This window comes from Erpetoichthys calabaricus, chromosome 3 (genome assembly GCF_900747795.2).
Source record: "Erpetoichthys calabaricus chromosome 3, fErpCal1.3, whole genome shotgun sequence".
Classification (NCBI taxonomy): Eukaryota; Metazoa; Chordata; class Cladistia; order Polypteriformes; family Polypteridae; genus Erpetoichthys; species Erpetoichthys calabaricus.
This window is the reverse complement of record NC_041396.2, coordinates 165,093,118-165,165,206: the sequence shown is the minus strand read 5'-3', so window position 1 is coordinate 165,165,206 and position 72,089 is coordinate 165,093,118. Positions and strand designations below refer to the sequence as shown.

The 72,089-nt window shown below is 38.2% G+C and overlaps 1 protein-coding gene across 1 annotated transcript in view; it reads right to left on the bottom strand.

The window, feature by feature from the left end:
* Nucleotides 1–69,985: 69,985 nt before the first annotated feature.
* htr1b (5-hydroxytryptamine (serotonin) receptor 1B) overlaps nucleotides 69,986–72,089 on the bottom strand; it is a 3,540-nt gene continuing 1,436 nt past the window's right edge. Inside the window, exon 1 of the mRNA XM_028797484.2 lies at nucleotides 69,986–72,089. This exon is cut by the window's right edge and continues 1,436 nt beyond it. Within this exon, the coding sequence (XP_028653317.1) occupies nucleotides 71,715–72,089 (375 nt within the window). The 3' untranslated portion in view covers nucleotides 69,986–71,714.

Sequence of the window (72,089 nt, the reverse complement as noted above, 5' to 3'; positions counted from 1 at the left end):
CAGGCAAGAAGGATTTTCATAGAGCAGATATTAGTAGATTTCACAGAAAAATAAACTTGTATAGTATCAGCATGAAAGTGAAAAGAAATATATTTCTGAATGATCTGACCTTGTGGCACAATACAAATAAAAAACAACAGGCTCTAAATGGACCCCTGAGGGATCCCACAGGAGATAACAGCAGCAGAACAGAATTGATTTCCTAAATTGATAGAAAAAATTCAACATTTAAGGGAAGGCACGAAGCAGTCCAGCACTGTATCCTGGATGCCACTTCAATTTTCAGGATGGTCAATGAGTATTGTATGGTTGACCATATCAAAGGCAGCACTTTAATCCAGTAAAATCAAAATGGCACAATCAGAAGAATCAACAGCAATGAACAAGTCATTGTTAACCTTCAAAGGAGATTCCATACTAGGAAATGCTCTTAAACCGCAAATACTATTAGATTTATTAACATAAAATGGAGAGACTGTGAGATAGCACAATCTTTTCCAGAATTTTAGATAAAATGTATAAATGAGATTGAAATTACTGTGAAAAAGTTAAGTCCAGTCCATGTGTTTAAGCAGAAGCTGGACCACTGATGATAGTGCCAGTAACACAATAAGTGATAATAATGAACTGAACACTAGAACTAATAACATCAAAAGTTGGAATTGCATCACAGGGTAAGATGTAGACTTCATACAAGGCATAGGTTTTACAATAGAGAAACTGACCAAAGACTCCATCACAATGTCAGATACAAAAAAAGCAACTGAAACAGACGTTGAAGCAAACGTTTGTATTAGTCTTACCAGTAAAAAAAATTCCAAAACTCCTCACAAGTATTAGTGCACATAGCAAAGCTAAGAGTGGCAGGAGTACTGTATTAGGTGCAGAATGTATTGTGCTGAGCAAAACTCTAGGCTGCTGATAATTTTAGAAACACTATCAGAAGAGTTTTATTCCAAGCGGTTCAAATACAGCTAGACATGTTTTCAGGATATCATAAATAGATTTGCAATTTATTTGTTTATCCATCTACCCTCTGCTTTCCTACACCCCTGACTAAGAGCCTGGATGCAGACTTTAAACCAGGGATGGGCTCTAGATTTGGGCTGCCTAATTTTAACAGGAGCAATAGAATCAAGAAAGACGTGCAAACAGAATTAAAAAGTCTGACCCATTCTTCTGTGTTTTGGTGAGCCAAGACTTCTACAATAGAAATAATGAACGAAGAATTTAAATAAGCATCACAAAAACAATTTGCAGTGCAAAATTTATAGCCCAAAATCAACAGCCTGAGACCCTAGGGACAATTTCAGAAGGTACCACAGCACTAAAAACAACTGGCATGTGATAAGAAAGACAATCACCTTCCACATGAACATCAGCAGTGAGCAAATCCAAATAATAAAATAAGATCAACTAAGTGACCCCGTACATGAGTGGGAACATTAACAGACTCAACACAGTTAAAGAAATGAAGTAATTGAATAAACTAATGGTTCAGAAGTACAATTATAATGAATATTTAAATATTTTCAGATCAGTATTTTATCACACATGGACACGATCAAACACAAAAAGTCAGAAAATTCACTAATAAAATCTCTATATAATTTAGAAGATTTATATATATGAGAGCAACAAGCAGTGGATTAGCAGATTCGGTTTCTAACAATTGTACCATTTCAGTAGCAAGTATGAAGGACTCGAAACAACTTTTAACAGGAAAACCAAGTACTCTGCCAATGAAGACACAAGGAGAAAAGTCAAAGTCAAAGTGAACTTTATTGTCATCTCAGCCATATACAAGTATACAGATAGATGAAATTGTGAAGCTCAGGGTCCACAGTGTAACAACATGAAGTGCAAATAATAAATTAAAAATAGAATTAAAATTAAAATTGAAATTTAAAATTAAAACACAAACAAGACAAGACATTGTGCAAAGACAAGACAACGAAGTAGCAGCAATATTGACGTGTAGTAAACAATATGAACATTGATGCAATGTATGGTATTTGCAATCTAGATACATAAATATAGTCAATAGATATATAATATAATAAATAAATAAATAAATAAATAATAGATATAGATAATACAGAAATTATCAGTGTATGATAATAGTTGTTTAAGACATGCAGAAGGATATCAAGAATGTCAAAATATTTAAAGGTCAGTATGAGATTTTCTGTTCTTTTCTACAAGCACACTCATCTTTATAGGAAAGTGGCTTGCATGTATAAAAGTTCTGTTTTTAGAGGTGGTTGAGGTAGTGTGGAAGATCCCAGGAGGCAGCATGGTGTTAAGGAGTTTGACAGCTTGGGGGTAAAAACTATCCTGCAACCTGGCAGATCTGGCTCTGATGCTGTAGTATCTTCTCTTGGATGGCAGAAGTGTGAAAAGTCCATGTGAGGGGTGTGAGGGATCCTGCACAATGCTGCAGGTCTTGCGGACACTGTGTTTGTAAAATATGTCCTGTAGTTAACGGAGAGACACCCTAATAATGTTCTCTGCTGTCTTCACTATCCTTTGCAGGCGCTTGCGGTCGGATATGTTGCAGTTGCCATACCAGACAGTGATGCAGCTGGTCAGAACACTCTCAATGGTGCCTCTGTAGAACATGGTGAGGATGGAAGGGGGAAGACTTACTCGCTTCAGCCACCTCAGGAAGTGTAGTCTCTGCTGGGCTTTCCTGATTAGTGATGAGGTGTTTTGCATCCACGATAAGATCCTCAGTTATGTGCACACCAAGGAACTTGGTACTTCTAACAGTCTCCACATCTAAACCGTTGATGCTGAGTGGGATTTGGGCAGGATGTGATTTTCTGAAGTCCATGATTATCTCTTTTGTCGACATTGAGGGATAGATTGTTGTCTTCACACCATGCGGACAATCGTTCCACCTCATCTCTATTTGCTGTTTCATCATCCCTGCTTATCAGTCCCAGCACTGTCGTATCATCCGCAAACTTGATGATGTGGTTGGTGTTGTGTGTGGCTGTGCAGTCGTGAGTCAGCAGGGTGAAGAGCTTGTGGACTAAGCAATCAGCCCTGCAGCGCTCCAGTGCTCAGTGTGATGATGCTGGAAGTGTTAAAGCCCATCCGAACTGACTGGGGCCTCTCTGTCGAGAAGTCCAGGATCCAGTTGCAGAGGGTGGTGTTCAGGGCCAGCCTGCTCAGTGCTACAACCAGCTTTTGAGGGATGATTGTGTTGAAGGCGGAGCTAAAGTCTATGAATAGCATCCTGACATATGTGTCTTTTTTATCCAGATGTGTCAGGGAGAGGTGAAGGGCAGAGCATATGGCATCCTCAGTTGACCTGTTTGAGCGGTATGCAAATTGAAGAGGGCCAAGAGAGGCAGGGAGATTAGTCTTTACGAGAACAAGCAAACCCCAAGCTGACAACGAACAGGCACAAGATTTGAAACCGGGATTATGGATCGATGAGGTAGCTGCCCAACCACTGCACTGTTATGCCACCTAGATAACTTTAAAGGAGAACAACATTTTAAAAACACCAACTGATATAGAACAGTCTGACAGAGAAATTTGTTCTTGCACCATAATCCCAGAGACATATTTCTCTTACCTCATTCTGTACTTGAAACATGCATTAAATTCCTATTGCAGCTTATGCTTTAGTGCCTCATGTAGCCTAAATTAAAATGAAAATAAAATATTGCATTCAGTATTATTACATTTTTCTTCATTTGCATTTTCTTATACAGTGTTTAAATATTACATGAAAAGTGCAAGGTTCATTACCCTCCTTCATTGCCAATTGAGAAGTCGATGAAGATATGAATGTTATTACTTGGTAGTGCAGCATATAAAAAAAATTTTATGTCTGAATGAAGAGATTAATGCTGGCAAATTATATCTGAAAACTTAGGAGTTTTTTTTTTTATTTTAAAAGCAGTCTTCCTTTAGTTAATAAGGTTATTGTTGGCACAATTGGTATCATTGCCAGTTCACTGCATTTGGGACCTGGATTAAAATTCTGGCCTGGTTAGCCAACAATTTTATTATTACAACAGGTACACAAGAAAGGTATGATCAAAGGGAGAACACAGATGTATCACATAAATAGAATGCAAAATAAACCTTAAAAACCTTGGCTGTGCCACTAGGCTTGACTGCTAAGTTTACATGTATCAGTCTGGTAGGGTGGCTTACCCACCATCCAAAACCCCAGTGCTATAAGTGCCAAGTAACTCTCTGGCTCACCTTCAAAACCTTTGCTCCTTCTGCCCACACAGCCCTCCTGTCAACTGAGCTTTTATCTCATGTTACCTTTGAATTCAATCACAATGTGGGCCACTGCCCCTGAGCAACTTTTAAATCCCACACTGGTTACGTATGTTGCAATCACCTTTGGGGTTTAGGAATGTCCTTAAAAGTCCTGGGGTCTTCTTCTCAGAGCTCCCCCTGGTGGCAACAATCTCTGTATTTCATTACACTGAAAGGGTCCGGTGGTCTAAATGGCTGAAACTCTGCCTGTCCTCAGAAACTCATGGCAGGGCCTCACTTGCTCCACACAGGAGAAGCCTACTGCCACTCAACAATTTGGGCAAACCACCTGTTCAATCTAGGCGTAGAGCTGCTATCCTTTCAGATTGTATTTGGAATAATTTGGCTATAACAATAAGGACACAAACAACAACCACATTTTTTCAAACAGTGCATTATGCAGTTTTATTGAAACAAGCAGAGTAGATTGAAAAAGTGCAGTGCAAGTTGTCTCAATAAATAAACAAATAATTTGTGATAAAACCAAGTGATCTTACATTGAAGTTAAAATTTTATTCATAAATAAATACTCCAACAAGGGTTAAAACCAAGTATAAGACCAAAGAGTTAAAACTGGGATCTCTTTCTCTGTACCTTTAGCCTCAGTGGCTTTTTTCTCCTTCTCACCTGGGGAATGAGACATGGTCTTGCAGGCAGTCATCCATTAAAATGGCTTTCATTGAGCCACCTCAGATGATCACTGCTTGCGATGTCAAGGTCCAGCTCCATTATTCTACTGCTATCTTTCTGGCCTATGTAGAACGATCCCTAGGAAACCTTCAGTCGCTCATGTTCCCTAGATGCTCATCAGGAGTGACCCACCCCTGGAACTCCATTCAGTTCATACGTCTGAACTCCTCCTCTTAATTTTTTTCAAAAATGTTCACTCTTGATTTCTCCCATGCTGTTTTCTTTCTTTCTTTCTTTCTTTCTTTCTTTCTTTCTTTCTTTCTTTCTTTCTTTCTTTCTCACTCTTTTTCCTCTCTCTGGTCCTACTCAGAATATTTACAGTATATACTATGTGGGTGCAGGAGCTTTGCCTAATGACCCATGGAGTGTCAATGAGGAACAGCCTAGCTGATCACGCCTGCGTGTTAACAAGTAGTCAGCTTGTTTCCCCACTGAACACCCCGTAGAAGCTCTGATTCTCAGTTGCATGATCCACTCCCACCATCCTGAACTGAAGTGTTTTTATTTAAAATCCTGCGCTGCCATTGTCCCCTAACATACAGCACCACAAAGTGGAGCTACAGATTGCTTGTAAACGTAAATATATGAGCATTATAATATGGATTTGGAACATTCTGATCAGGTCGATGTAAGTGTGAAATGGAGAATAGGGTCACCCTCAGACCCTTTTAAAATACAACATCCTCTAGCACCAACAATCCTTTTTTGTAACAGATATCAAAAGTGCACACAATATTCCAGATAAGTTTCTTACAATCTCCTATTATAATTTCACTTTATGCCTATCTTAAACCCATTACTCTTCCTTGTGCTGCCAAGATGGGTGACAGCTCCAAGTGGGTTTAAACAATGAGTGGATGAATGGTTTAGAAGACAATCTTGGAAATGTAAAATAATCTATTTTGACATTAGTGCAAGATTTGATGTTATTTGTAGTAAAAAATACCAACTTAATTACTTGTATGATAAAAAAGCTATAACATATTTGTAAAAAGTCCCCCTCACAGTTTAAGTACAAAATGAGACTGGGTAATTGTGACTCATATGACTTCTACTTGTACTTCTGAAGTCTAGACTTGCAAATGATTCACCGTAATATATTAATCTTTAAATGCTGAACAAGAATGTGAGGAAATATTTTAAAGACCTAATTTCCTTCGCAACATAAAATTAATTTGTATTTGTACCTGCAGAGTAATTCAAATAAATCTGCAGAGTGTTTTATGGAGTAAAATTAAAAAATAAATGCCTGTTTGTGAAAGCAAGCTCAGGTAAATAGAAAAATAAGCAATTGTAAGAGGCTGTAGCTAATGGAAGTTACAATGGTGTTAACCATTTATTATTGTATATAGCGGTTTTCTTTATGAGAAGGATGGTATCACTGAAGTTAATAGTGCTTCTTCATAGACCTTATGTTGTGGGGTTGAATCCTGTGCCCAGATATGATCTGTGCATTTGTGATAAGATTGTTTATTTAGTGAAGATCTTGCACTGCACTTGTGTTTGAACAATTTTCCCTGTTTTTAATAGAAACACTTTGCACGTTTGCACCAATCCCTTGCTGACTGTGTGGGTCCTCATTTGCTGGCTCATCTTGGTTCAATTTTATCAATGGTTTTTGGGTTCAAGAGGCTCCCAGAGGCAACCAGGGAGTGTGGAGCAAACCTGAACCATCACAAATGGTGGCTGTGGCAAGAGGAGCCAGTGGTGGTGAGGAATGAAGAGCAGAAGAAGGTACAGAAAGTGTGTTTGGTGCTTGACTATTTTTATGAACCCACTCACTCAAACCTGGAGAACTTTATCGAATTATGAACTTTTAATGGACTGTTTATTTATTACTGATTTTACTGTTATTTTAAAATCCTTATTCTTTTAATGTCTTCTTTTTAGAAGGGGCTAGGGCTTTGTATTAATTTGGGGGTTTGTTTTTAGTGCTTTTATGGTTTTTAGTGCAGTGAGAGGGCCAGGCTACAGACTTTGGCCACCAGTTGCAACGGGTTGGGAGAAGTGTGGAGCCTTCCTGTGCAACTGGCAGCTTGAGGGTGGAGGTATGTGATATGAGGTCTGTAGCGAAGCACAATTTTTAAATAAATAATCAGGTCCCAGAGTGTGCAGGTTCTGAATGGGAGCAAATGCATGTAATAGCGCTGGTCTGGGGTTGAACTGGGATGCTTATCTGATCATATAATCATGTGAAAATGTGAGCGGGTCAGTCAGGTGCCTCATTCACACATCAGAGTAGGTGAAGGCTAGCACTTGCACCCAATTGGGCAGGGTAAAACGAGCCTACATGATAGAGAGTGGGACAGATCAAAAAAAATACAGATGAGATCAAAGAAAGAGGATGAGAGAAACAAAAGGAGATTAAGAAAGAAGGAGAGAGGCAAGACACTGAGGAGCCTGTGTTGTGAAAAATGGATGCTGGTGGTCAGGAGTATGCCCTGGGGAAGTGAGCGGCAGGCTCTCATTTGAGTGTGGGGTTGGAAAAAGAGTAGGATCAACCCTGTCATGCAGCTTCTCCCTTTTGACACCAACAGACTGCAGTGCAATTAAACTGTTGACAATTATAACATATTGGGAAAAGCCTATAACTAAATAACAGTACTCAACAAAAAACTGAAAAAGTGGAAGAGTCCAGGGATACATTACTAATGAGTGGTAACGGCCCTGAAGTCATGGTAAAGTGCTGAGGGCAATGGGTAAACATTATTGAAGTGACACACTGATGAGATTGCATCAGGCAAAACAATAAATAGATAAAATCAAAGGAACTCCACTTATTACCCCATGTTTTTTAGTGAATGCCAGATCTGTGAGTCATGGGAATCAGATATAGGTAACAGCAACATTTGAAAGTGGTCACAGAAGGCCTGTGAGATTTATTTTCTGGAAAGCTAAAAGTGACTGTGATAAAGACCCCAAACTCTTGAACTGACACTCTTAAATCTCTGGGATGTTCTAATGGGCCTTTCTTACTTTTTGAACAATACTATTTCTATTATAGTAAACCTGCTTCTGTGTTAATAATGGAAGATCTATTCTTTAAGCTTGTTGCCCTGTTCTTTGTATGCTTACACTGGTGAGAAGGCCTTATGGGACTCTCAGTGGCTTTCTCAAAAAGATGCAGTGACAACTGGATGGTGGCGAGAAGATTTTCAAAGGATAAATTTATACGGTTCTCATTGTGGCAACAGATGGAAAATGTTTGCTTTACTACTTGCCGTCTTCTTAATACACCAAATATATTTCTCAGCAGATTTAAAGACATACTACAGTAGTGAATGAAAAACAAAAAAATAATGAAAATATATATTGACAAAGAAAGTGAGAGGAAATAGTAATATCATTAAAAAAGCACAACATTTACACACCAATCTAACATTAAAATGGATAAAACACTGCAGTATTTCCTGACCAAATAAATGCAAGTGTTTTCTTCTAAGATCCCTTTCCAAAGGTTCTTTTCAGTATGTTCTGGGTGATACACTAGGAATGAATACATCCTCAGAAAAACACTGAATAACAACAACAACAACATTTATTTATATAGGACATTTTCATACAAATTCCGATGGCCAGGGTGGTCAGAAAAAACAAAAAAACAAACTCCAGAAAGCTGGAGAAAAAAATAAAATCTGTAGGGGTTCCAGGCCATGAGACCGCCCAGTCCCCTCTGGGCATTCTACCTAACATAAATGAAATAGTCCTCTTTGTAGTTAGAGTTCTCACAGAGTCACTTGATGCTGATGGTCATACAGACTTCTGGCTTTTAATCCATCCATCATTGTTGGAACATCATGGTGCTTTGAGTAGATGGTGGTGGTGCAAGCCACCACCAAAAGGACACCGGAAAAGAAAACAGAAGAGAGAGTAACCAATGTATCCAGTTCCCTGACACTCATTGCACCATAGTGTAGAATTAAATATAAAGTTAAACTATTAATTTAAATAATTTATGCAGTTATTACAAATTTGTAAGTTAAATACTTGTATGTTCTTTAGACATTCTGTGGTAAGACTTAAGCTAGAATTACCATGACAGTGGAGCATTCTGTATTGCGAGTGGCTGTGTGAAAGACACAGGAGAACAAAAACTTAGAAAAGGAAAGAGATCATTTTTGGGTGGCAGGGAGCTGTAAGGACAACATACACTTTTCTTTTCCTCTAATGACCACAAAACAGATCCAACATCTTAAATGTGGCCCACAGACAATAAAAAAGGTTTTTCATGCAATTATGGGTTTCCAAATATGATTGGTCTTATTAACCACAGAAAATGGATTAAATTCCCCATTCAATAGCTAAAAAACAATGTCAAAACATATTTCCCTAAATGCATATCATCTGTGACCGCAAGCACGTTTTAAGGAATGTTATGACCAAGTGGCCAGGAGCTAAACAAGATGCGATGTTATGGGTTGAACGTCTGTCAGATGAAGGTCTCGTAGGAAGTGCCTTTTGGGAGACAGAGAGTATCCCTGTTTATCTACTTGTTAATTCCTGCTAAACACCCATCATCTTTGGATAAAAAGAGATACAATATGTACCATGTGCGCACATGACTAGTCTTTGAGAGGTGTACAGTGATCCTTCGCTATATCGCGCTTCGCCTTTCGCGGCTTCACTCTATCGCGGATTTTATATGTAAGCATATTTAAATATATATCGCGGATTTTTTGCTGGTTCGCGGATTTCTGAGGACAATGGGTCTTTTAATTTCTGGTACATGCTTCCTCAGTTGGTTTGCCCAGTTGATTTCATACAAGGGACGCTATTGGCAGATGGCTGAGAAGCTACCCAACTTACTTTCTCTCTCTCTCTCTTGCGCTGACGTAGGGGGGTGTGCGCAGGGGGGCTGTTCGCACACCTAGACGATACGGACGCTCGTCTAAAAATGCTGAAAGATTATCTTCAGGTTGCTACCTTCTGTGTGCAGCTGCTTCCTGAAGCGACATGCTGCACTGTGCTTCGCATACTTAAAAGCTCAAAGGGCACGTATTGATTTTTGACTTTGTTTTTCTCTGGCTCTCTCTCTCTCCCTGCTCCTGACGGAGGGGGTGTGAGCTGCCGCCTTCAACAGCTTTGTTTTGCTTCGCATACTTAAAACAGCCCTATTGATTTGTTTGCTTTTCTCTCTCTGACACGCACTCCGTTGAAGAGGAAGATGTGTTTGCATTCTTTTAATTGTGAGACAGAACTGTCATCTCTGTCTTGTCATGGAGCACAGTTTAAACTTTTGAAAAAGAGACAAATGTTTGTTTGCAGTGTCTGAATAACGTTCCTGTCTCTCTACAACCTCCTGTGTTTCTGCGCAAATCTGTGACCCAAGCATGACAATATAAAAATAACCATATAAACATATGGTTTCTACTTCGCGGATTTTCTTATTTCGCGGGTGGCTCTGGAACGCAACCCCCGCGATGGAGGAGGGATTACTGTACTGGTGTGTTAAAAGGTTGTTTCAGAACTTTGCATCATCCACTTGGTGCCCAACAGTGCAATGTACGATGACACTACTATAGTTCTAACTACCTCTTTCAAGTGAACCACTGGCTCGCGGTCCAGCTTCCCTTTTAATCCAATGCCCCAGTAACATATAACCTTATAAGGTAGGATTATTCTGGATTTAATTGGGTTGTCTTAGCTCCCAGGCACCTTCAATTTCCATACTGGTTATATCCTTTACGTGCTGTCTCCAGTCATCAAGTGTGAAAAGTGAAAAAACAAGCGCCATGAAGCATCTGGAGTTCCTGTTTAACCTCCCCTATGTTTTCAGTTCAGATGTCACAAGGAATTGGAGCATACAGTGACATTACATACAGTCAAAAGAATTCAAAATGATAATATGTGGAATAAAATTAAATTGGCTCAATATCTCAATGGTACATGAGTAAAAGAGTGCTTTAGTGCATGTGCAATGAAGAGAGTGCCAGGTGAAGGAAAATGCAACTGAGCAGAAAAGTATGATGTTTTAGATAATATTAACAACAAAGCAACCTCACCTAAAAGTTTTACAAGCTGCAAAGAGTACATAACAGAAGATCAACAAGTCATTACCTAGAATCAAAGATCCAGAGATCTGAAGCCCTGGAGTGATAAATGTGTTTATAAGAGAAATACAATATGCTCATTTGCTGCAGAGAAGAACTTTTAGTGTAATTGGAGGTAAATTACGTGTGCCTAATTTTAGCATCAATTATATTATTATAATGTCTGTCATACATCTGTCTGAGGGAAGAGATACTAACAATTTTCTGCATGGGGTCTAAATCTTTTCATTTGTTTTAATTTACAATATGTGTCACGAATAACAAAGCAATGCAACACTTGGTGTAACAGCTGTTGCTTGAGTCAACACGTTGGTCACTGTCTACAGTATTTCATCATAAAATGCAATTGTCTCAGCCAAAAATGTATGAATGATGCTAAACAGCCCTCATATTGCAAATCACCTCCTGAAAACTACAAGGCCAATGATGATTGGTGTGATCCACAGCAACTATCTGGCTAGTATTTTACTATTGTAGGACACTTGTGATGAGCTGCAGACTTTTAGCAGACTTTGAAATCCCCCCAAGTGCATTGTTTGACTATTATATAGTGGTTTTAGGGCCACGTTATATGAAAATAAAGGAACTGTGATATGAACAGCTGTGCACCCCACCAAAGCAATGACAGAAAAATAGGGGCATATAATAAGGCAAGTTTATAATACTATGGTTAAAGTGGCTTGGTGGGGAGGGGAGATTCCTTTTAAAGGAGTAAATATTCCGGTGGTCTCCGTACCGGACGTAAAAGACAGGAGGAATGTTCCTACACAAAAAGATACCTAACTTTGGAGCTTAGCAATCATGCAACTCTCCCACTCATTGCCAGAAGAACTGGCAGCAATATAATATAATCTGCATGTACAGGGTACAGTAGAATGGCCAACATAAGGATAAAAAGAATCTAGCGTTCTTAAAAATGTACACAATTAGAATGGAGAGCAATGGAATCCTTGGGAGAATAAATCTTGGCTCCAAATCTACATGTGAGGGTCAGCCTACCTACAATCTGATGTCCTACCGATACGTAACCTGCCAGAATTAAGACTATATTTATAAAAGAAATCATGTTGAGTGATACAATGCACTGTTTTGTATTTTTTCTTCATTATTTTCTTTAATAAAATACAATAAAGAAGATAAATGTTATAGCCCTGAAATTTAACAGCACCATACACATACACTGCACTCTAACAAATGTGCTCACTTTAAGCTTTGATTAGAACCATCACTTTTCAGCCTAAGGACTGGGATTCACTGTGCTTTGAATTAACTTTTCTGATCGTGCTTGCTTTTCTCAAGTGAGCTGGACATTTATGTGGCTTTATGACATGCTTATGTTCAAAGAAAATATATGAAGTTTCAGACACAAATCTAAATGTATCTTGCAGTTCAAGGCAGGTCGTGTCACAGTCAAGGTCTGCTGAAGGAATGCTTCTACTTAATCTTCAAAGCTATTGGCTCTTGACACAGAAAGGAGATTTTTCATGATGAAAAGTATAAAATTGTTGGGATGTGTTGGCTTATTATACAGTATATACAATATACACAGTACAATCTTATACAACAGAGGGCGAGAAGGGCACAGCAGTTTTTACTACTGCTTAGTAGCTCCTGTGATTCAGTGTTCAAATCTCAGCCTGTTCTGCTTGTATAGAGTGTGTATATTGTTAAAGAAGACACAACAATGTGAAAGGGTCTGGGCACCACCTTGGTGATCCCATATAATTGTAGCTTTGTTAGAAAACAAAAAGCACGCAACTATTGCAGAAATGTCTTTTCAGGCCCGAGTTAAAAATAGAAATAACTCAAAGATGGCTGACTACCAGGTAGGAAGGGATGGGTCCAGGAGAGCGGGCAATGGAAGTGATGTCAGAAGTGGAATTGCTGTCAGTCTTCTTTTCTGCAGAGGAAGAGAAAAGGCATTAGCAAACAGTGTCCAACCCCGGGTTCAGCGAGTAACCACCTACACCAGAGCTCTTAAGCTGTCTCCCAAGTGCAGGCATGTAGCAATATGAAGACGTTATGAAGTCTGAAAGAATATGTCTTGATTTCAGCCTTTATAATCTATTAACCAAAGCTAAAATTTCAATTAGTGTATGAAAGCTTTTTATATTAATATTTACATATACACACCTATGGACAATAATACATTTAATGTTGTGTAGTTTTTTTGCTTTAGTCTTCCTAATGATAAAAAGTAAAGAAACCCTGTAAATTGACATAATTTAAATGTGGCCATGTGGCAATGGTGGTGATAAAAAAAATAAAAATTACCTATCTTGGTTCTATGAGAAAATAAAGCTTTATAGAGCCGTGGTCATTGGGACTAATTCAAAGTGAATCTGATCTCAGCCAGCTGGTTGTTGAATTCCTCCACAGACGTGTTTAACAATACACACTGGATTTAGCATGAGCGTTGGAATCACGTGATGGTCACCATTAATGCCACTGTCTCCCACTCACTCTGATAGCTCCTTTCATAGGGCAAGAGTAAATTGGTTTCACTATTTAATAAAGTGGCACGACACAATAGAAAAGAGAATGGGGAAGTAAGTAAGAGTCAGTTATGATGTCTGCCATTCTTGTAACTTAAAAAACATTCATATATTCTGAACAGTAGGGGCAACTCTATGAAAATTATTCCACAATAAAATAATGAACCCTATCTTTATCTAAATGTCACAACCAAACCAAAATATGAGAGTTTAAAAGCAATGGCAACTTTCTATTCAATTTTTATTTTTGTATTTTTTTGTATAGCGTCTTCACTGAGTGCAGACTGAGAATACAGCAACAGGTTTACAGGTAAAAAATTGAATTACAAAGTTTAAAAAAACTACATAATGCAGACACTTACAAATACATATTAGTTTAAACCAGTGAAAGGCAACCTTTTTCGAGTTGCGGCGCACTAAGTCCAAAAATTTTCTTTCACAGCGCACCTGAGGGACTGCCCATAAATAAAGTCGTGACAACACAATCTATGGACAATCGCCAATAAAAACAGTTAATTTTACAAGTTTGAAAGACATTTTATTAATAAAGGAATCAAAGGATAAATCTTAAATTTAATTAATGTGAACGTTGAGATTGTTTTTCAGCACATATGAGATTGATGCAAGGATCAATTTTCGAAAGACAGACGCGCATTTCCTTGTCGATTATTTGAAGTCTCTCGCATTTCTTAGACTTCATTTCCGTAAGTGTTGAAAAACCTTGCTCACAGAGAGTTAATTTTTCCATAGTAATACTCAGATGATTAAGTGGTGAGAGCTGCAGCTACAGCGATACTCTCTCGTCGGCAAGAGCCAAAATGTAGCGTTCGTATTTTCTCATTCTATATTTGCTCCACCTTCTTCTATCCGTACAATGAGCGAGATCTTCTAACAACGAGACTTTTTAAGTCTCATGAGATGTGTTTTTGACACCGCTGGTGTTGATATTATGATGAATGGTGAACAGCGAAAATTTTAACTTGCATTCAAAATAAATACATTTGTTTATTCAACAATCTAGATTAACCGTTATCTGTTTTTCCAACATAAAATATATTTTTTTAAACATTATCTTTTTAATCAACCAAAAGTTCAAAAACACTAGCAATTTTAAATATTTTACAAAAGTTTTCGCGATGCCCCTAGAAATGCGCACCGGTTGCCCAACAGTGGTTTAAACACACAGTAAAACAAAGTAATTTCAAACTGATTAAGATAAAACGATCCTAGGAATATACTGCAAGTCTATTAATATTATTATTATTGTGAAGATTTGGCATACACTGTGAGGATTTCTGTTTTCCCTAAATTTTAAGAAAGTTCACTGTCATGGTGGCACACTGGCTTTGTGCTGCTCCTTCACAGATCCAGGGACCCAGGCCTGAATCCTAGGCAGGGTTATTGTCCGTGGAGAGTTTGCACATTCTCTCTGTATCTGTGGGGTGTTCCTCCAGCTAGTCCAGTTTCCTTCTCACATCTCTAAATACACATTGGTTAGATCAACTGCCAAATTTGAATTGGTGAGTGCCAATGTGAGTGTGTGTGAGTAGACCCAGAGATGGCCAAGGCTGGATCCAGCAGTCTGCATAATGGTGCCTGAGATCCTAAGCGCCACCCAAACTCTCTATTGCTGCAAACTGAATTGAGTAGATATTATAATTTAATTTTATGTTAATTTTTAGTCTCTAATGTGTTGCCAGATCCAGGTGGCAAGTAATAATTCAAAACGTTTTTGTTAAATAAAGCTGTGCACTTTCAGCATATTAGACATATATAAACAAAAGACCTGTGTGTGTGTGTATGGAGCAGTCCACTCTGCTCACTTTCAACCACAGCCACTAGATGGAGCATGCATGCACTTTTAAATGTTTTCGCCACTTGCATGCACCTCATTTCTCACTATGAAAGACGTGTGTGTGTGTGTGTGCGTGTGTGTGTGTGTGTGTGTGTGTGTATGGAGCAGTCCACTCTGCTCACGCTCAACCACAGCCACGGGCGTGGGTGTGAATTCTACGAAAGTGTGCTTATACAAGTGTGACTGGTACTTGATGAGATGGTGCATGCATACATGCAATTCAAAAATTTTTCACGGCTTATATGCTCCTCACTTCTCATTCAACCCAAGCAGTCAAACTCAGCTTTGTTGTACATACACGTTGAACGTTCACACAATGAACTACCATACGTTTGCCTGAGACAGGTTGCAGCCTGTCCCATTCGATTTGTACCACAGCTGCACTTGACTACACATTCATCTTGGACAAGATACGACCGGTCCTGGCCCACTTAGTTGATCCTCTGCAAGTTCACCAATATAGTAAAACTGCTAGGGTGTCTTTGGGTTGTTTTTTTTGTCCTGAAGACCACATGTAGCTAGTAACTCAAAATTGATATTATGCTTCCAAAAGTATGGTAGTACGTAATAAAAAAATAAAATAAATAAATAATGATAATAATAATTAAATTGGTGCAAGAAATCAATGTCTTATTCATTTTCTGGGGAGTACCTTTCAAGGTAAAGATGTTATCAAAATAATGTTCATGACCATTATCCATCCATCCATTTTCCAACCTGCTGAATCCGAACACAAGGTCACGGGCATGACCATTATAACACAGTTAATTAATTTCCGTAGTTAAGCACATGCAAGTTAGATTATGGAGTTTTACATGAGACAATTAGTCTTTTAGCAGCCATGAAACACTTACAGTGTGATATTTTAAATTGAAGAAAAAGTTGTGGACAGAACACCATTTATCTACTGGCCTAAATTTTCTAATCTCTCTCTCTCTCTCTCTCATTCTGTTGACTTCAGTGCAAAAATGCATATGCAAAAGCCAGGGAGAAAACCTGAAACAGGACTTGTGTTGCTTTTATTTAGCAAAAATATCTCCTAATGCAGTAAACAAAATTGACCTGACAAGATTTCTTAAAATAAGCTAAATAATCTTAAATGGAAATTTCTTGGTAACTCAATAAATCTTAAAATAAGGAAAACAAGTTTTAATGGGGCTTGATATAATAACTTTCCACTTGTTTAGAAGTCATTTTTTGTACTGAAGATTGTTTGTGCAAGTCCTGACTACGTTTGTGTGTACACAGTTCCCTCAGTCCAGGTAACCTTAATACTCTGGACTAGCTCATCTGTCCTAGTGTGCCTTTATTTTCCACGTGCCGTTATGTGGCCAGCTGATAACTTGGTGTGCATTGAGGTTTTGGTGTCACTCTGACCTGCTGTAATCTCCTAGTAGCCAAAGTTTTTCATGACTGTAACAGAATATGTCACTTCAAATAATTTACAAATATACCTGGACTGGACAGTCTACTACATTGTTAGCAGGAACCTAATTATCATGCCTAGCAAAAGAGCCAGATATGCACCAGCTTGTAGCTTGTATATCCGTTATTACTTCAAGGTCGGCCATTAATCATACATTTCCTCTTTATTTATTTCAGTGCCATTATCTATTCAACCCACATTTCCTCTCAAATTGATTAAAAATTGCATTCAACTGCTATGAAGATGTTGGTGGTGGATCTTAACTAAGTTCTTTTCAAAATAAATAAAGGTTATGTTAGCTTGGTAGGGTTGACTGACTCCATTGGAAAATTAAGCATTCTGTCATCTTTTTCACATGGGTACATCCATATATGCAATTTAGTTTGTGTCATAAAATAATAAGCACTTAAAGGTAATTTATTGTCCTATTTGTTGCAAACTAATTATGACTCTCTCAGTTTATAAAAGCAGTTAGAGATCACTCTATTTCCCAGTACACCATTATCTATCTTGGCTGCTTCCACTTCAGGAATACTAGTAAAGCAAATTAGTGTCCATTAATTTGCCACAATGAAACTTTACATAGTAATCAATATAGTAAAATGTAATTAATAGAGCACTCCTCAAAGTTGATTTAGACATTCTCCATTTCAGTTTTCTTTAAATATGCATTTTATAAGCTATTGTCAGCATTACGTTTTTTTAATCAAAGTGCTTTAAATACAGATAATACTAATACTAATACTGTACCCCAGACACAGTCTTCAACTTGCTATACAAAAAGACACAACACATTTAGAAACGGAGCACAGATGAGCAACTAAGTGGACTACTTTATCAGTCCCATGCAATTAAATATCATTTGTCGGAAGCAGGCAGAGCCATGTAATTCCAAAAGGTATTGACATGTATGTGCACCTGGGAATCACCATCCTCTCTCTATTGAGTTAAGCAGTACCACCACACAATGAGAGGGGGCGCTATTGCTAACACTGTCTTCTTTCTCACTAGCAGTTCCGAGAGACGGCCCCGCGAAGATGCCTAGCGCCTGTCTTCAACCCTGGGATAACTCCGCCTCTTCCGACATGATAAAAATGGGTGGTCCCTGCCAAATGGCGGAACCCAGAAAACAGAGACAGAGCTCCTGCTGAGGAAACCCCTTTTTGATTGCTGTCAGAACAGTTCTGCTTTTTTTTTTTAAGTTTAAGTGTTTTTCTTTTGTGCTTTTTTCAGTCTTGACTGTACTCCTGTAAATGAAATGGGGTGACTCAGCTGGTACCTCAGTTATTGTTCCAAACTCCTGGTGGATTTGTCCACCAGTCACGGTATGAATAATGCTGATCCAGCAATTCCTTCACGTAAATACTGAAACTGAATAGTTTCTTGGTCACTAATGGAATTACCAAAGTGAATTGCATTTAAAACAGAATCCAGAAACAAAGTCTTTAAACAAAGGGTTATGGAAGTCTAGAAAAATCTTTGGTGTGGTTGGGTTGAAGCAGCATCTACAGTAGATAAGATTTTCTACAAGTGCAGCTATTAATTAGCTTGACGAATGAAATAGACTCTTCTTGTTTAATAGATTTTGTGTGTTCGTATGCTTTCCTAAAAACCCGGGTTTAAGTTTGATTTTTGGCAATATGTCAAGATCCGTGAGAATATTATACTCTTTTGAACATTTTTTAACTTTTTTTCTTCCTTCCATATGTGTTTTAGCTCTATGGCCATATGCTTGTATGGGTGGTGAATGGAGAGAAAAGCAAGCAGAATTCCACAAAAACTGTCAGTGTAAAGCTGGATATAACTCATTGAGAAAAGAGCAATCGCTAGTGTGGTCAACACTTTTTAATGTTATTAGTGCCTCAAATGTAATTCTTAGAAAACCAAACAGTTAGAGAAGAAAACCTTTGGTGACAGGAAGGTGGCCAACACAACTATAAAATTCAAAGACATCTCCTTCAGAGCTGCTTTCATGCAGTGCAGTGGGGATCTGAAAGACAAAGGCACCCCAGCCCAGGAAACACTTCTTGTGTTACAGAAACACTTAGAAAGACTTGTATTATCATGAGATTTAAGACTTGGGTATTAAGTCTTTCTGACATGTTTGTATGAAAATGTGTTTTCTTTTTATATAAATGATCCCTTGAAGGCCAAAATGCAGCTTTCTCGACCATGTGCATCTCACCACACTACAGACCTGGCCCTCTTAAGGTTAAGTGGTGCTCAGGGGCACAAGGACACCAGAAGGCAGAAGAGGGCACTTTGTTCAAGTTGGTCTTCATCTTTAAAGGGATTTTCTTGATCCCATTACTGATTCCATGACATGGCCAAGAAGCAACCATGGTGTGTGGTTTAAGGACTTCCCCTTGCAAGTGTTTAGATAAATCTTGAGGAAAAATATGAGATGGGTTGAAGGAAGAGCAAAGCTTCTCAATAGAAAAGGAAAATGGGCGATAAGAGTTAATGCAAGAGTACTTTGTGCTAGTTTGACTATGGGAAGGCGAGAAACATTGCTGTTAGACAGAAGGCCGTGAGCCTCTGTATCTCTTGTGTAATTTTATTTATTTGATACTTTGAGTCCCCTCTGTTCCTAAACATTGTTTGATTTAAAAAAAAAAAGAATATCTTTCCATAATTTAAAATTTCCGTAATTGTGGACATGGGTAAGTGAAAAGGAGGTGCCGTCTGGTAATATTTAATTAATCAATAATGTAATCTATATATATAAAATTCTTTTCGCGTTTGAAACGGAAATTACGTATGACCACGTGATATGGAAATTACATATGAAACGGAAATTACGTATGACCACATGATATGGAAATTACCTATGACCACAGAACATATTATAATACAGGAACTAGCCAGGTGCGTTCTGACAGAGAAGTTTTATTTATTCGTCCACGTGACTGTTGCTGAAACTGCCACATTGTAACTTTTTTTTTTAGTTGGCAGTACTTGATAGTAGAAGAGATGAGGAAAACAGCTTTGCGTCTTTCTACTTTTTAACTGCGCTGAGCTGTAAACAATGTGAAGACGAGACCGCCTTCAGCTGCGAAGGGTCGTGAGAACAACGTGGACGCTGTGAGGCGTGGAATGTCGGGCTGCTCCACCGAGTCGAGAGCTTCGCAGTTTCGGGCAGCGTCCTTTCTTCTTGCACGGTTTGTGACACTTCAAGTCCCCCGTCGACTTCTGGGAGAGTGGAAATCTTTGTGAATGAGTGTAATCGGTGCCATCAAAGCAGGACTCTGTTTGTAAATTGCCCTGCACAACTACTTACTGTCCCTTAAGGTAAGTTCGGGTCACTAAAACCCCACAACATTCAAGGTTGCTTTTGTGATTAATTATTTTAACAAGTAAATCACAGGCATGTAGTGCAAGGTTGTCAGGCAAAAATTTGGACAATCACATAGAAAATATAATTTCTATACCACATCGGTCGTGTAGCACCTTTCACAAGGGATCTACTCCTTACTTGTTGTATTATAGCGCCTTTAAAATGTAGTTTACCCGAAACCACTCCAGTAGTGCTCAATGTATCTTTACTTTGTAAATGTTAATGTTTTACTGTTTAATAACTTATAGACTACATTTTATTTTTTTCCCTTGCACTCAGTGAGCAAAGCCACTGGGTAATCAACTAGTTATAAAATAAGCACCTGCATAATACTTCAGTGGTATAAAAAGGATGGCAAAATGATACATTTAGTCTAAGTTCATTAGGGCAGGGTAACAAAAATATGCAGCCAAAAAAGAAAAAAACTATTTAAAGCGATGTAATAACTTGGAGGTACAGCACTGTCCATATTAAATCTGAGCGGAGAATCATGCCCAGATGATTTACACATTCTGAAATAAAGAGAACAAAAAAGTTTTTGAGCAGTCAGGTCAGTGGTTATCCTTATTAAACACACTGTAAAATCTGCCTAATAATAACATTTACAGTGAAGAATAATGGCTGAAGAAGAAGAAGTAGAAGAAGAGGGGGGAGACGTGTCCGAGGTAGGAGGAGAGGAGGAAAGTAAAGAGAATTGAACTGAGGGTAGGAACTTTGAATGTTGGCAGTATGACTGGTAAGCGGAGAGAGTTAGCAGATATGATGGAGAGAAGGAAGGCTGATATATTGTGCGTGCAAGAGACTAAATGGAAGGGGAGTAAGGCCAGGTGGATCAGAGGTGGATTCAAATTGTTCTATCATGGTGTGGATGGGAGGAGAAATGGGGTAGGAGTTATTCTGAAGGAACAGTATGTCAAGAGTGTTTTGGAGGTGAAAAGAGTGTCAGGCAGAGTAATGATTATGAAGCTGGAAATTGGAGGTGTGATGATGAATGTTGCTAGTGCATATGCACCACAAGTTGGGTGTGCAATGGGTGAGAAAGAAGATTTTTGGAGTGAGTTGGATGAAGTGATGAACAGTGTACCCAAGGGACAGAAAGTGGTGATTGGAGCAGATTTCAATGGGCAGTGGAGATGAGGAGGTGATGGGTAGGTATGGTGTCAAGGAGAGGAATGAAGAATGTCAGAGGATAGTGGATTTTGCCAAAAGGATGGACATGGCTGTGGTGAATACGCATTTTAAGAAGAGGGAGGAACATAGGGTTACGTACAAGAGTGGAGGAAGATGCACACAGGTAGATTACATCCTATGCAGAAGAGTTGATCTGAAGGAGATTGAAGACTGCAAAGTGGTGGCAGGGGAAAGTGTAGTTAAGCAGCATAGGATGGTGATCTGTAGGATGAGGTTGTAGATCAAGAAGAGGAAGAGAATGAGGGCAGAGCCAAGGAGTTTAGGGAGGAGATGAGACAGACACTGGGTGGCAGTGAAGAGTTACCAGACAGCTGGGAAACTACAGCAGATGTAGTAAGGGTGACAGCAAGAAGGGTGCTTGGCATGACATCTGGAAAGAGGAAGGTGGAAAAGGAAACCTGGTGGTGGAATGAGGAAATATAGGAGAGTATACAGAGGAAGAGGATGGCAAAGAAGAAGTGGAATAGTCAGAGAGATGCAGAAAGTAGACAAGAGTACAAGGAGATAAGGCGCAAGGTGAAGATTGAGGTGGCGAAGGCTAAAGAAAAGGCATATGATGAGTTGTATGAGAGGTTGGACACTAAGGAGGGAGAAAAGGACCTGTACCGATTGGCTAGACAAAGGGACCGAGCTGGGAAAGATGTGCAACAGGTTAGGGTGATAAAGGATAAAGATGGAAATGTACTCACAAGCGAGGAGAGTATGTTGAGCAGATGGAAAGAATACTTTGAGAGGCTGATGAATGAAGAGAACGAGAGAGAGAAGAGGCTGGATGATGTGGAGATAGTGAATCAGGAAGTGCAACAGATTAGCAAGGAGGAAGTAAGGACAGGTATGAAGAGGGTGAAAAATGGAAAGGCCGTAGGTCCAGATGATACACCTATGGAAGCATGGAGGTGTTTAGGAGAGATGGCAGTGGAGTTTTTAACCAGATTGTTTAATGGAATCTTGGAAAGTGAGAGGATGCCCGAGGAGTAGAAAAGAAGTGTACTGGTGTCGATATTTAAGAATAAGGGGGATGTGCAGGACTGCAGTAACTACAGGGGAATAAAATTGATGAGTCACAGCATGAAGTTATGGGAAAGAGTAGTGGAAGCTAGGTTAAGAAGTGAGGTGATGATTAGTGAGCAGCAGTATGGTTTCATGCCAAGAAAGAGCACCACAGATGCAATGTTTGCTCTGAGGATGTTGATGGTGAAGTTTAGGGAAAGCCAGAAGGAGTTGCATTACGTCTTTGTGGACCTGGAGAAAGCATATGACAGGGTGCCTCGAGAGGAGCTGTGGTATTGTATGAGGAAGTCGGGAGTGGCAGAGAAGTACGTAAGAGTTGTACAGGATATGTACGAGAGAAGTGTGACAGTGGTGAGGTCTGTGGTAGGAGTGACGGATGCATTCAAGTTGGAGGTGGGATTACATCATGGATCGGCTCTGAGCCCATTCTTATTTGCAAAGGTGATGGACAGGTTGACAAATGAGATTAGACAGGAGTCCCTGTGGGCTATGATGTTTGCTGATGACATTGTAATCTGTAGCGATAGTAGTGAGCAGGTTGAGGAGACCCTGGAGAGGTGGAGATATGCGCTAGAGAGGAGAGGAATGAAGGTCAATAGGAACAAGACAGAACACATGTGTGTAAATGAGAGGGAGGTCAGTGGAATGGTGAGGATGCAGCGAGCAGAGCTGGCGAAGGTGGATGAGTTTAAAAACTTGGGATCAACAGTACAGAGTAATGAGGATTGTGGAAGAGAGGTGAAAAAGAGAGTGCAGGCAGGGTGGAATGGGTAGAGAAGAGTATCAGGAGTAATTTGTGACAGACGGGTATGAGCAAGAGTGAAAGGGAAGGTCTACAGGACGGTAGTGAGACCAGCTATGTTATATGGGTTGGAGAAGATGGCACTGACCAGAAAGCAGGAGAGAGAGCTGGAGATAGCAGAGTTAAAGATGCTAAGATTTGCACTGGGTGTGACGAGGATGGATAGGATTAGAAATGAGTACATTAGAGGGTCAGCTCAAGTTGGACGATTGGGAGACAAAGTCAGAGAGGCAAGATTGCGTTGGTTTGGACATGTGCAGAGGAGAGATGCTGGGTATATTGGAAGAAGGATGCTAAAGATAGAGCTGCCAGGGAAGAGGAAAAGAGGAAGGCCTAAGAGAAGGTTTATGGATGTAGAGGACATGCAGGTGATGGGTGTAACAGAACAAGATGCAGAGGACAGAAAGATATGGAAGAAGATGATCCGCTGTGGCAACCCCTAATGGGAGCAGCCAAAAGAAGAAGAAGTGAAGAATACATTTTTAGACTCACTTGACTGCAAATGACAGTGCAAGGGTATTATTACAAAATGAATGAATACATTAATACATAATAATGTTAAATTAAACCCCAATATTTGTTATACACCACATTATGTCCATGTTATTTCACAGCAAGAAACAAGAATCATTTTGCTTCAGAAGTTTTTGTAATGTAAATTCAAAACATCAAACAGACTTCCCTGCTTTATAAATATCATTACATAAATTAAATGTACGCCTTTGAAATAAGCATTGTTTTTAAAATAGTCTTAACAGCTGGAAGACAGACCAGTGCATACAGTGAATGGAATACCAAATGAAAATTTCTTTTAGTCAGTACTAACTCCGAATTTTACTGGAAATGTGTGGTACAGTTCTGTTGACCTTAAATTCTTCATCCTACTATGTGTCAACATGGCAGATGCAAGTAAACAAAGTAATCTATATTAAGTGCACAATTATCTCAAATTGACAAAATATTCAGTAGCCGTTCATGTTATTTTATTTTTCAGTGTTAACTTTTGAACAGAAAGTCAATGCCATTGCACAGCAGTTAATACACCGGCCCCACAGCCCTATGGATCATGAACTTTTTATTAAGGAAAAAAGGAAAAAAAAGAGAGCAGAGATTACAGCTGAAGTCTCCAAACCTGTTTAACCCTTTGCACAGCATGGACTCTGTTAGACAGCGTGCTATTGGCTGTCACCAAAAAGGTACGAGCACAACTGTGCTGGAAGGTTGTCATGCAGTCAGTAAATGTAACAAGGCCAGTGATTTTTAGTCATTTAAATTGTCATGGTCCTGCTATACGATCAGCAAACACAGTTGGCAAATCTGCCATACCCCTTGACTAGAAGTCATGTGCCCAAATACTAACCCCCAGTTTGACACAGACAATAAAAAGAAAAAAAATAAATAATAAGAAAAACTGTTCTTTGAAAAAGCAAGAGGAAGATTTCACTTAGTCCAAAATATACGAAAACAAGCAACACTGCAATTTAGTTCCTCATGAAAGCAGGAAACACACTCGTCCTTTGGCGGAACGGCTTCTCCGCGGACTATCACGAAGAATGAAACTCAGGAATCCGACTCTCCAGACGGGAGCACCCGGAGAACACCAGACCCTGGCCTCTTCTCGGGGATTCGTCACTTGAATATTTCTTCGGGGTGGCCACCCATGAATAGCAGACGTCCCTGGGTGAAGTAAAATCCTGAATAGTTCTTTGAGCGTGGCTAGTCGCTGCGATGCCTTAAGCCTTATCCTTTCTTTTTCTCCTTTTTCTACTTGTTCCGCCATTCCCCTAAAAAAGAAAAAGTTTCCCGCCGAAAATCCTTGCCCCTCACGGTTGTCATGGGAACCTCACACCGGCAACAGGCAGCTGGAAAGTGTACTTGGGCGGGATCCTCCCAGAACGGGACGTCACCAAAGGTGCCTGAAGGGCTATTTAAAACACCCTCCCAGCCAACATTATAAAGTGACGGACATTTCAGAAGGCTAACCCCACTGTCCGTTATGTAGCCTTGCTACACAATCTCAGACAAAGAAATCGTTGCAATATCAAACTGACAGGAATAAGACCACATACAAAACTGCAACCCAGTAAACACCAACAGACAAGGTTGGTTAGATGTGGCCTTACTGCGGGTGAGGGGGGATGGTAACTGGTAGAAAATCGGTTCTCGCAAATGGGACTTTTCTAGCTTGGTTGCACTCTTAGTGGTAGAAAACAGTACACGAGCTAGAAAAACAGCAGAAGTAGTTGAAAGAAGAAAAAAAGAATTTCAAGAGAAAGAAATAGATCTTAAATATTCACTAAAGGCAACACCTCATTTCCATAAGCTGATCAATGTGATCTTTGATTGGTCGGCACTGAGAGTGATGTAAAGTGATCTGTACCTGGTCAGCGCTGGCATTGATTTCCCTATCTGACTACCTCGCTAGCTACCTTTCCTTCCTTAATGGTCAGTGGGGACATCTTTATTTTGAAGCACTCCTAGAAGCACTGCAATAACAGGATCAGGCCTTGGCCCAGTGGAGTAAACCCCACATAGTAGGTCCAGCATTCCCAAACATCTGCTTAATATTCAACAGACAACCTCAGACGAGGAAATCCATGAGATATCAAACTGACGGGAATATGACCACATTCAAAATTGCAGCCACAACACCTCATTTGCATAAGCTATTCAAAGTGATCTGTGATTGGCTGGATCCATATTAAAGAATTATATGATTGGTCAGCTGAGGGAGTCAACTAAAGTTATCAGTAAGAGGTCAGCACTGCCAATGAGTTCCCTATCTGAGTTCCTAGCTGGCTACCTTTTCCTTAGTTAATGGAAAGTGAGGACGTCTTTATTTAGAACCACCCCTGGAAGCTCTGCAATACCAGGATAAGGCCTTGGTGCAATGGAGCGAACCCCATGAAGCAGGACCAGTATTCCCAAACATTTGCTTAATATTCAGCAGTCAACCTCAGCCGAGGAATTCTGTCAGATAGCAAACTGACAGGAATTAGGCCGCATGCAAAACTGAATCCCAGTAAAAATCCTGTTGACTACACTACTGTAACTGCAAGAGGGCACCAGAGAGCTCTAATCCACAGTCCCAGCATCACACTACATGTTTATTAGAATAAAATAAAAGACTTTTATTTTTTTCTTTGGCACCTTCTCACAATCCTCTGCTCCAATCACAATAATAATAATAATAAGCCACCAACTATCCAATCACTGGTCTAATGGGTGCTCTTATTCTTCATCCTTCTTTGCCTCTGCTGAGTGTTGCCCACTGCCTCTCAACTCAAACTCTCTCATTTGTGGCAGTGGGCTTCCTTTATGTTGGACCCAGGAATGATTCCGGTATCATTCCATCCCCTGTATGAAGCACTTCCAGGTCATAGACAAAGTAGAGTGGACCTCCCCTGATGGTGCCCTCTAGTGATCCCTACAGGGGTGCCTTTCTGGATTCCATTTCTCTTGCACCCCTGTAGGTGTCCCAACTGGGCTCTTACACGTGGACCACAGCCACCTAATGTATGGGGAATGGACACACTCCTTAGCTCAGGCTTCCACTGGTCCCTCCATTATTTTATACGGGATGGGCAAGTTATGATCTTTCCGCCCAGCTGGCCAATGATGTTTCTTTCGGGCCTCCCATCTAGGTAATAATCCCTGCTTTTCCCTGACTGGGATGCCCGTTCGTATGCCAGAACTCTCTGAAACTTCTCGACCAGGGAACAAACCCATCTTGTGGTTTCTTTTAATTATAAACAAACTCACAGTTTACATGCATATATGCACCACCATGAATCAAAATCACATGATTATTAAACAAGGGAACATATCTTGCAATTGAGAGCAATTTACAGTCATATTTTCCAAGAACTTCTTTTGAACTGTCAGCTCAAATTTTATACCCCTTTCTCCAAGTTTCTCTTTGCTATCTGTTGTGGGGTACAAAATCTGTACATTTTGGTTTATATTTCCATTATATTTTGTTCAAGACAAGCAGGCCCGCACCTAGGGGGGGATAACCATGACACTTGTCAGGGCCCCGAGCTAGAGAGGGGCCCGCCCATTTTTGAGTTTTTTTTTTTTCTCGAAAGGTCCTTTATTATCAAGAAGGGGCGCATCGACGTCATACAGCGGTCGCCGGTGGGTACAATCTCGGATCTAGCTGCTTTGAGTTTAAACTCCATTTCCATCATCCGTTGAACCGTGGAAAATGCAAGACCGAAAGCTTCAGCGGCATTCTCATAAAGGCTGTCCCGTGTCCGTCATCAAGATAACATACGCAAATCGGAATGAGTGCCGGTGGCGGTGCGGCAATGTTTATGTTTAGTCTCCACCTTTTGCCTTTGCGAATCGCGGAAGTTATTCATTCAATGCTGGACAGTCGCACTCACAGTCGTGTGAGTATTAAGAGTTAGGGCCTACTGTTCCGTGCACGCTTAGAGTTAGACTTTACAAAAGCTTATAATTTGGCATTATTTCATTATTATGTGAACAGTGAAAAGAAGCGCCTATCTGCGTTAAATTTGTATTTGGACTTTTGGTCTTAACAGCGGCTGTTATCAGACTCACTCAGCAGTCAGAGACAGGTATGCGCGCTATTGTACAATACATGCATTGTAATTTAATTTTGTTTAGTTCACCAGTCCAGTAACACGGACATGATATAAATTGAACTAGCGTGTTTTGTTTACAATATATTTCTAATACCATCGCTTATCATTATTTTACATATCCGAGTCCTGTGGAATTTTGATTGCCAAATACCCAGGTGATCTGACTACTGACTTGAAAGGAGAGTTGCTTCACATCAAAAATGTGTATGATACTACTTTCAAAGATTGTGGTAACAGTTGTCTTGCTTTACTAAACTCGATATTTGAGCTTGGACTTGAAGCCATATATCCAGAACTATGCGTAGCATTGAGGATATTTTGTTGTCTCCCTGTCTCTGTGGCACAAGGGGAAAGATCATTCAGCAAACTTGCAATTATAAATAATCATTTGCAGTCGACTATGACCCAGCAGAGGCTGAATGGTCTCGCAACATTATCCATTGAACATGAACTTGCAAATACCATAAGCTTTGATAAAGTCATTGATGATTTTTCAAATATTAAAATCAGAAAATGGTCAGCAAAGCGTTAAGGGATTAACCCACCAGCCAGTAACTGCTGATTACCGTGATATTTACACAATATGGAGAGAAATTGTATATTCAGAATGAGTTTTTCAGAATAAACTATTCCTAGTTAACCATTGACTTTCAAAACCATTCGTCAAAAACCAGGTTTTCGAAATTAAGTGGCGTTTTAAAATATACGCACATATTTGAAACACGAAAGGGGCCCGAACTCTGTCAGCTGCCTGGGGCCCAGAATTTACTAGGTGCAGGCCTGAAGACAAGACAACAGATGAAATACATTCAGGACAAATCAAAGCATGTCTTCTTCCCAGTTATACCTCACTTTTAAAACAGGTGTTCCAACAAAGAAAGGAAGACATTCTGTTGGCTCAGGCTATCAATTAATTTAGAACCTGAGAAAGGATGGACATCTAATTAATTTACAGTCTGGGAAAGGAAGACCTGCCGATTCCTCAGAGAACATAAAAAAGTTTTATTATTTGGGAAAACGGACAGTGAATTCATTCATCATATTGACAGGCAGCCAATCAGAATATATAACAATCACATCTTGCAAAACCCCCCGGTAGAATTTTAGAATAAATATGTTTTGTCTGAGGTATAATATAGAAAGGAGGGAGGAAGAAGAAGGGACAAAGACATCAGAAGAGAACAGAACAACGTCAATGTGAAACCGTTTCCATCTAGTCGTCAGAAAAGCATCATGAACAACTACGAATGCTAGATCACAAGCTACCTGTGACATTCATCCTTGTCATCTTTAACTTTTCGCAAGCTTTTTCTAAAAACTATATACTGTATATCCAGGCTTTACTTTCAGTCCTATTTTCTATTATTCTTTGTTCCACTGGTATTATTATTATTCCTGTAATAAATACCATGCTGCTTTTAACTTTCTATGCTTTGTCTTAATGTCTAGAGTGATTGAAGTAATAAGTTGGATTTCTTTGAGCACTTAGTGCAGCCAGAGGTTTGCCATTACCTCTTTGCTTCCAGGTTTATTAGGGCTGTGGGTGTGAGCTCCACCCAATAGTAGGGAACAGTACGTAAAGTAAGGCATTCTTGGCTGACAAATGGCCTTTTGTCAAGAGTGCTGAGCCTTAGTATGTTTAAATGTATTCTTGTAGACCAAAAGTAATATTTAGGTCTGAGATATCATTAAAACATCGTATGTTGTTTGTGCCGATAATACGTAAGTCTCTTGAAGTGCTGAGAGAGTGACAGGCTGTGTTATTCCTAAGGCACTTGTGTGGTTTAAAGTGCTAAAGGTTAACCAGCTGTGCGTTTGTCATTCATAGGGCACTGTTGCGTTTCTGTGTGTATGCATATAGCTATGTATGCGTCCTTTAATCTTAAGGTGCAACAGTAGATCAATCTGGTAATGAATCTGATGAGTACACTTACCCCTAGGTAAAGGGTATGTAGAGAGGAATATCACGACAATACACTGTCTCATTTTGGATGTATGAACATCACCTTAAACTTCTACAATATTTATGTGTTATACTTTTCTTTTGATCTTCCTTCTGTATATCTTTATCTTAGATTTACCCATGTAAATATTACCCTGTCATCATCATTTCCTATCATCAAGGTCATTATTCCTGTTCCATTGCTTCTTTCTTCATAGCATTCATTACATTTGACTCACTATTATTCACAAACTTATTGTGCGAATAATAATATATTGCACTGCTTTGATGTATAACTCTGTCCTTACCTGCTCCTGTTCATGTTCTTGAAATGATTCTACACGCCCAAGAGTTCCTGTTTCCTGCTCCTGCGATTGCCGCTGAAGATCACATGGACAACCAAGAAAGTTTGCACATAGAATCAATAGAGTTCACACTCAAAGATGTGATAGGGTGCATACGTAATACCAGTATGTTTTGCGTGTGAAACTGAGTATAGTACACACATAAAACCAGCATGTTACACTCACGAATCCAGCATAATACACACATAAAACCAGTTCAGTTCTGACATGTAATTTATGTAGTGCACACATAAAATCACTTAAGTTCATGCGCAAAACCAGTGCATTACCTACATGAAACCAGTATAAGATATGCATAAAACCAATATAGTGCATGCACAAAACCATTGCTAGGCCAGCACACCAGTGGTATATGAATGTAAGCCAATTTAGTTCATATGCAAACTTATAGGATATAAGCATAATGCAGTTCACTGAAACACACTGGGAGTCAATGATATACACATGCAAATATATAAATTTCATATAGTTCATAGAAACTAAAAAATGAAATTAAACCTTTTTAAAATGTTTCTGTAGAACCGAAAACATGGCAAAACATATTATTATATGTTATATTATTATTATACTTATTGATGAAAATTTAAACATAAAAAATATTTAAGTTTTTAGTTTCATCGATAACAGAAAAAAAGACTGTTTAGCATTTAAAGTAAAAGCAGAAATAGAAATATTATAAACTGCTAAAAAAAATTAAAGGAGCACTTTGAAAATACATCAGATATCAATGGGAGAAAAAATCATGCTGGATATGTACTGTATACTGATATGGACTGGGTAATGTGTTAGGAACGAAAGGATGCCACATCGTTTGGTGGAAATGAAAATGATCAACCTAAAGAGGGCTGAATTCAAAGATACCCTGAAAATCAAAGTGAAAAAATAATGTGGCAGGCTAGTCCATTTTGCCGAAATTTCTTTGCAGCAATTCAAAATCATACTCAGTAGTTTGTATGGCAACTCATGTGCTGGCATGCATGCCTGACAATGTTGGGGCATGCTCCTAATGAGACAACGGATGGTTTCCTAAGGGATCTCATCCCAGATCTGGACCAGGGCATCACTGAGCTCCTGGACAGTCTGAGGTACAACTTTGTGGTGTCGGATGGACCGAAACATAATGTCCCAGAGGTGTTCTATTAGATTTAGGTCAGACGAGCGTGGGGTCCAGTCAATGGTATCAATTCCTTCATCCTCCAGGAACTGCCTGCATACTCTCGCCACATGAGCTCGGGCATTGTTGTGCAACAGGAGGAACCCAGGACCCACTGCACCAGCATTTCATTCTGATACCAATGGAAGTCAAGGTGCTGTTGTCTAGCCTGTAGAGGTCTGTGTGTCCCTCCACAGATATGCCTCCCCAGACCATCACTGACCCACCACCAAACTGGTCATGCTGAACAATGTTAGAGGCAGCATAACGTTCTCCACGGCTTCTCCAGACCCTTTCACGTCTGTCACATGTGCTCAGGGTGAACCTGCTCTCATCTGTGAAAAGCACAGGGCACTAGTGGTGGACCTGCCAATTCTGGTATTCTATGGCAAATGCCAATCAAGCTCTATGGTGCCGGGTAGTGAGCACAGGGCCCACAAGAGGACATCCGGCCCTCAGGTCACCCTCATGAAGTCTGTTTCTGATTGTTTGGTCAGAGACTTTCACACCAGTGGCCTGCTGGAGGTCATTTTGTAGGTCTCTGGCAGTGCTCATCGTGTTCCTCCTTGCCCAAAGGAGCAGATACCGGTCCTGCTGATGGGTTAAGGACCTTCTATGGTCTTGCCCAGCTCTCCTAGAGTAACTGCCTGTCTCCTGGGATTTCCTCCATGCCCTTGAGACTGTGCTGGGAGACACAGCAAGCCTTCTGGCAATGGCACGTATTGATGTGCCATCCTGAAGAAGTTGGACTACCTGTGCAGCCTCTGTAGGGTCCAGGTATCGCCTCATGTTACCAGTAGTGACACTGACCGTAGCCAAATGCAAAACTAATGAAAAACAGTCAGAAAAGATGAGGAGGGAAAAATGTCAGTGGCCTCCACCTGTTAAACCATTCCTGTTTTGGTGGTTGTCTCATTGTTGCCCCTCTAGTGCACCTGTTGTTAATTTTATTAACACCAAAGCAACTGAAACTGATTAACAACCCCCTCTGCTACTTAACTGACCAGATTAATATCCCAGAAGTTTCATTGACTTGATACTATACTCTGATTAAAAAGTGTTTGTTTATTTTTTTGAGCAGTATATAATGTTCATTGCATTCTCATCAAATGAAAAAAGAAGCATAAAAACATAGGCATGTCTATTTTTTGTGTTTTCTTAAAGGATAAGTCGATTGTTTTTTTAAAGTTGAGCTTAACATTTCACAACCATTTCCTCTAGAAACTTGTGTTACTAATTGAAACAATTATTATAAATATTTTAAAAAGCATCTCCAAAGCTGCTTACGAATGGCGGCCTATTAAGAAAGCAGAGGAAACTTCAAACAAATGCCTTAAAACTTACCTAATATGGCCACTTTGAAGATAGGCATGTTCCTGAGTGTTTATTGACATTTTGAGAAAGCAGATATCCATATTGTTTTATAACAATATTATGTCTGTGAACCTTGACCACTTTTAGAAAAAAAATCTGTCTGTCCTATTCACTTCTTTCCTCCTCTCCATCTGCAGGTTCTTATGTTTTATTTTGTGAAAGGTGTAGTTGCAATCATATTTTGATTGAGCTTTACTCAGTGTATATTTCTCCCTTGTGAAATATTATTATTTTTTAACTAGCTATGACAAAGTGATTCACTTATTGCCAAACCTGATCTTTTAGAGAAGAGTAACAGATTAAAGACAACAGTTTAAGAGAAAGACATATTGGAAAGACAGAAAGTCTGTACACAGAAGCTACAATGAGACATAGGACAGCTAGGACTTGACTACTGTGAATCTCTCAGGTATTTCTGGCTGTACCAATGTCTTCAGTATTACAACACCTGAGGTTGGGCTTTAAGTAACAACATCAAAAATATGGCCATTCAACAGAGGGAAGTTCTTGGTACAGGCTATACTAGTTAGGAACTCAATCAACAGAGGGAATAAAATTATAAATGAACTCACAATAAATACTGAAAAAAGAAACGAAAAGCAAAATGTACAGTATGGTGCCACCTTACACTTGTTTGACTGGCACAACCTGCATTTTGCCGGCTATATTGCAATCCTGTGGTACTGCGTTCTGCAGGATGAAGTTCTCCTGGGTGTAATCTGTTGCTTATACACTTAAGGCATATTTGTTGTAAATTAAAATAATGTGTATGTTTCTGTAGTATTAAAATGCATCAGCCTCCCTGTTGAAGTTCAATGCTCTCTACGAAATTAAATCTTGGTGCCCACCCACATACTATTGTTTTCATCACAACCACTAGATGGCACACAAATTTTAAAAGACTCCTGTTTAAACAGGTTTTTTTTTGTTTGTTTCCCAATTAACTAACTACTCTTACGCAATTCAGATTCTAATACTTGTCTGCATAGTTTCAGATAACAAAGCTTTCAAATAGCATACTTTGAACCCTAATTGAGCTTAAGCAGGCAAACCCATCGTTGAAATGACACCTCTTAGCATTTTAGTATAAAAATGCTGCGTATGTTGACAGCATGAAGTAACGTCTTTGCTTCAGAGAGTTTGACTTAGGGCTAACACCAATGGAACACATAAAAATGTCTGGAAATGAGATTTCCTTGTCATGTGAAGCTGCCGTTTGACTTACTGATACAGACAATATTCTGGCCATCATCAATCATGGAGACATTTTTCCAGTTTTAAAAATAAAACTAGAGGAAGCAACAGAAGCCAGAAAGATCAAAGGTGCAGAGATGCACAGACAAACTACCTTAAATATTCCAAGTTAATTGCACATTATCTTGTGTTTATGTTGGGGTTTTCTTGAGTTTTGCAATTTTTTCCAACACCCCGAACAACGTGCATGTTACAATTTGGGCAATTTTAGTTTATTTATAACATCCCAGGTATGCACATTTCCTAAACATTTTATTTGAAAGGAAATCTCATGCTAAATTATACAGACACATGTTTCATTGTGTTATCAGACACGCACCTAACACGAAAGGCACCAACTAACCTCTTAGGGTTCTTTTCTTAATGGGGGTAGGAAGAAATGTCAAAACCAGCTATGCAACTGATACCCTTACCTTTCTCACTGTCCTTGCTGTACTCTGCCTGTTTCACCCTAAGAACTTCTATGGCAGGCTTCTTCACTGACTAGGGTTATCTTTACTTTCAGTCCTTTACTTTAGCCTAGTTCACTGCCAACATGGTGCTTCTCAAGAGCATCCTCTTGTGCCCTTAAGCAATTACAGTCAGATCAGGAATGAATGATTTAAACCTCTTGGCAACGCTATCAGTAGTCAGACAGAGGCTCTAGCTTTAACTGTATTTACATGTATAAAAACAAACAGCTGCAAATATAAAGCAATACAAGGAATCAAAAAACCCTATGAAGGTAAAGTCTTCATGCAGTCCCATTAACACCAGCAAGACAATGATGACACACCAGGTGGTTCAGTTCCTTAGCTGCAGATTTAATATCATCAATCAAAACTAAAAAGATAAAGATTTCTCTGCCAGCCTTAGAGCTCTATACAATGTGTTTGTTTTAAAGAAGCACAACAAAAGACAGAGTGACGCTCCTTTCAAATATCCATTTTTTTACAAGGCAGCAACCGAGCTTAGTTCTTTGCCAACATGTTGCAAAAGCAGATGAGAGAGCATTAAAGAGTGCCTTCCTCGAAAATAAAAAAGGCATCCACTCTCTTCCTCCCTTCTAGCCCTAAATGAGCACGCACACACAACACTTAGCTTACTTGTATCATCTGAATGCCATAACATTTTATCATTTTCTCAAAACACAGAAAGTGTGTACCAAAAATATTATACAATCATTATCACAAACTCAAGGTTATTTTCCCATGAAAATCAAAATTTTCTCAATCTATGCACATCTTTCAATCTGCCATTTAGGTTAATTAGGTAGTCAGCAATGAAAAAAAAAATGGTGAGGGTGGGGGCAGCAGGTTATTAAACAATGCAGAGTGTGAGTGACTTATGAGCAGTTGGACTTAATACAACTGTCTAATTCTTATAAACATATTTATATTGCTTTTGTCACACACGTGTGATTAGGAGGAAGCTGAACTGATCAAGTGGAGGTAATTACCTGCAAGGCCAGGGAGTGGAGGGGTGCACTAAACCTACTTCTGTTGTCTCTGCAGGCCAAATACGGGAAAACCTATCTGATTCAACATCAACGATGACACTTCTGGTTCCAGCGCCCAGACTCACGTCACTTCCGGTTCTGGACCTCAATGACATCACTTCCAGATTTGGCCTTTAAACCATCATCTTGTCACTACTAAATCAGTTCAGTCTTGGAACTCAAACACAGCACTTCAGCAAATACCCTTTTGCAGCCTGGGACAATATAAGGGTGGCTGCCCCAAACCTTTTTCGTGTGTTGAGACTCATTCTTTTACACTTTATATTATTTTTGCTTACTAGTGATGTTTTACCTTAACGTCTGATGACCTGCATAAGCCTATTACGAGAGGTCATTCAAATTCCAGGATGCATCATATGCAGCTTTTCAGAAGCTCTTTTCATATAGAATATTCTTGTTTTTTTATTTTCTTCAGGAGCAGGTTTGTAGTTTTAGTTTTGCTTTCATGGGCACTGGCTTGTCATAACCATTGTTTTGGAGGCAAAAAACTGACTAGACCATAGATATTAATTCAAAAATAACAAGAACAACAAAAATAATGATAGTTGTAATAACAATAGTAATGCTCAAAATGGCAACAGAACTACAGCTCTTGAGTGCACTTGTAAAGGCTGATTTAATTCAAACTACAATCATTTCCAAAATGGACCTATTTAAAACTTGCCAAATATCTTTTTCCATTGTTCATCACCATCTACGATATTTGTGTTTGGCATGCTAAAAATGTCTTCCACTGGAAAAAATTCTCTGAATTCATGCATTTATTTGCATATATAGGAAATGATACAGCCAACCAGGATCATGGGTAAATAACAGCATCAACAACAGCAACATTTATTTATATGGCACACTTTCATACATGCTGTGTAGCTAAAAGTGCTTTACAAGATGTCAAAGAAAAAGTTTCATGAAAAAGAAAGCAATTACGATTAGGCAATGATATTAAAAAATAATTAACAAAAACAAAATGGTAAGGTCAGATAAATGGGAGGACAGAAAAAAACATAAAAACTCCAGTTAGCCTGGAGAAAATACAAAATGTGCAGGGGCTCCAAGGCCCCCAAATGGGCATTCCACCTAACATAAATGTTCTTAAATCAGTCCTCTTTGTTTTCAAGCATCACATGACAGGATTTTATGAAGCTGGTCTTGTGGTCAGCTTGGGCACCTGCCTTCATTCTGTCATCACAGGTGGCTGCATTGTGCCTAGAACAGGGGGCGGTGGCACAGATTGCCACCTCAGAGGAACCAGAAAAAATGACAGGGAATAGCAGAGATCAGTAAAGATTGTGGATCCATGAAGAATATGATAATTCTGTGCCCATATAGTCTATTACAAGTACAACTAAAATGTATCTACAAAAAAGCCAAATTAAAATAATGGGTTTTTAGCATTTTTTTTTAATCTTCCACAGTGTTAGTCTGGCAAATATCTATGGTAAAGTATTCCAGATTTTAGATGCATAACAGCAAAAGGCTGCATCACTGCTTGTTTTAAACTTGGCTCTTGGGATTATAATTAGACCTCAATTCAAAGATTGACTTGGGGTGTAGAGGGGCAAGCATTCCAAAATATAGGAAGGAGCAAAATTATTTAAGGCTTTATAAAACATTAGTAATATTTTAAAGTCAGTTCTGAATGACACTGGTAACCAATGTAACAATGCTAAAACTGGTGAGATGTTCTCAGATTTTCTTTTTCTAGTTAAGATTCTGGCTGCCACATTCTGTGCTAATTGCAACCAATTGATGTCTTTTTTGGGTAGACCTGTTTGGAGTGTATTACAATAATCTAGTTGACTAAAAACACAGGTGTGTACTAATTTTTCAGCTAACTTCTAACTTGCTATTTTCCAAAAGTGAAAAAATGCAGTTCGAGTAATCTGGTTAATATGTGATTTAAAGTTTAGGTCAGAGTCAATTATTACTCCTAAATTCTTTACCTCCGCCTTGACTTTTAAACCTAAGGGATCAAGTTCATTTCTCATGCCCTCGTTATTTCCATATTTGTCAATTACAAAGATTTCTATTTTTTCCATATTTAGTTTGAGAAAGTTACCAATCGGAAATATTGCTAAGACTTTGGATCAGAGAGCCAAGAATGAGTAGATAAATAAATAAAGCTGTGGGTCATCAGCATAGATGTGGTAGCTCACCTTGTGTTTTTAGATTATCTGACCTAATGGAAGCATGTAAATTGAAAAACGCAGCAGACCCAGAATATATCCTTGTGGTACACCATTTACAATATTATGGGTCTCTGAAGTACAATCACCACAACTAACCTGTTAAGTAGAGAATGAAGCCAATTTAATAAGAATACTGTGGTCTATGGTGTCAAATGCTGCCCTCAAGTCTAAGAGAACAAGAACAGATGCCTTTGTCCGCATTAACCTGCAAATCATTTGCTACTTTAACCAGTGCAGTTTCTGTACTGTGATTTGTTCTAAAATCTGACTGAAACTTAGCACACTTTTGGCCATCTTCCATACCCGCTTCACGACCTAGGTGTGAAAAAGAGAGAGAGAGGTTAGATTAGGCTCATTATACTAGTTTTGATAAGTTTTGTGATTACATTTAACTTGTTTGTTTATTTCAGTAACATACCGTAAATGAAATATAAATGTTTAAGGAAATGGTAAGATTATATCATAAGCTTCCTGCTAGGCTGACCATTTAAATAGACAGCTACAGATAAAACTTACAGTTTATGTGCTAATTTGATTACCCTTTAGAGAAATGTGAACCTAAAAAACTGTAATAAACAAATTAAGCCTGCTAATACAGCCCGGTTCCTAAATGTTTCTGAAATGTCACCCCCAAAGCACATATTTGTTCTTGTAAACAGTCATTGCTATAAGTAATTAAATGTCTTGCTTCACATTCTGAAATTGTAAATTCACTGCTTGTATCCAAATCCTCCCTATTTCATTCTTCCTGGTCTTGACTCCTCTCTTGTTTTTCCAGGTTTCTATGTAGAAATCTGGCAGTGATGATTCCACACAAAGCAAGGGAGATGGCGGGGTAACAATACTAGAGCTGGCTCTGACAATGTAAAACACTCTGAATGCTGCTTTGCCCTACATCTCCTATTGATGGGCTAAGATCTGTCACCTGACATTTGTGAGTTGAAGAGGTTAAAGTATCCACTATACCAGTGGTTCTCAACCTTTTTTGCCCCATGCACCCTTTCAACATTCATCAGAATGTCATTCCCCCAGGCCAATACTGAATTGAAAGTATTATGGACATAATATTGAAATTTTATTTTTTCATATATTAGTACATATACATTTACTTTTACAAAATTATTACCAAAATGTGAATGAATTTTAAAACTTGAATAGAAATCATTTCTTCTATTCATAACAATTTTAGCCTGAAGAATACTTCAATAAACAAAAAATTCAAAAGAATACCAGGGTATTGAAAGTTAGTTAGGGCGGCACGGTGGTGCAGTAGGTAGCGCTGCTGCCTTGCAGTTAGAAGACCTGGGTTCGCTTCCCGGGTCGTCTCTGCATGCAGTTTGCATGTTCTCCCTGTGTCTGCATGGGTTTCCTCTGGGTGCTCCAGTTTCCTCCCACAGTCCAAAGACATGCAGGTTAGATGCATTGGTGATTCTAAATTGTCCCTAGTGTGTGCTTGGTGTGTGTGTGTGCCCTGCGGTGGGCTGGCACCCTGCCCGGGATTTGTTCCTGTCTTGCACCCTGTGTTGGCTGGGATTGGCTCCAGCAGTCCCCCCGTGACCCTGTGTTAGGATATAGCAGGTTGGACAATGACTGACTGACTGAAAATCAGTTTATAGTTATACAGATGAAGGTTACAGTTAATGAGAAACCTGTGACTGTTTTTTCTTTGCCAATTCTTGGATATGTGGAGTCATACTTGAAAAGGCACAGGTTATTTTCTACCTCTAGTCTAGTTCATTCCTTTGTAGTGGAGTTGAAAATCCTGATTCATGAAGATGTGTCAACACAAATAAAAGCTATGCACGGATAGCTTGTATTGCCACTTTTGGATAGAAATCTCACATCAAAGGCCAAAATTCTGTGACAGATTCTTCATTGAACATATCTCTTGCTCTCGAATCAGTCTTCATCTCCAGAATTTCATCTTGACGATCATCAGGAATTTTTTCAACTGCCAATTTGAATGGATTTCACACTAAATTCAACTCCTCATAATTTATTTCAGGAAAATATCAGCTGAATTCATTTTCCAGTGCAGTGAAATGCTCCAAATTTTCATTTTTGGCAAATTCCAGAAGCATTTTGTCATCCATCCATCCATCCATCAGTGAGAACCGATGACAACATTTTTAAACATTACAACATTATTTGCCTTGACCTTTCTTTCCCAATTTTCCTGCTTGCATGTGAAGACCTTCAAGGAACAAATAAACTTTATAATGGTTGTATTGCTTCCTTGCATCTTAAGATTTAGTTTATTCAGCTGCTCAAAAATGTTGACCAAATAAGCAAGGCACACGATTCATTTTTCATTTTCCAGCCAGGCTAAATATTCCATTTTACCCTGAACTTCAAAAAATAATTTGAGCTCATTTCTAAGTTCAAATACTCAGTCACATTTCCTCTTGAAAGCCATTGAACATTTGTGTGGAAAAGAAGCAAATGATGATCTACATCCATGTTGATACATAATTTCCTGAAACATCATTAATTGATAGCTCCTCCTTTGACAAAATCGACAATTTTAATTGTTTTAGCAAAAACCTCCCCCTGTGGAGCTGGAAGTGCCTGATGATGGATAATACTGTGAATACTTTTCACTTTTGGAGCTTGCTTTTTCATGCTAACTTGGAATACAAACTTTGTCCCCAACATAGCAGATGCTCTGTCTGTACAGTAACCACAGACATTACCCCACAAAAGATTTTCTGATTCAAATAATGATTAAACTTTTTCCAAAATATCTGAGGCCTTAGTAGTTGTTTCAAGTGGAGAACAAAAGAGGAACTCCTCCTTAACAAACCTGAGTGAACATATCTTGCAAATACCAGCAATTGGAACATGATGTCACTTCAGTTGACTCATCGAATTGAATTGAAATTAAGTCAAATGCTGCAGTCCTGATCTCCTACACTACTGTTTGATAGTCGAACAGCTGCAATTTTTTTCTCCCATCCATTACCCAAAACAATTTCTACCATTTTGAGAGTGCATGGTTTGATTAGAATTTCTCAATTTGTATGTGTTTTTTTTTGCAATTTTCAATGCTACAACATAAGGAGTTTCAGTAACCATGTAGTTCTTTTCATGAAATCCCCCTGGTGAACCCAACTTTATTTTTTGAGAGCATACCTGTGACTCTGAAAAAAGTTTTTCTCCTTGTATTTGTGTTGAGGATGAATATTCTGCAAATGTTCTTTCAACTTAATTTGTTTCATAGAATAATTTGCCAGAACTTTACATAAATAACACACTGATGTCTTTGTTCACCATTTCTGATGACGTATGTAAATCCATATTGAATGTACAGTATGAATCATCATACCCTGTTCTTTTGACACTCATGATGGGCTTCAAAACTGTCACCCGGACACTTAAATAGATGACACAGCTAGATTGGTAGCTTCATGATAATTCCAGCACAATCGGTAACCGTCCAGAAAGATATTACCCACATGCTTAGAGCACAAAACTTTGGATAAGCCCTTCTGGTACCATTTGTGTCTAAGAGCCATTGAGGCAATTGTGTAAAACCGCTGACAGATGAGTCTCGGGGAGAGGCACATTTCGGTCTTATGCGACGATCTCTACCATGGAGCCCACACAGAGGCTGCCCTGAAATGATTGCTTGGAACATTTTTGTGCAAAAAGCATGATGAAAAGGAAGTAAAAATGCTAAGAAGCTACAAGACATATGTACTAAATAAAAATAAAAAAGACATTTGATACACATAATGAAAATATAACACGTGAATAATCAAAACAATGTGAAATTTTAGGACTGTTTCATAGTCCCCATTCCCCCATGAAACCTCTCATATTCTCCCCCTGGGAGAGAATTCCCCCTTGGTTGAAAATCTCTACCTTATATACTGTATATGCATCATATTCTACTCTACCACTTCTAATTTGCATGCAAGTCCTGTTATACTGACAATTGTTTACATGAAAATTCCAACCAAGCCAGTCACCGTGAACAAAGAATCAAACATGAACAAATCCGCCAGGAAGGATACTCCCAAGAAATGTTGATTTAGAATGTTGAATTACGAATTAATTCTATCTTACATGTGACAATGTAACTACATCCCTTTTCACACTCTGGCACTGTGCAGTCCAGGTGTCTACAGGATTTGGAGTTATTTTAAACCACTGTACCACTGAAAAACAATGAATCTGTGCACTGTTCCTGCCTGCTTCAATGCTTCCATCATCCACCATCATTCCAGCAGCAAAAAAAAAATCAAAGATCATAGGTCTAAATGACTACAGACCAGTAGCTTTAACCTCTATGATAACAAAGACCTTAGAACAGCTTTTTCTGAATTTCCTCACGAATGCTATAAAAAAACTTCCTGGACCCATTTCAGTTTGCCTACAGAGCCAACCGATCTGTTGATGATGCAGTGAATTTAGGTCTGAACTTTATTTACCAACACCTTGATAAGCCAGGGGCATGCTGTATGTGTTGTTTGTGGACTTCCTGCTTTCAGTACAATCATCCTAGAGCTCTTAGATAAGAAATTCAAACAGTTCCACCTGCCTAGTTCAATTTGCCATTGGATCACAGATTTTCTTACAGATAGAAAACAGTACATGTGGTTGGACACACACATCTGACAAATTAACCCTTAGTTCTGGTACACCACAGGGATGTTTCATTTCCCCACAACTCTGCTCATTTTATACAAATGAATATACCTCTGGCAATTTGTATGTCAAACTTCTTAAATTTGCAGGTGATATAAAACTAACAAGCCTCATTTCAATAATGAGTCCATATACAGACAAAAGGTAGAAAATCTGACGTTGTGGTACGGCCATAATAATTTGGACCTTAACATTAAAAAAACTCAGTAAATGATCATAGCAACAGTCACCTGCTCACCTATCTCCTGCTATAAACAGCTCAGCTGTTGGGATGACAGAATTATTTAAGTTTCTGGGCACTGTGCTGTCACAAATCCTTTAGTGGGACAATAACATCACATGCATTATTAAGAAAGCCCATCAGATAATGTTCTTTAGGCTTCAGCTGTGGACATTCAATCTCCCTCAAGCAATATTGGTACACTTCTACACAGCCATCACTGAATCCATTCTGACCTTATCTACAATACAGCTATCTGGTGTGGTGCTGTTCAGGCTAAGGCCAATCTGCAACACATCATCAAAGCCTGTGAAAGGATTAAAGTTGTAACTTACTGCACATTGAAGTCTTTTATGAGTCCAGGGTAAGGAGAGGGCCCCAAAGATCATTGCTGATCTGACTTACCCAGGGCATCACCTGTTCTAAAGTCTTCCCTATGGCAAACTCCTGCATGCAGTGAAAGCTAAAACCATACGTCACCTAAGTTTTTTTCCCACATGCAGTTATTCTGACTAATCAGGTCTGAACTTCTACTCATTATCTATGTATACCTTTACACTAGACTGCCTGGACATTTTAATCCTACTATATGCTTATTTTTTGTATTGCCCTTGTATGCTGCATACTATTTAATCCTTTTATATTTTATCTTCTTATATTTATCTTTTGTATTCTGTGTTTTCCTTGTATGTTGCACCAATACTATCAAGACAAATTTCTAGTACATATTAGTGTACCTGACCAATAAAGTGAATTCTGATTCTGATAACAGTGTGAATTAGACACAGACCATTAACACATACAGGCAACACCCCCTGCAGCACGTTTGCACAGGAGTGTTTCCTTTGACAGCTGGCAGTGTACTTATGATTTGCAGGGAATCCCTATATTTTTTACCATCACCATACAAAGGCAAACTGTTGTTGAAAGTAGTTATACATCTTTTGCAATTGATATGTTTCCCTAAATAATGCTGTAGTGACTTGCAGAGAATAAAAGCTGAAAGGTAACACAGAGGTACTGAAGATGTGATGCTTGAGTCAGTTGATCCACACTGAGGCTGGAGACTCTTCTTTTGGTTATGGTAGAATCATCCCCCAAGTTTATTATTTGCTGATATCCTTACTAGAGGAAAAAGAAAGCTGAACATTACAGACCTAATCAGTTTTTTTTTCCAACAACAATTTATTTCTTGTATACAGTAGCCCAAAATCACACAAGGAATGCCTTCTATAGACTTTAAGAGGACCTGTTGCTTGATAGCCTGCAGGCCTTGACTCTCTAAGAAGACAAGAAAAAAATCCCCCCAAAAACAACTTTGTATGGAAAAATATGGAAGAAGTCTCGGGAAAGGCAATTCAGAGAGAAACCAGGTAGGTTGGGTGTGCAATGGGTGTCAAAAAATGGGGTAAATCCAATATACAAAACAGAGCCCAAGTAATCCTCTTCTCAGAGCTAGATGGCCAATCTATTATTGCCACCTCAGAAATACAATACAATAGTATAAACTACAAGGCAAAATGAAGGAAAAGATTAAACCACTCACTAAATACAGAACTATTACATATGAGAATACAGATTTGTTAATAAATATCAAAAACAAAGTAGAAAATAATTAACATAAATGAATTAAACAACAATGTCTATCAGCAAATTGTAGGAGTCAGTGCTGGGCTGGCCAATCTGATGAAAGGACCCTTCTCTCCAGTGGTTCCAGTGCTCCGTTATCTGAGGTGACTTTACCATAGGCAGGCAAACAACTTGGCAGTAGAGCAGTGGCACCAAGTACCACATGTGAATTCCAAGAACAGAAACAGAATAGGTAAGCGTTAGTAACAAATTATAAATATCATATTATTTATGTTTTAGTGCTAATGATTAACAACAGAAATGCAGTCTGTACAGTTAATCAGCAGCTCTAGTCAGGATATGCTAAACTGAAGTAGTGAGTCTTCAGCCGGGATTTAAAAGCTGAGACCGAAGGGGCATCTCTTATAGTAGCAGGCAGACCATTCCACAGTTTAGGGGCCCTGTAACTAAAAGCTCGACCTCCCACTGTTATTTTATTAATCCTTGGAACCATAAGTAGGCCACTGCCTTTAGATGTTAATGTACACTCTGGTTTGTAAGTAATAATAACTTCAGACAAGTAAGCAGGGCCTTAGCCACTTAAGGCTTTATATGTTAAAAGAAACATTTTGAAATCTGTCTTAAAATTAACTGGGAGCCAGTGTAAGGACTTAAGACCTGTAGTTATGTGTATTTTTGGGATATTGTAATAATTCTTGCAGCATTATTTTGAATTAGCTGACAGCAGGATAAAGAACAATTTGAGCAGCCAGTGTACATTACACCATATTGCAGTAGCCGATCATTGTACAGTATATTAAGAAAAACCCTTAATTTTCCAACATTTTTAAGATGAAAAAAACATGTTTTATAATGTGTGCTTTAAATGAAATGCTGTTGTCAAAGATCACACCTAGATTACATGCTGATTCAGTAAAACTGATTTAACTGATTACAAAATATTGTAGCGATCAGCTTCATTTCCTCCAATATTTTCCAACATTTCGATTTTATTTATGTTCAAAATGCAACAAGACTAGAAGTTCTCATCCATCCACTCCTTTAACTCACTAACATATTTAATTAAGGACACCATCGGAGAAACGTCATTTAGTCTAAAAGAAGAATTTAACTGGGTGTCATCTGCATACAAGTGAAAATTAACGTTATATTTTCTAATTATAGATTCCAGTGGAAGCTTATAAAGTGAATAAAAGTAAAGGTTCCCAGTACTGAGCCCTGTGGGACACCATGTCTCAATTATGTGTATAATGATGCAGTACTGTTAGCTAATTTCTGTACGTACTGGAATCAGTTTGATAAACAGGAGCTAAACCACCCAAAGACTGGACTCGTATGGCAGATACTGACCTCATGGTCTGTTGGAACTCTCCACAGGTTGCCCTATAGATACAGTATTAGCTTATTCATTCTAAATTGTGAATTTCAGTACTAAAACCTGTATTAAAAAACAACTCTTTATAACATTAAAATATAAAAGAACACAGCAAAAAAAAGAATATGATGTATCTTTAAGAGGTGTTTTATGTTACCCAGTGACTGTAAGTATAACAGCCCTTGCTTTGACAGATCAGATGCATCAGCATTAACATTAAGAAGAAAAAGGTGAAAGTGACTTCTTCTTTAAAATGTTAGAGAAAAGTTACAGACAACACTATGCAAAATGTCAGTGCCCTATTATTTCATTTCATTTTTATTTTCATTTTAGAAGCTGCATTTTCAATGTTAAAGTCTCACAAAGGCTATGCTTCAGTGCTTCATTGAAATCAAAATAAACAGTAAAGACAAAGCACATGAAAGATCAAAAATCAGTAGGCATTTCCTGTCACCCACAACTTAAGACAAATACATCAGGCTTTTTATTTGAAACCAAACATCCATAAATAGTTTTTCATCATTTAAGATATCACAATGGAAGTCACAACCACTAGGGCATCATCTCCATTGCAATTCATAACATTAAAAAACTGAAAGTTAAATCACAAAAAGATTCTTGTTAGTGTTTTGAGCTCAAAATAAACAGAAAAAATATATATGAAATAGAAAGCTGGTAAACATTTTAGAAGACCACAAAAACTGAAGAGAAATACAGCAGAGTTTACATTTAGTCCAGGTGTTCAAGACTAGCATTAATGAAATCACAATAATTAAGACTAAGAAAAAGTAATGTGAAGGAGTCTAAAATAGATTTGTTTTTTTCAGCATAATTAACGGTCACTTGCTGTTTTTCTTTTACATTTGCCATAACTAAACTATGGGATTTACCACATTATTTACAAATGAAATTCGTGCTTTTCTCTAATTTCATAAATGTTCAGATTGCATAGCTGCAAATCTTGTTTACTATTCAGTCCTGCTTTGTTTGTGTCTCCTTGACAGCTAAAAGCATGCAGCCCACCAAATAAATTCCACAATAGTAAGTACAGGCTCCATTAGCCATTAGGCTTTCCACTGAAGGTAACCCTTACCAGGAAGTTATCGAGAAAGCGTTACGCAAATGCACAGATTTTTACAATTTGTCACTTTTCAATTTTGCCTGTAACATTATTTACATGATATAATGGGTGGCACTCATGACAGCTTCTTGTGCAATGAACAAGTGAAAGGATCAAAATACTGTGTCTAACAATATAAATGAAAAGAATGGGAGAACCCAGGCTGAACTTTAAGTACAAGTAACAAATATAAAAACAATGGAATCAGAATCAAATTCAGAATTCACTTTATTGGCCAGGTACACTAAAATGTACTAGGAATTTGTCCTGATAGTATTGCAACATACAAGGACAACACAGAAAAAGATTAATATAAGAAGATAAATATAAAAATGATAAAATATGATGCAGCATACGAGGCCAAAAAAAAAAATAAGGAGGTAGCAGGATTAAAATGTCCCTGCAAGGACAATAAAAAAAATACACAGTAGGATTAAAATGTCCAGGCAGTCTAGTGTGCATGTATGCATAGATACTGAGCAGAACCTCAGACCTGATTAGTCAGAATAACTGCACGTGGAAAAAATGTTTAGGTGACGTGTTGTTTTAGCTTTCACTGCACAAAAATGTTTGTTGGAGGGAAGTTTTTGGAACCTGTGATGCCCTGGGTGAGTTGAATTAGCAATGATCTTTGTGGCCCACTTCCTTACCCTGGACTCATATACCCTGGATTCCAATGTGTGGTAAGTTACCGCCTACAATCCTTTCACAGGCTTTGATGATGTGTTGCAGATTGGCCTTAGCGTGAACAGAGGCAGCACCAAACAGACAGTTATAGATGAGGTCAGAATGAACTCGATGATGGCCAATATTGCTTGAGGGAGATTGGATTTCCTCATCTGATACAAAAAGAACATTCTCTGATGGGCTTTCTTAAAGGTACATGTGATGTAATTGTCCCACTTAAGGTTTTATTACAGAACAATTCCCAGAATCTTAATGATTCTGTCCTCCCAACAGCTGAGACATTTATAGCACGACATAGGTGAGCAGGTGACTGTTTTCTGAAATCTATAATCATCTCAAGTTTTTTGAATGTTAAGGTTCAAATAATTATGGTTGCACCATAATGACAGATTTCCCACCTCTAGTCTGTATATGGACTCTTTGAGATGAGGACTATTTGTATGAATATCTTCTGCAAATTTAAGAATTTTGACATATGAATTGAGATCAATACATTATATAAAGTAAGAAGAGTAGTGTGGAAAGGATACATCTCTGTGGCGTACCAGTACTAACGATCCATGGGTCCATTCCAGACAATGCTGTACCATCAAGTAGAGTTTTGAATGTCACTGAAGTTCTACTCTCTATCACACTACTTGCTAATTTATAATATGTACCTATCATTCTATGTGTGAAGGAAAACTTTTTAACATTTTTACAAAATTTACGCTTAACATGCTCCCAGATGAGGCCTTAACAGTGCATTATAAAACATTTGCATAACCTCCTTGGAGTTGTACTCTACACAAGATTATGTTAGCCTTCTTAATGGCTTCTGAACGTTGTCTGGCGGTTGAAGGTGTAGAGTCCACTATGACTCCTAAAACCTTCTCATAAGGAGTAATTTCAATTTTCAGGCATCACATTTTTACTTCATATGTGTAATACTTTTGTGTATTTACATTTAATTTCTTTTTTCACCGATGTACCCAGCCTGTATGCTGTCCATGACCCTCTATAATAATTCAGGGGATTCTAGATTATCTACCAATCTATCTAGCTTTGTATAACCTGTAAACTTAACTAGTTTGTTATTTACATTCCTATCCAGGTAATTTATATATAGGAAAACTAGCAGCAGCCTAGGATTGACCCCTGAGCAGTATCTTCTAATTTTGAGACAGTTTCTTGCACCATAACCCTCTTCTTCCTGTGTTTGTGCCAATTTTGTGCCCATCTACACATTATTGCTGAACTCCCACTTTATTTCTGCACTATTGTCCATGAGTAGGAGGTACTGCCAGTCCTCCCTGAATTCACCTTTGAAGTAGCAGATTGACTTTCCCTTCTCCATGGTGTCACCTAATCAATATTGTAATCTGGGGTCAAGAATAAAAAAATCATACTGTATTAATTAATCTTAACCCAGACAAAAGTAAACCAAAGTGAAAAGCAGGAAACCTAGTAACACAAACTGAGCCTCGCATACCATATAAAAATTGTCCTTTAAAAAGAGTAAGCTTGAGTAAGACTGGTAGGAGCTGCCCATAAAAGTAAGCAATAAATCTTACTAGTCACTTGCTCAGACAGGGTACCCAAAAGAACAAAACAACAGGCATAAATATGCCAAAGATAGCAGAAGTGAAGGGCTGTTCAAACAAGCTTTTTTATTAAGACCTCTCCTACTAAAACTAGCAGACAAATTAACACATTCAAGCCTGGATTTTTCTTCTCTAAACAAATGAAGTTTTTCTCATCTGCCATTTCATTTAATCAGATTTCAAAACCTTCTCATTAAAATATCAGCTTCAATATTGGAATCCACAAATAATAAGGAACAGCATGTGACATGTGGTCCGGGGTGCTGGGCTGATTCTAAATTAATAATCGCACCCTGTGTAGGTACAGGCTCCAAGTGGGTGTGAGGATGCACAAGTGTGTTTCACTCCACGGTTAGTGGAGGCACTGCTGGCAGCTCTGCATTCACATGCAGAGGCGGGCAGGCCAATCAGGAGCCTCCATGCTGCTGCGAAGGGAGCGGCTCCTCACACCTGTACCCAATTAGTTAGCAGATTTAAAAAGGAGCCTGCACAAGTCAGAGTGGTAGAAGAGAATAAGGAACAAGACAAAAGAAAAACAGCATTGGAGGTTCAAGGGAGAAAGAATGGAGGGCAAAAGGTGAAGACCTGTGAGAGCAGTATCGGGCAGGATGAGCCAGCTGCCTAGGGAGAGCAGGCCCCATGAGGGAGCGTAGGATTGGCTTTCTAAGGGCTGGCTCACCCTAATGACTAACTGAGTGGAGTGAGTGTGAGTATGAAGGAGTCCTCCCCCTGGATCTGAGGTATGACTTTGGGTGCATGAAGGATGACAGGAGAAGGATCGACCCTGAATGGTCTGGCCGGATCCACATGGGTGACTAAGATGGGGGTTGGGTAATGAAACCTGTGGCTATTAACATCTCCACTGGCTGTGCAAGTCATGGATGAGCTGGGGAGATGAAGAAGGAGGTGGGCTGAGATCATCCTACAGTAAACCAAATACTGAGGATCCGATTACTCTGTGTTTTTTAAATCGATTTATTTATTACAACTTTTTAATCTCCACTGGCACCTTCAGTTTATTGGATCATTTATTGTGGATTATGCACAGCACTTTTTGTTTTGGACTTGGTTTTAAAAAAAAAAAGATTTGTGTACTTTTTCACCATCCCCTTGCTTTGTGTGAGTGTCCTCATCTGCCAGCTCATCTGGTCATGTCTATCAAATGTATCAGGTTCAAGAGGCTACCAGAATGGAAGTGGGTGCTGGAGCTGACCTGCACCGTCACACAGCAAATTAATCTGATACAAAATATTTGTAGTGAACTTGGTCAAAGAAAGTAAAATTATCAATAACCACCATAAAATATAATGCACTTGAGCTCAATGAGATTCTGTTCTGAGCACACAGGCTTCTCAGTATTGTTAGACAAATACAGTTACTAAACAACTGCAGAATCATTGGCACATTTCAAACATCAAGCTGAGAGCAGAGAAAATGAGCTAAGAAAGCCCATATAGTTGATATTCAGGGATGTTCATCAGGACAGCACATAACAAAAGCACATCTTATATCATCAGAGTCCATCCTCAAATAACATTAAAACAATTAATATTTTTAACATATTTCCAGATCCACCAGTGAAAATATATGCTCAAATGGAATATTTACAAAATACGCATTGGACATAATTTAAAAAATCATGAGTTTTGAAGAGCACTGTTGTATCTGTTTAATCTCAAAATGGCAGCAAGTCTATGTACCTTGGTGGCTATTAGTAACTGTGGTTTGTTAAGAACAGAAGGAATTTGATGAACATGAGGAAACCATGCAGTTTATCAAGCTTGTTTCTTTAGCAAATAGCTAGGATTTCCCAATATCTTAAACCAGATACATTTTAAGAGGTTTCTGCGTCTACTGCATGACTCAGTAACCTCAAGTGCATGATTTGCAATTTAGTTGAAACCATTCTCTTGGTTCATTTCATAGATAACTTTGAAAATTGTGAAATTTTTGGGTTGCGTTCATATGCAGCTTCCTTTCCTCAAAAGATGTGTAACACCCTGATCCTGGCAGTGTAGGACATACCTTTTAGTTCTGGGTTTCATAACTTGGCTGGCAACTTTAATATTTTGTCTGTTCTTTTTCTTTATATTTTTAATTAGCATTTTCATGATTTGAGTTTGCCTCGCAGTTAGGAGACCTGGGTTCGCTTCCCGGGTCCTCCCTGCGTGGAGTTTGCATGTTCTCCCCGTGTCTGCGTGGGTTTCCTCTAGGTGCTCCGGTTTCCTCCCGCAGTCCAAATACATGCAGGTGCATTAGCGATCCTAAATTGTTCCTAGTGTGTATGTGCCCTGCGGTGGGCTGGTGCCCTGCCCAGGGGTTTGTTTCCTGCCTTGCACACTGTGTTGACTGGAATTGGCTCCAGCAGACCCCTGTGACCCTGTAGTTAGGATATAGCGGGTTGGGTAATGGATGGATGGCTGGATGATATGAGTTTTCTAGCTGCCATCAGATGAAATCAATGGAATTTTATTACATTCCGCAAGAATGTGTTTGTCATTGCAAAATACTCAGGACTTGTTTAAATGCATAAATTGTGTTCACTATCTTTTTGACTGAGGTGTCATGCTAGTAGCAAAACTGCTTGCTCTTGACCCACTCCTCATGGGAGACATTTTTTCTAGTGTTGCTGATCAATGAATCTTTCTATCTGCTTTTAGCAGAAAGTGTTTTTAACACTTACATTCTCCTGCTGTTTTATTTCTTAAGGGTACCGCCATTTCTGTTGATGGTTGCTATTCATTACCACGCCAGCCAATCGAGAGTGTGTGAAGTGTAGTGTTATCAAAGTGACTGTAAAAAGGTCAGTATGTCTATCCCCTGATTGTCTGAGATTTCAGATTTAGTGATTCTTTTTCCAGTTACAAATTCATCTTTTGTTCCTTGGCTTTATGCGTCTTAACTTTATTCCTTTTTCTTTCCTGCAAACTTCCTGTGTGAGGCAGAATGCCTTCTCCGTTAAATGCCGTGTTTGTCATAGGTCATTTTCCTCCAGGACTCCAACCTACGACTAGAGCTGATTAGATAAAGGTACATTTCGTTAGCCTGTGACGCTGCAGTAGTTCATCTTCAAAGGAAACAGTAAATAAACTTTTTTTTTTTTTAAAGTATAGTTAATTAATTGCTTGAATTATCCATTCATTTTCCAACCCGCTGAATTCGAACACAGGGGTCTGCTGGAGCCAATCCCAGCCAGCACAGGGTGCAAGGCAGGAACAAATCCCTGGGCAGGGTGCCAGCCCACACACACCAAGCACAATTTAGAATTGCCAATGCACCTAACCTGCATGTCTTTGGACAGTGGGAGGAAACCCACGCAGACACGGGGAGAACATGCAAACTCCACATAGGGAGGACCCAGGAAGCGAACCCAGGTCTCCTTACTGCGAGGCAGCAGCGCTACCACTGTGCCACCGTGCCACTGCTTGAATTATACATTTTTCAAATGTAATTAGAAGTTGTATAAACTAAATTGTGTTTATTAAAAAAATTAATCCCACTTGTAAGATACTGGTGCTTCATTTTGAAAATAAGATGCTGAATCACTTCTTATTATCTCTTATTAGCATCCAGAATATACTGTATTTACATAACTGTCAACTGCAATAAATTACGACCAGCAACTCAACACTGCAAAAGATGTTGCCATAATTATGTATAAGGCTTTAAGAAGAAATGCTTTTTTTTTTCAATTTAAATTACTTATTTATCTGTGTGTTAATTTATTTGTTTATATATATATAATGTATGTGCGTGTGTGAACGCATTTATTTAGTTAATGAAACATACCTTGTATTCTGTTAAATAACTTAAGTCTTCTTAATTGGCTTTTTAGTCTAAGGAAATAATGGCAAAATAATTGTTTGAAATGTTCATTGCTACTTAGCATTCCATAAAAATTGATCTCACTGTTTCTTGCTGAGACAAATACACAGTAAAAGCATTCATTTAATGCCAATTAAGTATCCCACACTGGGGTACACTAACAGCAATATTAAATTTTAAATATTTTAAGGAATAATTGACAATTTATATGTAATGCTACAGCGTGAATAATTCTAGATTTTAACAGATTCAGAGTTTATAGTGCCTTAACGTGTCTAGTTTTAAACAATACATTATGAGTGTTGTCAAATTATAACTTACTAACAGTTAAAATTTTAAAAACAAAGTGTTTAAAAACGTTTCATTCATGTTACGATAATTTTGCTTGACATTTTGAAAACTGAGTTTAGTTATCAAAAACAAATATTCTGATGAAGAATAAATTCGTTTTCTAAGGTTTTTACACAAACATCCGTGTACACTGATTTCCACCAGCCAAAGTCACCATTCTCTCCTACTGTCTTGACCTAAGCATAGCAATGAAGTTTTTGTGTCCCTTGTGCTCCTGAATGGCATATTGTTCATGGAAATTGCCAGGTAAAAAGAAATCTAAAAAATGGACTCTAGTGACATTTCAAATAAGATCTAGGAAAGTTACTGTAAAATCTACTTCAGATGCCAAATTAATTGAGATATTAACTAGAAAGCACATTGTGACCAGAGTAGGACAAAGTGCACATTGCCCATTTTGCTAGGCTTTTAATGGCATATAAGGCCTGTTAGGAGGGGGATGCAGAGATTCAGCAGCAGCCCCATCTGCATTCCAGAATGAATGGCTAAACTGCAGCTCTGCCAACACCTTGGTCAGCTCTGCACTTGTACTGATGACAAAGGAGTGGAGCTGACACCAGTGCAGAGTTTCCTTAAGACAAAAAGGCACTTAAATGGACACTAATTTTAGGCTTGTAGCCACTAACTGAACTCTGGCTGTATGCAATGAATAACATTAACACCTGTAAGAAGGCGCTGTATCGGTTACCGTGAAGGACCTTGCTCCAGTCATCTGACGGTACACCTTCCTTCAAATCCAGCTGCATTCATCCAGTCTCTCTCTTTGGGAGAGCTGAATGCTGTCGAGCCACTCTGTTTGCAGTGAGAAGGCACACACTCTCTGTGGAGGAAAAAGCTGACAAACTTAGTTTGGCCTGGAAGCTAATCTCCTTAAAGCCTTAGAGGTAAATGCCCTGAACCAGCTCCAAGATCCACTTGGCTATGCCAAGCTCTGTGCTAATAACTGATCCTTATCTGAGGAGACTAAGAAGGAGCGTTGTTTCAAGAAGGGAACTTCAGTGCCTATACTCTTATGCCAGAAAAAGTAACTTTTTTTCCTATGAAGTTGCAGAGGGCACAGCAAAGAGTCTAATAGCGAGCTGAGGAAGGCAACCCCACACCTCCCCACACCACGAACAAAGAATTATGCGGCAAAGTAAAAGAGAGCACTTCAATCTCAAGGAGAGTCCTCCACTTGAACCCTAATCAACAACAAACAACTCCACAACAGACATTATCATAAAAGCAATATTGGCATATTAAAACCGTTTCTCTGTCCCAAAATTAACTACAACTCTAAATATCCAGTAACCAGTTTTCCTGTCTCATCTGCCATGCCTCCTGTGTTTTATACCGCTATATACCCAGTTCTCATATTTCTTTCATCCTTGGGTTTATCAGTAAATTACCATTCTGTTTCTTAAAATGAGTGCTTCAGTTACCTCGTGTCATGCATGTGCGCCAGAGGGTCACCTTCCAGGCTCACCTTAGGTATTGGTACCACCCGTGGATGAAGAGGGATGCTGTCTCTAACACTCTTATCTCCTTTTTCCCCTCTCATCCCTGAGAAACTGCACCTTGAGGGCAACAAAGCCAAGGAAGACCTGCCCCTTTCCAGCCTACTTTTTATTAAAGGTAGTCACACCCAGAAGGCAGCGTCTCATTTCAGACCTGACCACAATAGCAAATACTAGAGAAAGAGAGAGAGAGAAGGAGGAAAAGTGCCACCCTGAGAGAGAACTGATTCAAGGGGATTGTCCCTAGCTAAGAGTGTCTATGATTGCATGTTTTTCAATATAGTTTTTCTTTTTTGTTGTTAGAGCTTAAAATAGTTTTGCCAGGTTGGCAACCCAAGCATTTGCCCTTTGCCCTGCCTCATTATTCACCTCACTACACTTGATATAAGTCTATTGACTGAAAACTCCTGTTGTAGAGAAATGCAAGGAAATTAATTACTGGTAATGCCAAAAGCAAAACTGATAATTAGTTAACTGATTGATTAGCTTCAATCAATCAATTCTTTTTCTCAAATTATTACACATTTCCTACGCCAGCAATCCACACAGCAGAGTAAGGTTTAGAACAAAGAGGTCCCCTAGACAGAGGTGTGACCAGAACAGCATGTGTGGGTGGGCATTTGGCTTGCCTGGGGGGGCAAAAAATATCCATCCATCCATCCCCATTTTTGTAGGGGGGGGGTCAAATAATAATAACAACATGGTTTTATATAACATATAAAAGCAAAAATTGTGGCATAAATCATAACCTATTGTTCAATAAAATTAACAGAGGCAATGGATCTTGTATTATTATTTTTTGTGAACAAATATAGAACTACATCTACAAGGTAAATATCAATAGTCAAATGTATACAACATATGAGAGCAAGAACAGAAACGTGGCTTATTGTAGTCATTGGAGGCTATAGGACATCAGGTTCCAGTGTTTAACCTGGATATTATCTACAGGACCAGTCTGTGGTTACTCTTGGCAAATTCTGAAATAAATTCATTCATGTCTAGATTTTCTGTGATGTTTTTCTCATGTGCCATAATGACTAAATTTCTCTTCCTTGAATGCAGCATTGTTCGGCGGAGTGGAGTGAGAATGCGGTTCAAAGTAGAGAAAGAGCGTTTGCATGCAGCTGAAGACACCACCAATGATGTGATGCAGACATGGCTCTGACGTGTGGGATACTAGACGCGTGTTTGTGGAAGCCGCCACCGTCTTTTTCTAGAGCTTTTTTCCAATTAGTGTAGCCGTGTTTGGTGAATATGTCCTCGCGGTCCGAATTGGAAACACTAAATTTGCGGCAGGCAAAGCAAAAGCTGCCATCACAGACAACAGAATATTCAAGCCATGGTCAAGACTGATACCAGCTTGCACTAAAACATCTGAGTGTCTTTCCGAATGCGCGCTTGGGATAATTAATTAAAATGGGCTGGGATGTGCTATCCATATTTAAGTCAGGCAGACCGGACTGTATATTTTGTTGAAGGCAGAGGTTTGGAGTACCCGACATGGGCGCAGAGCTGGAGGATTGTGTAGGCTTATCTACACCTTTTGGAGTTTCAGTTCCCGACGTGGGTGCGCTGTGCTCCGTGTTGGTAGTAGCGGTGCTTGGCTCAACCGCGGAGCCAGCAGTTTGCGGAGGAACAGAGGTTGAAGATGTGTGCTTTTTAATAAGCCATCTATGCATAGCCTTTGGTGTTACCAACCAGAAAATAAAAGAAGAATGGAACATATACACTGTTTTAATTAAAGAATGCGGAACCAATCCCAGGCAGGGTGCCAACCCACCACAGGACACACACAAACACACCCGGGCCAATTTAGAATCACCAATCAACCTAACCTCCATGTCTTTGGACTGTGGGAGGAAACCGGAGCGCCCGGAGGAAACCCACACCGACACAGGGAGAACATGCAAACTCCACGCAGGGAGGACCTGGGAAGCGAACCCAGGTCCCCCAACTGAGAGGCAGCAGCACTACCCACTGCGCCACCGTGCCGCCCTAAAGTCTTAAATAGTAAATAAATTAAATGAAGTTAAATAGTAGCAAAAACTAGTCACTAAAAAATAGTTTGAATGAAAACCTGTAGCCACTGCGGCTCTCCAGGTTAGGAGTTGGCCACCCCTGGTATAGAGGGAAAAGTATTTTATTTGTGCTTATGAAATAGCTTTTCAGAGTATTCAGTTTTCTTTACAGCAGTTCAATCTGAAGGGTATCATTCATTGAATTTTCAGTTTTACTGCAAGATTTCATTTCTCATGTGGAGAAAGGGAAAGTACCAGGAAAGGGCTAATTTGGAGAAACAACCATTCTAATGTGAATTTAACCGTTTAATTGTTAAGTGCTGGCAACTGTTTGTGAATTGCAAACCCCAAGATGGAACACAAGGCTGCCTAGCCACAGAGCACCTTGGGCCAAAAGCAAATGATTTTGCCTTTCTAGTAATGTCATTGGTTCTGGAATTATGTGTTCTAGACATGTGGGTACAAAGGTCACTACGTCATGATGAATTAGCCTTGATGGGTGCAGCATTGGCTGAACCAGCGAAAACTGAACACCTTTTTTGAAATCAAATCTCAACTCTGAAAGCATTTTACCCTTATTTCAGGGGAAATTGGAGACACAGGGTCTTACTGGACAGTAGTAGAGTTTTGGTCAAATTCCTAAGATCTACAAGGTGTGGTCAAAAAATACGGTGAATGTTTTAAAAAAGAAACGTTTATTGCAGTAAAAGATTTACAACTACTAGTCACCCTCAAAATACTCTCCTCCACTTCGAATGCACTTATCCCAACGCTCCTGCCACTTCTGGAAGTTTTCTGTCAAGAGTGTCTTTAGTTGGGCTGTTGTGGCTGCCTGGATGTCCTCAATGGATTGAAATTGTTTGTCTTTCATGGCCATTTTCAATTTAGGGAACAGCCAGAAGTCGCACAGTGCCAGATCCAGCGAATAAGGTAGATGCGGACACAGCATAATATTTTTATTTGACAGTCGTACTAGAAGGGATGTGTGACAAGAAGTGTTGTCATAATGAAGAATGAAACCGTTTCAACATTTTCCTAGGTTATTGATGTTGAAGGATGTCCTGATCTTTTCTTGTCTTCAACCGAGTCAGATCCATTACAAAATCGATCAAAACATCTGTAAACAGTCTTAATTGTCAGTGCAGTGTCACCATAAACCGATTTTAACATCTGATGGGTTTCCTGAGCTTTTTGCAATTTGAAACAAAACTTCATATTAATGTGTTGCTCAATATCCATTACTAACGACAAACTTGAAAAACAAGCTTGAACTCAACAGTGGCTCACAAATGACTGACAAGTTGAAACTTGTCACAAACTAGGCTCTAGGATGGACATGTCAGAACCTGCATTAAATTGTTTTGCGTTGCACCTGGATGGTGCTCTGCATCAATATTCACCATACTTTTGATCACACCTCGTATTTATGGACAGTAACAGTGAAGAAACACTAAAATGAACAAATAGTTCTTTCATATAGTGTTAATGCAGGGCATATCCAAATTACTGGTGACAGAAGATCAAGAAGACAGCAAATATGGTGTTGACTGAAGTACAGGCTCACATCTAGAGCAGTATGATTTTGTATAGCCTCCAAGTGATAGTGACAAGCTACTCAACTCAACTTAATTCACCGTCATCAAAGGAAATATATAGCTGCAAAATTTTGCTAGAACTGGGTCCTTTTCTGTGGACACTGTGGCTGAGAGTATCGCAGCTTCACAGCTGAAGAGGAGGTAATTGAGATTCAAATAGAATTCAACATCCTAAGTGACCAGGGAACAATGATTGAGACTCGGATTCATGTTGATTCTCTGCTTACCATGGCAAAGGGAATTAACTCCATGTCACTAGATATATATGAAAGGGAGAGTGGAAGTTTGACAATTCTATGTACAGTACTTGTGATTGTATTAATTTGAAGAAGACTTATCATCATGAATCCTGCATTAGCTAGTAAGTGGTTAGTGTAATCGGAGCTTTTTTGGTGTGTTCTCAGCATTAAGGTGAGTCCATCTAGAGCTTGTTGGAGATTCTGCAATGTTTTTTATGTTGTTGCCTCTTCTGTATGCCATTTTTAAAGTTTTATCATAATAAATAAATAAAAAAATAAAAATTGAGTTCAGAAAAGAAAGAAAGAAAGAAAGAAAGAAAACAAGGTGTGAGGTGTTGAACTAAAGATGTATGTGCTTTACAAGAATGCCATGCTTATGTTACAAACTATTCATCAAGTCTTTCTTTATAGTTATAGAGTAAAACACTTGGTGCCTTAAAAACAACAGTAATGAATTTCAGTTCATCCTCTTGCTATTGCATTTGTGTTTTCTTCAGTGCTCTCCTGCATCAGCGTTATAATTATGAGTAGGCAAAAATTGCTTCATGACAAATTTAAGACACTGATAAACTAAAAAAAAAAAGTTATCACTGATAATAGTGTGAACTTACTGTTAAAATTTGCTATGTATTGTTTTTCCTCTGAGGTTACATTTATCTTATTTTATAGAATAGATTTTTACAGAATAATATTTAACATAAGACAAAGGAATTTATAACTGCTATTTTTGGAAATAAAAAACATGACAGAAAAAATAAACATCCATCCATCCAACCCGCTATATCCTAACTACAGGTTCACGGGGGTCTGCTGGAGCCAATCCCAGCCAACACAGGAAACAAACCCCGGGCAGGGTGCCAGCCCACCACAGGGCATACACACACACTGGGGACAATTTTAGAATCTCCAATACACCTAAACTGCATGTCTTTGGACTGAGGGAGGAATACCAGAGCACCCGGAGGAAACCCACGCAAACACGGGGAGAACATGCAAACTCTATGCAGGGGGGACCCAGGAAGGAACCCAGGTCTCCTTACTGCAAGGCAGCAGCGCTACCACTGTGCCACCGTGCCACCCAAAAATAAACATCGTAAGTAAAAATAACAACTAAATGTTATGCACTTTCTCTTTTTAGAAGGTGATTTTCATATTAGTAACATGCGGGATAACACTATTATTACATCTTCATATATGATACAGGGACAAATCATACACAGCTCTCTTTTTTTTACAATAGCTCATTTGTGTGGCAGAGGGCGTATCTGTGCCCTACTTTTGGTCATCAACATTCTTCTAAAAGCTATCCTAGGGAAAGAATTAACAAGCATCATCGCTTAATGAGCAGGAATATGGAGCCAATTTCTTGGATCACGGCTCACATTCTCAATAATGTTCTGTCTCCTGCTACAGACCCGACTGCAGACAAACTTTTATATCCAAAATGTGACTATAACTGTCAAGCTGGAGATTTTATGTCTTTTAAAATTTTCTTCCATTTTAGTCATTCTTGTGTGTGCTCAGACCATATGGTTTATTTTTTCTTGTATATTAACTTATAATAATAATAATAATAATAATAATAATAATAATAATAATAATAATACTGGCTTCAATGCCATCGATTTCTGGGATTCTATCACAGGAGTACTTTATTTGTATGGTATAAGCCAGGATTTTCAAACTCCGGTCTTGGGGTGCCCCAGTGGCTGCAGGTTTTCATTTTATCCCTTTTCTTAATTAGTGACCTGTTTTTGCTGCTAATTAACTTCTTTTGAATTAATTTTAATTAACTTGCTCTTGAAGACTCAGACCCCAGGCTTAGTAGCCAAACAATAATGAGATATAAAATGAGCCAAAACACAACTAGCACACTGTGCCATTCATACAGTATCTGAAAATAAAGGAAGGTGAAGGTCTCAGGAAAGTTGATCTGCTCAGGTCCCCAAAACATTTTACAAGTGCTTTTAGAAAAGAGAGAATCAACAATTTCAGAAAAGTATGTAATTGTACAATGAGAACAGCAACAAGCCATGAAATTAAAGAACGGGTTTAAGTAAGAACAAGTCTCAGCACCTAATTAAGCAACTGGTCAGAGTGAAATTGTTTGGAGTTTGAGGCCCTGACTTAGCTGGTCTTCTGTTGGCTCACTCACTGCACATTTCATTTCTGTTTGGGTGCCATTTAAGGAAAGAAATGAAGCAATACAGAACAACAGGGAAACAAATCTTAAAAAACAAGTCAATTAAAATTAATTCAGAAAAAGTTAATTAGCAGCAAAAACAGGTCAGTAATTAAGAAAATGGTTAGAATGAGAACCTGCTGGCACTGCAGCCTGACAGGACTGGAGTTTGAGAACCCTGCTATAAGCAATGAGAAACGAACCTGCATGTCTTACTTGTTTACTAGTCTGTCTTTGTTTTTGCAGAACTCAATCTTCTATCCCATCTTGTGAGATACTGAATATTGGCTGGACCCTATACACCATTTTTTTACCACACAGATAGTTCTATAATGGAGCAATATAAACAGTAAAAACATATTATAAAAGAAGCATTTAATTTAAATAATGTTGTTTTTGTAAAATACATTGAGTAATTATTTCCTTTTAACACACCATTAATCTCTCTCTCTCTCTCTCAAATTCAAATTCAAAAGCAGCTTTACTGGGCTTGACCAAATGGCTTTATGACCAAATGACCTTATTTTGCCAAAGGAGTTATATTATGTAAAGAGTAATTAATCATATAGATAAAATTACCTCTCTCTCAAAAAATTATATATCTATATATATCCATCCACCCATGTGGTAAAACATTTTTTTCTACTGAAGAGAATTAAAGACTAGCGCGGCAGTATCATTCGCACAACTCCATTGCAGGGCCGACTCACATAAACATTCATAATTATGAACATGCACATTCAGTACTCAGACTAAGGCAGTTTAGTGTCATCCAACTGATGTAACACAGGAATCTTTGGAATGTTGGAGAAAGCCCACTGAGACATGAGGAGAAAATGCAAAAATCATACAAACAGTGATGAGATTTAAGAGCACCAAAGGTTGTACCAGTATGAGTTTTATGTCCACTGTAGTTACAAATACTTCATATGTGACCATAATACTGTATATCACTTTTTGTCAAATTCACAGTAGTTTGTAATATTCTGTACACTAATATGATTTTACTATCAAAATATATCATATGATCATAGCAATATTTAATTAAATGACACGTATTTGTAATGAATTTACAAGACTTTTCACAAGAGAGTTTAGTTAACCTGTAACCAAAATTATACTTGTATTTCCAAGCTCAATAATGATCTTTTACATAGTAAACAGTAGAAAAAATACTTGTGAAAAAATCGTCTTACCTTCAAAAGCAAAGTTGATAAGCTTACAGAAGACACTGAAAGTGCTCATTGTCCTGATGGTGTCATTGCCCTTTGTAGTAAAAGGACCATCCTTCATGTATTTGTGTAAATAATACTGAATTGTAATTGTATAAATCACAACACCTACACTCTCTGTGCTATTCCATAAGTGTAGGAAATGACCTGGAATATTTTTATTCTGCCACTGAGAAACATCAAGAAAGACAAATGATTTAAGACAGAAAGACAGAGAGATACAGAGGAAAGAAGAAAATAAAACGTGTTTCTGTAGTCTTAAGAGACTGAGGCAGATCAAGAAAGTACAATATATATGAAGGGGTGTTACTTAGATTTTTTCATTTGATTTTTTACTTTCTGTCCTTTATTATTGAGCAGGAGGGTCCTTTCATCAGATTGGATAGCCCAGCACTGAATCGATTGGCCAGTTGTGGGGAGACAGCTAGTTGGCCAAGGTCTCCAAGGACTCTGACTGTGTCTGGCTTGTCTAACTCCTTTTCTACAATCTGCCAGTGGTTCTACAATTACCTGATGGACATCCATCCATCCATTTTCCAACCCGCTGAATCCGAACACAGGGTCACGGGGGTCTGCTGGAACCAATCCCAGCCAACACAGGGCACAAGGCAGGAACCAATCCCGGGTAGGGTGCCAACCCACTGCCCTGATGGACAGATACTGTTATTTTTCATTTATATTAATTAGTTTTCTGTGTTCTTATATGTGATGGTTCTGCATTTACTGAGTTGTACAATCTATTCTTGCATGTTGCCTTGTAGTTTGTACCATTGCATTTCTAAGATGGCAATGATAGATTGGCCATCTAGCTCTGTGAAGAGGATTGCTTATTTTCTTTTTGGTGTATTGTGTTTCCCCTCATTTTTGACACCCGCTGCATGTCAAACCTAAATGGAAGGGGGTATCTTCTCTTCTTAAGTGAGTCAAGGCTGGGGAGCTGTCAAAAAACAGGGCCTGTTACACTCCATTGAGGCATTCCTTGAGTGATTTTGAGCTATACAAGAAATAAACTTGTTGTTGTTAATATTGCCTGTTCTATTTTGTTTTATGGTTTAAGTAAGCCACTATTATTCATCTTTGTGACAATTGTTGGTACTGAACCGGGGATTCTATTCTGCTAAACTAACCACAACATACAGTAACCTCGAGGCACTTCAGGAAAAAGGAAGAGGTGGATGAAGGGAGTTCTAAAACATATTGCTCACCAACTGTTGTTTAATGATAAAGAGTTATGAACCAAATTATTTTTGACATCTTGTAAGTGACATCATTTTTATGGTATTAAGCACTGTTACAGCCATATGTCTGAAATTACTAAACAGATGAACAATTAGCCACATCAATATGGTAAGACAATAAAATGCAAGAATATGACAAGCAATTTATCTTCGTAGTTTGAATTTGCTGATTCTTTTTTTACAAGGCACAAACAGCAAACAAATAAAAAAAATAAGCACAGGGTTTGCTTTAAAGCATTTATTTTACAGCATCTACATATGTTGAGTAAGGACCGTTACATTACTGGTGACGTACTGAATGATGTGCATGAAGGAGCACATTTTGCCATACACCAAACATTATGTACATGCAGCATTTGTTGATCGTGGAATTAGCAACATATGCTAAAAACAGAACTTTTTGGCTTGAAATAAACACAGTTGTATTTTTTTACTTTTGTTGAAAGTCTTTGATGATCATTATTTTGATTGCCTTTTGTGAAAACCAAGTTTTGTCAGCACATTGTATGACACTGGTAGGACAATAAATACCCACATAATGGGCAATATACACAAAGAAAGCACATACAGTGTATGAAATGATCACTTGCCACATATTTTTTGCATTGCTCTGGGATTTGCAGTTATTTTTTTTTAAATTTTCCCATCCAAAAAGTTTGTAATGGAGAGTTTTTCAAGATAAAGCATTTTTGCATTGCAGTTATTGTTGTCCATTGCAATGTTCCTGGGAGAATTCATATGATAATATATAATAAAGTTTACAGTGATAACAAAACACTATATCTGAGCACAATGAGGCTAAAACAATAGGATGTTTCTGGAAAATTCCTCCAGGATTTGTCTCTTGCAGTCAGCATATGCATTAACCTATAGTACTTGGAAATAAAAAGAATTCAGAGGCACAATGAAAGGACAGGAAAGAGCAACATTTTACAATCAAATTTTGTAGATCCAGCCCACAGGATTAAAAACAAAAGTACAGTAAGCACACAAGACTCCTATTACAAAGAGAAAGATGAAATTGTACAACCGTAACCAAGTAGAAAAGATATGCTGCAGGCCACAAAAATAGCTCAATGGACACATTTTGAAATTATTCACACACCAATCTTTTTAACTCACTCCTTACCATATAGGATTGTAGGACATTATGAAGTTAGGATTACATAAAAATAAAAAAAAATCTAATTATAAAAAACATGATGTTTATTAAAACAAAAATCATTATTATTTATAATACAGACTCAAATAATTTCCTCATCTGTTTTCTTTCATACTTATCTAGCACATTGGTGAACGGTGTTGGCGGCTATGTCAGTCTCAATAGGTGCATGGCAGGAACCAGGCCCTGATGGAGTGTTAAGTTTTTAATGAAGCGGACACAACTGAGAGTCATCAGGCCACATGCAGACCTTATCAACAGCAGCCCATGTACTGGAGTGGGATCCATCGGTTTCTAATTAATTTGTGACCCACATATGCTCAAGGTTGCAAATGATGGTCACAGCTTCACTCATCCACCACTGCAATGCAGGAGCCAGATGATTGAAGGCTAACACCATTTTTTACAGGGTCATTACTGAGTTTTCACTAGTAAAGCAATTTATTTTTAAAAAATGACCCTTTTAATTCCAGCTGGACTCCTTAGGTAACACAATGATAACCAAATCATAACCCTAACCAGCAAGTTCTGATTGCAACAGTGCTACACATATAGAGTTGGTTGTGATGGGCACCGCAAAAATAAAACAAACAAAATGTATCTACAGTGTCTGAAGAAGAGGCAGATATAATGATTTATCTGAAGCATTATTAGTTTTGATCTCCATTTCACACAGGAATGCTAATTTGTACTTTCTCTTAAATAAATTAAAGTTATGTATTTTAATAAAGTACATTCTTGTTCATAATGGCTCCAGAGAGTAGTGATGTGCTTCACGTTGGTCAGACAGGAAATTAAGAATTTCATTATAGTCTGTGCACATGACAACCGGTGTCAAGAAATGCTACTGAGGCTCCTTTACGCCACCAGCAATAAGCCTGCATGATGCCTCACTGTGACTGTGACAGATACATCAAATGTTTTCTTTTAAATTTTCTTTCTTTTTAGTCATTCTGTTATGTGTTCAGACCATAGAGTGTGTATACTGTATATATTTAAATGAATATATTATAATATATTAATATATTAAATTAATAGAAAATAGCTGACTGTTTCAGACATCATTTGCAAACGTCCTCTGTGTCATGGCTGTATTTTAAAAATAAGCCTAGCTTGGGAAAAAAACTTAAGTGAAACTGCTGTGAAGCTGCAATGTTATTTACTGCCCATAGTATGCAGAAGTATTGGATTCTGGTCAAATGTATACCTTAACATGTGACCAAGGCAACATCTTACATATTGCTGTTTTTGTATTTTTAATGCATTATCCATTATTCTCCTCAGTTTGCACCATGGAATCGCTTCAAAATAGGATGAACTGCCTTGACAGATCAACTAACAATCCAATTTCTCTTAAATTGCAGGTAATCAAAGTATATTCTTCTGCCTGTGGCATGCAAAATACTTAACATATTGCTTTTTGTTGCCTTGTAGCTATCGAAATGATGTGATGTATTGTAGCTAAACAGCATTTTAAATATCTATTGTATGTCTCCTGGCTCAGAATCAACAGAATGTGTAAGGCACACTAGTTTGTCATGCCCTTAAGATACCAATCATTTTGAAAATCTGTTAGACATTTTCATTGGATGTTGGTAATTTCCACTTTAACCCTGACACAATGGCTATGGCATTCTAGTTCATACATAACAAAAAAATAACATTCTCAAACGCATCTGATCCAATTTATAGGTGTGGAAGCTAGACCCTCAGTTGTCTACACTCTAGACCACGACATGTCAAAGACAACTTGCTGAACCCTCTTTATGAATTTCAATCAACTTAACATATACCTCTTCAGGTTGGAGAATGAAAATACCAGGAGGGAAACCCACATGGACACATAACAAATATACAAAATCCACAGACACAACAACCAGGTTTAGAATTTAAACCAAAGACACTGGATCCATGACGCTGAAGTATTAATTACTACGCTTCTCAAAAATCTGTTCTCTTTGGAAACATCACTATTATTGATTTTGAACCATTTCTGACAATTCTGGAGGTTAGATATAGGATACTTAGACATTCCATCCTAAAGACTGAAATATCTCGTGGCCAAGATGGAACAGGTTTGTGTATTTGCCATATCAAAGTAGATGCTACAGAGATGGTGATGAGGGAAGAATAAAAGAAAATACTATTGAACAAAGAGAGTTTTCCATCTTCAAAAATTATCACACAAAATCACAGTTATGTCATCTTCTGAATATGTGCTTCCTGACAGCTACTACTAGATAATGATTGGCAAATGGACAACCCTGTTGCAGGTTACACAAGTTTCACTTAGTGATGAGCTCAGCCTGCAGTAAATACACTTGATACAATCTACCTGCAGAGCATCAAAAGGGACATTTATCACAGCAAACTTAAAATGTGCCAGAAAGTTAATTGAGAATATAAAGATTTTTCTGTAAACCCATGGGCAGAGATTAAGTTAAACTCCTCCATTACTATACAACTGTGATTATATAACATAAATCTCTGACTTTAGCCCGCATGCATTCAGACTGAGTCCAGATATGCTGCCAGAAATAAGGCTTATCTCAATATCAGAAACAGCCCTTCTCAGAGTGCGTTTATTTGGCAGCCAAAATTGAAGAGTATATATTCTTCAAAGAATGTTGTGAAATATTGAATGACATAAATAATCATGGCTCACAATTTAGAATCTCAAATGAAAGATGGCATTTCCACCAACAACTCGGTCACTTATTACTGTTCTGGCACCTTTGGTATTGAATCACTTGTGAGAGGAGGCTCGGCTGGCTCACAACAGCCACTCTCAAAAGTGTCCTGATACTTGAAATTAAACTTTCCTATTCCTGTTCCTTAGCTGATGAGGTTTGAAATGCCCCATGCTGCAATTCGATTCAACTTCTAGTGAAATGCAAACACCGGCACTTTGAATTGTGAAGTTAAAGTTGTGAAAATAGTTTTCATTACAGCCAACTTCAGCAACTGTGATTTGAATACCAGCCACTCACTTAGAGCATATGCATCTTTAAGTCTGCTCATTATATATTTAAACTGCTGGAAGGCTGTGTTAAAAGAGCTGTGCATTGTTTTAAAACCTTTGGATCACTTACAGCCCCTTCCTTTAGTCCTTTCTCTTCAAAGTTTACTACCGAAAACTAATGAGCAAAATAACACAAGTGTGGGAACATCTTGCACTTCATCATGCTGGTTATAAAATAATTGTTTATGAAAATCTTCAGAGAGAAATTTATAATATTATCTACATTGCTTTAACGTCTTACGTTAATATATTGTTTGAATTAAAGGATTTTTATAAGCGATATAAAAAACAACTTTTAGTAAAACTCAAAGAAAATTTCAGAATTCCCTAACTGCTACAGTGCTGCCAGGGGGCACTAAGACATTATCTGTAAGATATCTATTGGCAAGTGAGAACATTTCTTAGAAACATAAATGACTTATGCAATATTTATTATTTTAATACTACTTTTTATGATATACCTAGCAACCTTGAATCCATAATATGGTACATTTGAGGTGAAATACATAAACTGTGAGAATCTCTATCATCAGTTTGCTTATAGGGTCAGTAAGTTAATGATGGCAGCACTGCCTGTGGGCCTGGGTTTGAGGAGCAGTGAATCCTTCAAGGTACTACTCAGAGGTAAGCTTCAGGTTTATCATGAGGATTTGAATTACTAGGTGGGCTCATCACTAATTGCCTATGTGAGCAGGTTGTATTGCTCTAGAGATGGCCTTCACAAAAATATGATACTGTATTCATCATGTCTGGGATGCTGGATAGAATTGCACTGGGCACAAGTAGGTCTGTAGCTTAAAATAAATAGGTTTGTTTTAGTGAAAGTAGTAGAATAAAAACAAACTGTCAGCCAATATAGTTTTACAATTCTTCTTCTAAACTAAGGAACCTTAGAGTTAAAATATCTGTTTTAACCAAGCCAGGTGGTTTAGTCACCTCATGATTAAACGCCTTTTATTGCACAGGTTGGCCATGTGGTGGCACTGCAGGTAACAGAACTCTAAGAACCTTGCATCAGTTACAGGTCCTGCCTTACCAGTGTCTCCTTGGCATTTACACTGCCTTTACATGCGTGTCTGCAGGATCTTCTCTAGCAATACATACTATTCTAAATTGGCCAGGTATTAATGAATGTGGGTCCTGCTTGAGTGTGCCCTGCAATGAACTAGAGTCACATTCAGGCTTTGTTCCAGGCTTGTGCCAAATGCAGCTTGAATAGGCCATGTTTTCCTATGATTCTATGAAGGGAAATGTAAGCAAACAAAATGAATGGAATGATAATGTGCCAAAGTTACAAAGCTGGAAGTTCAACTATCATCTTCACCTCTCTGTCCTTGTGATTGACAACCTGCAATGTTTCGTGTCACAGTTTTTCATGTTTGCTATGGCTTGGGGGTCTAGGGTTTTTATTTTCCCGGCATCAAAAAATATACTCTCAAGTGTACCACCGAGCATGATTTGTTTCTGTTAGACCAAAAACAGGACTGGCATTTGGCCAAGAATTAAATCTTTCCTTCTTGACAGAATTCTCTTTTCTGCAATGCTGTAAGAACATAACAGACTTTGAAAAATTAATGATATTGGCTGACTATTTTTCTCCTTTCTTTGTGAATATAGGTTTTTAGTATATAATAACAAATATATACTATATTGTATACTTTAAAGAAAAACAAAAGGTAATTAAACTTTATATCATTATTTTGACCATTGTGACATAAATTAGGCAACATTTAGAGCAAGAAGCTGCGTGGTTAAATTTCAGCTGATTCAAAGAATTCCTGGGTCTTTCTGTCCCTGAAAAATGGTGTATCTATTTGTGTAACATGGTTACAGAGTGTTTTATCCTGCAAAACTGAGAAGAGATGTTACTTAGAGCAGTGTTCCACAAATGTGCTTTTGATATTACTTTTAAACTTATCTTAGAAAATGCAAATTAGTATAAAATAAGACAGTAGTACAAATAACACTGCATCCTAAACAGAAGCTCTTACTTCACTTTTCATTCATGTCACATCAATCATCAAGTGGATGCTTTAGTAAAAACAAAAAAAAGAAGCAAGTAAAATCTTAAATAATCTTAAGAATACTAATCTTTTTTTCTGTGAATGAAACATCCAAGTCTCTTGTACATTCCAAAGAAAACTAAAACAAACTCACAGAAACAACTTCTCTATGACACATTGACAATAAAATAGCAAAAATGCTTGGTTGTTGATTATGTGACGTTTATGTGTTCTTCCCTGGGTAAGTTTCCCTCCGACACCCCAAAAATGTACATATTAAGTTAATTATCATTTCTAAATCTGCCCCTATATGTGTATGGGCACATACATCCATGAATGGGCCCTCAATAGACCAGCACTCCATCCTTAGGTTATTCCTGCTTTGCACCTGATGTTTGATGGGGTTGCTTTTCACATCTCAAATCTGAGATTGTTGTATTATGTTAAAAATATGTTTAGGTAAACAGGAAGAGACCAGTTTCTGATTCAAAATTGAATAAAATGATTAGAATATGAAAATTAATGAAATGGTTAGACTAAAAACCAGAAGATACAGTGATGTACCATGTTTGGAAACCATTAAATATAGGATCAGCAAAGTGTGGAAAAATAAATATAAATGCTTTATAAAGTTGTTTGATTTTGAAAATTAAAAATTAACTAGTTTTCTGTATACTGTACTATATAAACCATATATAGTACAGTATACAAAATATGTAAACTTTATAGACAGATATACAGTAGCTATACATCTGTGCTCATTCACACACACCATTATATATATATATATATATATATATATATATATATATATATATATATATATATATACACTATAACAGATTAAGAAGTGCCTAATTTCTAATATTCTCAACTGAATTACAGTAAAGAGCATTTATATGAAATGAAAACACAAAAAACAAACCATTTAAATTCTTCTTATTATAATGCTTATCAGCAAAGAATGAGAAGTGTAATTTATGTCTTCACCAAGGAAACCTGATTGATTATTGATTTTTAAAGGTTCTACGAGTCATGGCTTGCAGCCACTGCTTGCTATTTTATCATGATAGCATGTGTGCTATGACCGTGTCCTTTCCTCTCATGACAACCATATTGAAAACTACACCCAGTGTCTTACAGCACTGCTGTTATTAGTGAGTGCCACCCTTTCAATGACTAACAGATTTTGAAAGTAGTTTGCCTTACACCCTACATGCCACATTGTTTTGGTACTTTTGGTCTCTTTTTAATTTTTTTTTTTTGGACTTTACATTTCTTTTTTCAGTTAAGAGTTTTGGAAATGGTAACAAGATGCATATGTCAGTATGTGATATGACAGGTATATAATTATCATCATCATTATGTTAAGGGTTTTCTCTATATAGCATCATGACTAATGTAAATATAATAAAATGATTTTTATATAGCTCATTTCAAGGAAAGTAATCATCTGATAATCACCTGTTGTGTCTTCATTTTCTTATCACACACTTTTTTTATATATAATTTTAGACTTAATTACAGTTTTCTTACCATTATACCCAATTAGGTTACAAGGTGATATATGAATTGCACCTTTTTTCCTTTCATGATGTAACATCACCTTATAAACCTCAGTCAAGCTCACATCCATGAGGCCACAGTTAACGGAGGATATCTTCCTTCAAAAATACCTGGTATAATGAAAACTTTATATTTGTTCCATTACCATAAATCAATTCCTTTATCCAAAAAAGTTATCATATTTATAAAATGCAGTATATCTTCTGGAAAGCATTAATGAGATGTATAAAAAATCTGACCTTCAGTGTGCCACTTAAGCTTTACAAGTTCAACTGCTACTCAAATTCAATTGCTCTTTTAACGTAGACAATTTTAACGTTTTTTTTTACATTCCTTCGCGTATTATGGCTTCCTAATGATAGTTTAAACTACCAACAAGATTTATACCTGTAAATGAAGACCTCAGGTGAAAGGCGACAAAGCGGCCCCCGATGAACGAGTGCATTAACCCTCTTTAAGGAGACTCCCTCAGACACTGACAAACGCACGCATGTACACGGAGGTGGAAGCCTTATATAATAAATCATAGCCTTCGAAAAAAAAAGTTTGACCTTGGCGAATGACAGCAACATCAATTATAACGCAGCATGCAACTTTAGGTCCATGTAGATATTTTCTCTTACATAATCAGGAACAAATCGAACGTATGCATTGAATGCATTGCCGTTTTAAAAAAAGAAAGAAGGTTAGAATAGCTGCACGAGCGGAATCGATTTAATTTTCAGCAGCAAAAAAGGCCAGATGTCCGTATACGTAATAAAGAAAATGTATACATATAAACCAAAACTTTGACTTTGCGAAGAGGAAATTAAAACGGGGTCGAAACTGAGTGTTTTAATTATGTCTGCGCATGAAGCCATACATACGCAATGGCTTAAACTTTTCAAACCCCTTAAAGTAAGGGGTGAGAAAAAGCTTCATTTTACCAATACAATTCGAATGAGATCTAGCATTCGGAATCCGTTTTTTATAAAACTACCACACGGACCTACCTTTCACATTGAACATAACTGTTTGCAATACAATCAAGGTGCACAGCACCTAAAGCGCATCAGCTTTTGGAAGGCTTGTTTGAAATCTTCGTTAAACACGGTGTAAATAATGGGGTTAATTAAAGAGTTCAGATAGCCTAACCAGGTGAAAAAGTCGAAGAGCAGAGGATGAAACCAACAGGCGTCCTCGCAGATAGCCAGCACTAAAGTTAAAATAAAGAAGGGCAACCAGCAGACGATGTACGCTCCCAAAATGATACCTAAAGTTTTAGTGGCTTTTCTCTCCCGAGCCGCGCTTATCCTCTTTTTTTCAAGAAGTGCATCAGAAACCGTGACTTTAACGTGGTTGAGATAAACCGGGGAGCCCGTTTCAGCCTCTTGACTCCTGCCATTTAAAGATGTTGTCGA